Source organism: Hordeum vulgare, chromosome 7H (genome assembly GCF_904849725.1).
Source record: "Hordeum vulgare subsp. vulgare chromosome 7H, MorexV3_pseudomolecules_assembly, whole genome shotgun sequence".
NCBI classification, from domain to species: Eukaryota; Viridiplantae; Streptophyta; class Magnoliopsida; order Poales; family Poaceae; genus Hordeum; species Hordeum vulgare.
Window position 1 is genome coordinate 27,305,002 of NC_058524.1, and position 70,988 is coordinate 27,375,989.

General features: G+C 46.3%; 4 protein-coding genes, 1 long non-coding RNA gene and 1 pseudogene across 9 annotated transcripts in view; 3 read left to right on the forward strand and 3 right to left on the reverse strand.

Moving 5' to 3' along the window:
- LOC123407054 (palmitoyl-acyl carrier protein thioesterase, chloroplastic-like) overlaps positions 1–1,684 on the forward strand; it is a 4,468-nt gene extending 2,784 nt beyond the window's left edge. For both annotated transcript variants that reach the window (XM_045100091.1, XM_045100090.1), the window contains exons 4-7: positions 15–128; positions 234–420; positions 510–578; positions 806–1,684. In XM_045100091.1, coding sequence (XP_044956026.1) covers positions 15–128; positions 234–420; positions 510–578; positions 806–1,072 — 637 coding nt within the window. In that variant the 3' untranslated portion in view covers positions 1,073–1,684. The remainder of the gene's footprint in view (positions 1–14; positions 129–233; positions 421–509; positions 579–805) is intronic.
- A 4,422-nt stretch (positions 1,685–6,106) lies between these two features.
- Positions 6,107–9,664, forward strand: LOC123408096 (pentatricopeptide repeat-containing protein At4g02750-like). Its single transcript, XM_045101292.1, has 3 exons — positions 6,107–8,566; positions 8,668–8,760; positions 8,981–9,664. Exon 1 carries the CDS (start codon positions 6,107–6,109, stop codon positions 8,405–8,407), a length of 2,301 nt encoding a protein of 766 aa, XP_044957227.1. The 3' UTR covers positions 8,408–8,566; positions 8,668–8,760; positions 8,981–9,664.
- Positions 9,665–10,271: 607 nt separating this feature from the next.
- On the reverse strand, positions 10,272–14,327 carry LOC123407023 (pre-mRNA splicing factor SR-like 1). Of its 3 annotated transcripts, none has more exons than XM_045100053.1 (5): positions 14,042–14,311; positions 13,628–13,928; positions 13,175–13,255; positions 12,581–12,652; positions 10,272–11,295 (listed from the first exon to the last, which is right to left on the reverse strand). In XM_045100053.1, exons 2-5 carry the CDS (start codon positions 13,913–13,915, stop codon positions 10,543–10,545), a joined length of 1,194 nt encoding a protein of 397 aa, XP_044955988.1. In that variant the 5' UTR covers positions 13,916–13,928; positions 14,042–14,311; the 3' UTR covers positions 10,272–10,542. The 3 variants fall into 3 exon arrangements, with proteins under 3 accessions (XP_044955988.1, XP_044955989.1, XP_044955990.1); XM_045100054.1 differs by having other exon boundaries at positions 14,164–14,215; XM_045100055.1 differs by lacking the exon at positions 10,272–11,295 and having other exon boundaries at positions 13,624–13,928; positions 14,042–14,327.
- A 22,242-nt stretch (positions 14,328–36,569) lies between these two features.
- On the reverse strand, positions 36,570–41,700 carry LOC123412539 (probable sulfate transporter 3.4). The gene is made up of 7 exons (XM_045105485.1): positions 41,066–41,700; positions 40,858–40,906; positions 40,316–40,761; positions 38,330–38,437; positions 38,089–38,205; positions 37,300–37,990; positions 36,570–37,141 (listed from the first exon to the last, which is right to left on the reverse strand). The coding sequence occupies exons 1-7, from the start codon at positions 41,420–41,422 to the stop codon at positions 36,927–36,929; spliced, it is 1,983 nt and encodes a 660-aa protein (XP_044961420.1). The 5' UTR covers positions 41,423–41,700; the 3' UTR covers positions 36,570–36,926.
- A 743-nt stretch (positions 41,701–42,443) lies between these two features.
- On the reverse strand, positions 42,444–44,720 carry LOC123412067. Of its 2 annotated transcripts, XR_006613396.1 has the most exons (4): positions 44,539–44,720; positions 43,546–44,199; positions 43,361–43,439; positions 42,444–43,248 (listed from the first exon to the last, which is right to left on the reverse strand). It is a non-coding gene; the product is annotated as an uncharacterized LOC123412067 (long non-coding RNA). The 2 variants fall into 2 exon arrangements; XR_006613395.1 differs by having other exon boundaries at positions 43,361–44,199.
- A 10,287-nt stretch (positions 44,721–55,007) lies between these two features.
- On the forward strand, positions 55,008–57,907 carry LOC123408097 (annotated as a pseudogene).
- The last annotated feature ends 13,081 nt before the right edge of the window (positions 57,908–70,988 follow it).

Consider the following 70,988-nt stretch of genomic DNA (forward strand, 5'->3'; position numbering starts at 1 on the left):
GTGCAAAATTTTAGGGAAGATATGGTTCAAGTTGACACATGGGTAGCTTCTGCTGGAAAAAATGGAATGCGTCGAGATTGGCATATCCGTGACTACAATTCGGGAAGAACAATCTTGAAAGCTACAAGGTTTGTGTTCCATCTGTTTGCAATGCATTTCTCATTATGTTTCATGCTGTTTGTAGCACCCTTATCATCTGTTAATTGTGATTCCCATTTGACACTTGTTTGCAGTGTTTGGGTTATGATGAATAAGACCACTAGAAGACTTTCAAAAATGCCAGATGAAGTTAGAGGTGAAATAGGCCCACACTTCAATGACCGTTCAGCCATAACAGAGGAGCAGGGTGAGAAGTTGGCTAAGCCAAGGAACAAAGTTGTGGACCCTTCCACCAAACAGTTCATAAGGAAGGGGCTTACTGTAAGTCAGCTAGATATTCTTAATATTGGGTGATTCTGTGCCATCCATAATATTTCCGTTTCTTATGTGAACTCTTTCATCCTCGACAGCCTAAGTGGGGTGACCTTGACGTGAACCAACATGTGAACAATGTGAAGTATATTGGGTGGATCCTTGAGGTAATTCGTTTCCCCCATTCTCTAGTGTTTGGTCAAAATGTCCTGGCTACTTTTCTGCCTAATACATGAACTTTGCTGGTACCACCAGAAGTTTCATGCATCTATTATTGTGGAGCATCAGGTCTGGTGTTTGATAAAGTAGACATGATTATTCTCATTCCCAATCACCACCACCATCATCATCAGACTGCTTAAGGTTCCTGAGCTTTATTTATTCCTTTTTTCAGAGCGCTCCGATTTCAATACTGGAAAAGCATGAGCTTGCAAGCATGACACTGGATTACAGGAAGGAATGTTGCCGTGACAGCGTGCTGCAGTCGCTTACCAACGTTTCGGGTGAATGCGCGGACGGCGGCCCAGATTCCGCCATCCAGTGCGACCATCTGCTCCAGCTGGAGTCTGGAGCTGACGTGGTCAAGGCTCATACAACGTGGCGGCCAAAGAGAGCGCATGGCGAAGGAAACCTTGGGCTGTTCCCTGTCGAGAGTGCATAACCGCTTCAAATGTGAAGTACGGCAAGCATGGGTTGTTATGGGATGCAAATTCTAATCTTGCCGGGGATAAATGAAGGAATTATTTTGTGCCGGGGATAAGCCAAGCCGCATAGCCCAACCTGCCGCATCTTATGCTACACACACATTCTGATTGAGAGGCCAAACTGTTTTCGGAGGAGTTTCTCGGATTTGGCAGGCTTGCAAGGAGGGATGTGGAGCTTCATTGGTGGTACCGAAGTAATTTTTTGAGGATGGAGAAGGGTGGAATTTGGACTATGGACAAGGCGGATGGGGCTTGTGTGTGGTGATAGCGATTTGAGGTGATTGGTGAAAGGAGGAAGAATGCAGCGGGGGCGGCGGCTGGGATTGTTTGTGTTTTTGACATGTGTTTGGATGCGGAGCGGAATGGATCAAATAATTTGTGTACTAAGTTAGCCGAGATGTGTGTGCGTGGAGGCGAAATCCTATCCCTTGTAACAGCCTGATGATTTGTACATTCCTACCTAGTACCCCCTCTCTTCCCTTCCCTTCCCTTCCCTTCCCTTGTTGGTTGAATCGAATCGCAGCGCAGCTCTCCTGCGTTTCCTTCATTGGAAACCTATGCGTCGGTTACCGCTGGTCATGTGCCCCATGCTTGCTTGATAATTCTCTCTGCCGGACGATTCTACCCTGCTCTTTTGCCGTGCTGTCTTGAGTCTTGGCCATCGTTATCTTGCGCTCGTTTATCGGAGGAGAGAGGCTCTGTGCAGCTGGCGTTAGGTCGCGGTGGTGCTTTGATTGGTGAACAAGAACGCGCGCACGACCACCGCTCCTTGCTGTGCGTGGCTGGGAGGTGGAGACGTGTAGACCGCGTGCCGAGTAGGTTCCATTTTATTTTAAAAAAAATCCCGATAAAAAAAAAGCCATGTGCAATGCAGCTCTCATGAGCGGTCGTTTGTAGTGACAGGCATGCATGCAGGTTGGACGTGGGATTTGACCGCAACGGCGGCAGCTTGGCGCGTAGATTCGATTCCTCTACCTCTACCGGCCGTGAAGAATCGCGTGCCGCTGCACGCAGCACGCAGCACGCGCGTTTGGTCAGGTACGTGCCGGCCTATGTTGGTGATGCGGAATCATCACCAGCAACACACACGATGGATGCATTTGCCACTTTGCCAGCCGCCTGTGACTGTGAATGTGTGTGTGGGATGATACAACCAGCTGGCGTTAGGTACGCACAGGGCTTCATCGAAAAAAAAAAGGGTACGCACAGGGCTGGGTACGCAGACGCAGGTGACGGCGCAGGCCAACCAACCAACCAACCAACCAACCGCTGAAACCCGGCCGGCCGCATTTGGTGTGCCGTGCCAGCAACGAGCAGACCCGGACCCGACCTTGGCCGCACATGACCCATCACGACCCACCCCTCCCCCACGACGGCCACCGTGCCGGTTGGCCGGTGGAAGGATCGCTCCCTGATGAATGTGACGACGATGACGATGATGATGGGACGAGGAGTTTATGACGGAATCGATGGCGATGGCGATGCGGGAGGGTTTTATGGGCGACCAGTGCCCGGCGGCATGGGGACGCACAGTGCTCCTCGGTACACCCATCATTGAAGAAGAATGAAGGGCGATCGGATCGGGCGGGTCGTCGTCCTCGCGACCCATTGCCGCTGCTGGGGCGGGTGGCATGGCATGGCATGGCAGCAGGCACGGCTGGGCAGCTTGCTTGCCGGGCCGCTCTGGGGTGCGTGCGTGCTGGTATCGTGCCGTGCCGTACCTGCCTTCAATTCACGCATCATGGCGACCGTGCACAGTTGGCGGGACGTACGTGCCGTCGGCCACAGTGTCTCCTGCTCCGGTGCTCCCTCCATGCATGCATCGCCATCAAGCCACCAGCAGCCACCCACAGTACCGCACCAGCACCAGCACCAGCACCCACCAGCACGGGGCACGGACCGGGATTCCCCCGCCGCAGCGACGTAAACTTTTCCATCCAGATTCACTGGTGGACGTAAATAGTAAAAACTTACAACTGCGGCAAGATTCGGTGCAAGCTTTCCTTGCTTTGTCTCTGGTCGTTGTAATAACAAGATAAAAATGCGGTCTCTTGTAATAGAAATTGGAGAGGAGGCTCTTTTTCATCAAAATACAGTAGTAAATAAAGATTCAGTGACACCATCACCCTACTTTTTTTTTCTGGGGGGGGGGGGGGGGGGGGGGGGAAACGTTGCCATTTTATCCAGAGTTCATAGCTCCCTCGACAGTAATCTCCGAGCTAACACACTGAGGAGAACCATGGAGCCAAGCCTTACATAAAGACTTGCTACAACCTTCCCTAGTCAGGATATGTGCGACTTTATCATTCGCCGGACAGCGCACCCAGGGGTCGACCATCCTGAAAAGCACGTAATAAATCCTTAATCTCTTCAGCTACGTGCCCATTATTTGCCGATAGATCACGACGATCGCTCTGAATTTTCCTCGCTGCCTCATTCGAGCCTGACTCAATGATCAGGCTCTGAACATTAAGCTCTTGTGCCAAACGAATATCGCCGCGTCACGCCTGCAGCTCCGCAGTTTCAGGATCATATGCAGAGCCATGCATGACAGTCCCGGAGGACAGCGCCTCCTCGAATCACTTCCCTCTGGACCGGCACCCTGCTAGTGGCCTCCTTGATTGATTCCCATTGCCCATCTACTCTAATGATTCTATCCTTGATTGCCCCCGGTTCTTCCATGCGACTGGACTCCCTAGCATTGTTCCTCTGCATATGGTGGGTCGAATGGGATGCTATCTTGACAAAGTGACACAAACAGTGAACGCATGCAGCTGCCATGCATGCGCCATAATTTGGCTCCGAAGCAGACATGCATCGGTACACATAGATTGGTCCAAGCTGGGTTCAGATGGTTAGGTTCTTTGTCATTGATCTGTTCATCGGGGTTCGAGTCCTAAACTTGCAGGGCTCAGGGTGTTTGTATTTTTTTGGGATTTGTTTTACGTTTTTGGGAATGTTCGTTCAGTGGAAGACATCGTTTTCATTGACCACGAGACGTCTTCTAATTTAATATATTTTTACCTTTCGTTTAATATGTGAATATTTTTAAAATCATATAAACATTTTTTTGGTACATATGAATGCATGTTTTCTATATACTTGGACAATTACTTTTTGGACACATAAACATTTACTTTTTTTTAACCATGCATAGCTATTTTTTTATTTAATAAATGCATTTTTGTTAATGCATGTAAACAAATCTATAACACATGAATTTTCTTTTCAAATACATATTATTTAATTTCACACGATGAACACCTATTTGGAAACAGAGACCATTTCTTTTCACACATAGGAACATTTTTTTCCCTAAACAGTGAACAGCTCTTTTTACATATAGCAACATTTGTTTCCTAGCACTTTTTAGATATGATTTCTATTTTTAGGCAATTTAAATATGATTTCTAAAATTACTAGAAAGTAGTTAGAAATCTTTATATTTACATTTTTTTAGGGGTCATTTTTATATTTACATAAAAATGAAAAGCAGCACTTGTCGGTAGGCTGCGCCAAGTGTGGCCCATGAAGAACGGGACGCTATCTTGACAAAGTAACACAAACAGTGAACGCATGCGCCATAATTTGGCTTCGAAGCAGACATGCATTGGTACACATAGATTGGTCCAAGCAGGGTTCAGATGGTTAGGTTCTTTGTCATTGACCTGTTCATGGGAGTTCAAGTCCTAAACTAGCAGGGCTTAGGGTGTTTGTATTTTTTTTCTGATTTATTTTAGGTTTTTGAGGATGTTGGTTCAGTGGAAGACATCGTCTTCATTGACCACCAGACGTCTTCTAATTTAATATTTTTTTTTGTTTTTTTACCTTTCGTTTAATATGTGAATATTTTCAAAATATATAATCATTTTTTTATGGCAAAGTGGAAAATTTTGACCCCAAAGCGAAACTAATTCACAAACTAAACTACGTTTGAAAAAAATTCACCCAACTGACCTTTTTATGTGACACTTTTGTCTTAGACGCCACACTACACTGTTTGGCGCCCGACACTACGTTGTGTGACGCCTGAAACCTAGTGTGACGCTTAACGTATAGCGCCACACTACACCGGGTGACGCCTAAGACAAAGACGTCACACAGTGTAGTGTGACGCCTGACTGTCGGGAGCCACATAAAAGGATCAGTTGGGTGAATTTTTTTCAAACATAGTTCAATTTGTGAAATACTTTGGCTCCTGGGTTAAATTTATCAATTTTGCCATTTTTTGATACATACGAACACATGTTTTCTATATACTTGTATATTTACTTTTTTTGCATTATTGAGGAAATCGTTAACTGGTAGCTGCTCGGTTGGCTGGCGAGTAAGGGATTAATAGGCTAATCGGCAAGTTAATCGGCCATTTAATCAGTTAATCGGGTGATTTATCAGTTAATCGGTGAACCAATAAGTAGGGATTGATCAGCAAGTTAACTAGTTAATCTGACGAATTCTTGAACATGACTTTTTTGACACATGAACATTAACTTTTTTTAACCATGTATAGTAATTTTTTATTTAATAATTACATTTTTGTTAATGCATGTAAAGAAATCTATAACACATGATTTTTCTTTTCAAATACATATTATTTAATTTCACACCTTGAACACCTATTTGGAAACAGAGACCATTTCTTTTCACACATAGGAACATGTTTTCCCTAAACAGTGAACAGCTCTTTTTACATATAGCAACATTGTTTTCCTAAAATGGGAACAGAACTTTTTAAATATGATTTATATTTTTATTCAATTCAAATATGATTTCTAAAATTACTAGAAAGTAGTTAGGAATTTTTTATATTTACATTTTTTTGAGGGGTCATTTATATATATTTACATAAAAAGGAAAAGCAGCACTTGTCATCGGTAGGCTGCGCCAAGTGTGGCCCATCAAGAACCGCTGTAGGCATCAAAGGCCACAGATAGGACACCCTCTTGAATGCCATTCGCGCCAACTACGTGCGCCTCAGGAGATTCTTCGCCATGCGCGTCACGGCGCGGCGCGCCGGCGTCCTCGGAACGGTGGGCTCCCGGCCCCCCAAGTCGCTGGCGGACGCGGCGCGCGCGCTCTGTGGCTGCTCCCACGACGACGGCATCGCCTCCGGGAACAGGCTGATGGGCAACCACCTGAGGGCCGGCAGGCCGGGCGCCGCGCGGGAGGTGTTCGACGGAATGCCGCGGCGCGACGTGGTGTCCTGGAACTCCCTCATGGCCGCGCACGCGCGGGAGGGCGCGCACCGGGAGGCTGCGTACGCGTTCCTGGAGCTGAGGCGGCGCGGGGTCCGGCCGGACCACACCTCGTTCTCAACCGTGCTGTCGTCTGTCGCGCGGCTCGAGGCTCTGGAGCTGGGGCGGTGCGTCCACGGGCTCGCGCTCAAGTCCCGCTCCACGGGTAATGTGTTTGTGGGCGCTTCGCTCGTCACCATGTACGCTAACTCTGGGGTTTCCGGTTGCCTGCAGCGAGTCTTTGATGAAGTCGACACTCCAAATGCGGCCTTGTGGAATGCTCTAGTATCAGGCCTCGTGATGAACCATCGAGTAGCCGACGCCCGCAGGGTTTTCGATCAGATGCCGACTCGCAATGTCGTTTCCTGGACGGCCTTGGTAAAAGGCTATGTTACGGTGCACGAGGTGGAGCTGGCGCAGGAGCTGTTTCACTTGATGCCCGTGAAGAATTCTGTGTCGTGGTGTGTCATGATAGGAGGGCTTGTGCACCATCAGCGATTCAGAGAGGCAGTTGAAGTGTTCAAAAGTTTGATGAGGAATGGGGATGGAGTGACAAATGCGGTTCTAGTTAAGGTTGTGAACGCCTATACTGGCCTGAAAAGTATTGGAGGAGGCAGATGCATTCATGGGTTTTCTGTCAAGTCTGGATTCGTTCTTGACCTGATTATCGAGGCATCATTAGTTGCGATGTACTGTAACTCCTTGGACATCGATGAAGCACAATTGGAATTTGATAAAATGGATAGAAAACATGTTAGTTCATGGAATGCCGTCATATGTGGCTATATTAATGCAGACAAGATTGATGAGGCTAGAAAACTTTTTGATTCCATGATCGAGAGAGATAAGATCTCATGGAACTCGATCATTAATGGCTATATCAGAGATGGAAGAATTACTGATGCTACTGAGTTGTACTCAAGAATGCCTGAGAAGAACATGGAAGCAGCCACTGCTTTCATGTCATGGTTTGTAGACAACGGAATGCTAGATAAAGCACGGGATATGTTTTATAGTATGCCCCAAACAGATGTAATGTCGTGTACATCTTTACTCTTTGGATACATGAAAGAAGGATATCTGGATGATGCACTGGACCTTTTCCATAGGATGAACAAAAGAACTGTGGTCACTTACAATGTGATGATAGCTGGTTTTCTTCATCAAGGCAAGGTTACTGAAGCTTACAGGCTATTCAATGAATCACCTTCTCATGATTCAGTGACTTGGAGCTGTTTAATTACCGGGCTAGCTCAAAATGGTTTAACTGATGATGCACTTAGGATGTACAAGAAAATGCTATTAACCTATGTGCGCCCAAGCGAGTCAGTGGTTTCTAGCCTCATAAGCTGTTTTGCACACCATTCTATGATTGTTCATGGTCAGCAGTTTCATGCCACAACCATCAAGCTTGGGCTTGAGTTATGTTTACTAATTCAGAATTCACTTATTAGCCTATATTGCAAATGTGGCGAAATGATCACAGCCCTGAATATTTTTGATCAGATGGTTAACAGAGATGTGGTTACATGGAATACAATAATTCATGGATACGCATTCAGTAACCTTGGTCAAAAAGCTATTGAAATGTTCGAGAATATGAAGATGGCACAAGTTGATCCTGATGAAATCACATTTGTTGGTGTACTTTCTGCATGTAATCACATGAGTCTTTTGGAGGAAGCAAAACATTTCTTTGATGCGATGACGAGTGAACATGGAATTGTGCCTAATATAACGCACTATGCTTGCATGGTTGATCTATTTTGTAGGAGAGGCATGGTTGAGGAGGCTGAAGGTTTAGTTAAGTCGATGCCATTTGAACCTGATTCAGCAATATGGACCTCTCTCTTGAGCAGCTGCAGATTGAGTGGCAATGATAAGTTAGCGGAGCATGCAGCAAGTCAATTGATCGCCATAAATCCTGGCACTAAAATGCCTTATCTGCACCTTATCAGTGTACATGGATCAACAAATAGATGGGGTGTGATTGATAGTCTGCGAAGTCAAATTAGAAGAACTGCCACTGCGAAAGAAGTTGGTTATAGCTGGATTTAGATAGAATCCTACCATGACCCACTGTTGATGTATTTTATCAATGGTGGTTCAGTGTAGTACCAAAACACTATGCTGTATACAGTGAGGCACAGCTGGTATATACTTTCAGTATCCATGGTGCAGCCCGTGATCATTTATATGGACATTTCAACCAAACAGGTAAAACAAAACTACTCTTGCATCACATATAACTACCTTTACTTTGGCAATCCAAGGCATTGTTCTGATGATACAATTTTTTGTTCGCACGTCATATGTAGACTGCTTGAGAGTTCAGTACACAGACTCTTGGTGGATGGGTTAACCTAGTCATATTGGTGTGGAATGCGAAAAGTGTGAGACACATCTGTCAGGTACGATTGATTGAACCGGATCGCATGCTTGTATAGTTGTACATATAATGTGTGTCATCATTTAGAGGTAGACCAACTGTGCAACCCATTTTTTTTTCTTTTAGTTGATCGTTATAGAACACCTTCCTTGTCAATCACGATCTCAACTTGATTATTCACAAGAACCGATGTCTTGCCCTCCAGAGTTTCAGTGCTCGGTTTGTTGTTTCCCTTGTTCCAGGAATACGGCGCCGAATTTTGCCGAAGCGGAAACCTTTCAACCAGGTTAAGAAGAGTTCGGTCAGCAGAGGATGGAAGGCGTGGCGCAGGCCGAGATATGTTCAGTTCAATCCCTGCATTTCAGATCAGCGCCGACTGTCGGATGTAACCGGGTCTGCGAAAAATACCCAGCCAATCTATGTGTGGCATCCACCGAATGGCCTCTGCCCTCCACACCGGCAGCACTGCTCAGCAGCTAAGGATCATGGTGACTGTCAGGCTGAGCACAGGGAATGCGACGGTCGCCGTCGCAAACTACATGGCAGGGCGTTGGCAGCTTTAAGGCTCGGCGAAGCAGAGCTTCACCAGGGAAGCCGATGCACCGTGCTCACCGGAGAAGACCTTCGCCTGATGGATGGTCGAAGCGGTAACCCGTCTAGCCGGAGCTCGCTCCCGACCTTTTCTGGGCGGGAAGCTGGCTCTGGACCTTCTGCCACTCTTCTTTGAGCTGTTCTTTGTATTGCTCCTAGACTGTACCACATTCAATTAGTCTGCACTCTAATTCCTCCCTGTGTCTCAAAAACACACTATCTTGTGAGGTAATGATGCATCGAACAACACGACAATAAACAAAGGCTTTACTCCACTAAGAACACAACAATTATCAAGGATATATGAAAAAAGTGCTAGGCATTAATCGTGTGTATTGACCCCACCTTGCACTTTTCTAAATCAAAGCACGTTTTCTTATTCAAGACCATTATCGTCAATTTAATGTATATAAATTCGGTCATTTTCTGCCATTTTTTTCATTTGAAACGCCAAAGCACAAAGGGGTCCCCAAAAAATGGGTAGCGGTTGTTAAACCAGGTAAAATGGGGAAGTACCTGAAACTGTAGCAGTTATCTCCATAGTTGCTAGTAAAATACACCTTTTATTCAGTATAAAAAAAATACTCTCTCCGTCCGCAATTACTAGTAATAGGGATGAATGTAGACGGTTGAAACATTTAACAGGCGAAATCGTGAGTCAACAAGTGACTCAAATTGTGTATAAAGAAAGAATCATATTTTCTCAAAATGCTGGAACTAGATGAGGAAGTTTTCTATAGGCCATGTACAGTGCAAGGTGTTTAGAAAGGTGCTCATAAAAACAAATCAGATTTTGTTTGAACACCGGCGCCAAAGAAAAAACTTTTTTTTTTCGCAAGCACCTTTCACCGTTTCCGAGCAGGCGCTGCATATATTCTATTCTACACAAATAAATGTGAAACGAGCAGGCGCTGCATATCACTGACAGACAACACAAGCAAAGAAGCAAATGTTTGTTTCGAGCTCACAATGCATAAAGCATATATCAGATACAGAATTTGGCTATTCAAAGTGAACAAACAATTTATCTCAGCTTAGCCGGCCAACAGATTTTGCATTGTACACGCTAATCAGAGACATTTTTCCCTAGGGAAGGCAGAGAGCGCAGGGGAGACCAAACCCATTATGTATGTCTGCTGTGCAACGCCAGCAGCGTATAGCAATGTTAGTACAACACAAGGATAGAATCCCCATGGTTTTTGGCTTCTGACGGTCACCTCCACCTGGCGCCTCCCAATCTGATCACCTCTTCAGTTCCGGAATCCCTGCGGGGAGCTCTATCATCGCCAGCATCGTCCTTTGCGTTTGTAGCATCACCGTACAGATCCTTCAGCTTCGCCAGGTTGGATGACTCCGGAGCTTTACCAAACGGGCTGGAACGATGGCTGTCGCCATTGGTCCTGCCACGGCTTGGACTCCTGCTCCTGCTCCTGCTCCTGCTTCGGCGGCCACTCGAACGCCCGTTTCGATCAGAGTCCCTGTCCCGCCTTTCATGGCCTCGCCTCTCGACATCCCTGTCTGAATAGCTCGAGCGGCGGTAGTCACGGTCTCTATTATCACGGCTTTGCCGGCCGTGCTCCCTATCCTTATACCTGCCACGGTCACGATCTGAACGGTCCCTCTCAGTGTCACGACTGCGCTCACGGCTCTGACTCCGGTGCTTCCTTGGTGGAGATTTGGCATGACCGCCATCATGGCTCCTTTCCCTTTCTCGTACAGAAGGCAATGTCTTTCGGACTGGGGACGAGTCCCTTGTGGATGCACGGTGTGGAGCACGCTGTCCAAAAGAGACGGACAGAGAAGCCTTTACTGAAGGAGGCCGCCGGGCAGTATCATCTGAACCAAGGCGACTAGAATCCCCAGTTATCCCTGACTGTTTTGTTGGGAGCTTCATTTTCTCAAGATGGGCAGTTACCTGTCGCAGAATTAGGAGAGGCACTCGCGGAAGAAGACTGTCGAAGTAGTACTGCAAAGAAACAATATATGACAAGAAAATTTAGTTTACCAAAAGTATGAAAGTTATTTCTCATTTAAGCTACTAGAATAATGGCCTGGAAAGGAAACACCAGACGGATACGATAGCATATAACTTGTCACGAAACATAGAGTGATAACAGAGTATGATTATGAGGTTAATTTCTTCTGTTGTATTTGGCATACGAGCGTCTAGGCTAGGGCTGAGGCGTTACTCAGTTATTGTGGCAAACTGTGACAAAAATAACATAAACTGAAGTTTTTCTTTTTTGCCAAAGACAGAACTAGTCACATGACTGCTCGTGCTTCGTGCCAACTGAGACAGATATCCATTGCTGTATGAGCTAGACGTAAGAATTAAAGGACTCACCCACTAAATAGTAACAACAGCTCATCAAACCAAAGAGTTTACCAACTGTCTTGACTCAACCAAACACTAGCAACTCAATCTGGTACAAGTTTCCTTCTAGCTTGCATACACAATAAAATTAATAAACTATTGGAGATGCTATCCATTGTGCCAAAGTAGCACAGAATCGTGTCTATGAATGTACTCCCTCCGTCCGTAATTACTCACCATGGAAATAAATTAAAATGGATGTATCTAGAATTAAAATACGCCAAGATACATCCATTTCTCGGACAAGTATTTTCGGACGGAGGGAGTATGTCGGGCCAACCAGTCAAGAGTTTTTACTTGAACTTAGGCATCCTAAAACAAAGTTCAAAAGCTTCCAGCTATAAGATACTTATTACACACTGGACCTCCTTTTTCTATATGGGATGGACTTGATTCTCTTGGTATATATGCCCATAGATCTTTTCCAAAGCATAAAGCATGGACAGAAAGGGAAATAATAGCATCTCAAACCAAGAAAGAAACAATGCAGGACATATAGCCTGAAACAAAGTAAAGCATCACAAAAGCACACATCAGTTTTATGTGCAATGAATACTTCAACCAGTTGAAAATATGGAACACTAGTGGCAAAAGTGAAAAGAACATTCGAGTAACATATCATGACAAACCTTTACAAAGTGGTTACTGGTGGAAGAGATGTCTCCTCTTAAAGCAACTCCACAATTGAAATTTCCGCTCAGTATGCCAAATCAACAGGTGAGATTCAACAAACAGTAATTGCACTTAGGCTCAGAAAACAGTATGTTAATCACGTATGCCCTCGGATGTGGTTGGGTAACTATAGAAACTGTAACAGCAGCTATATAGTAAAGTTATGTCAAATGAAAGAAATGGGGCCATGGTTTAAGAGATATACCTGACCAAGGATGACATCACGCACATAAACGCCCATAGTTGTCATTTTTCCATTGGATCCAGGGGAGAACTCCTGAAAGAGAACACATATTATATAGAGGTGAGCTACGGTTCATTACAGAAGAAAGGCAATAGGATTAACCATTTTATCACAAAAAAATCATAAATGCTAAGAACAGGAATGGAAAACTATTTGCACGCACCACATGGATAAGAATTGGGTTCATCAGCTCACTGTTTGGGCTTCACTCTATTTCACAGATAAAATCCTTCTTTACTTGATTCACGATGGAAGGCAAAAGAAGAACCATATGTTGTGCCAGCTTTTCATATGCAATACATGTTTGCTAGTTACTTCTGGTTTGCACACGCTTTATTCTTAAAAATAGCAGGCGCATCATAAAAACAGAAGATCTTTGTTTAAGTTACACGCGCTAACATACCAATGTATTAGAAGCAAAGCAGAGGTTTGAATCTTACTTTGATGTAAACAAAAACATATCATTGGAACTAGAACTTGTTCTATTGCTGCTTAATTTATGGTCAACAAAATGCAAAAGAGGCAGAGAAATAGGTAACATAAAAGAGACAATACCTCATCATCTTGAATGTAGGGCTCATACCAGGTCCATAAGGTCTTTGGGTCCGCAGCATAACGCAGGTACAGGAAGCCAATCTGTTGAAAACACTATATTCCATGAGAGCTAAATAAAATCAAACATATAATCATAACCAAAGCATTCCTAGTGTCATGCACAAATGTGAATGTTTGTTGCTTCCGTGGAGATTCTAGACCTATATGGGATCTATATTTCCATGTCATCCCATTGCGTTCAATCACACCGTCTTGAGATACGGCTCAATTATGCGCTAGACAATCCCAATACATTCAGCAATCCCTAACTAGAGTATATTGCAAGTCTGCAGGCGGCCGTAAAAAGCAGAAAGATTCTTTGAGTTAAACTTGCTATTTCCATGAGAAGTAAAATTGACAGGAATACAAATGAAGGCTAGGAAAGCAGACAAGGAAAGAAAATTCCTTACTTACAGCTCTGATGTAGGGGGAGTCCGGGTGCTTGAGCAGGCCGTGCATCTGGTTGACGGTGAGCTTCATGGTGAAGAGCTTGTAGAGGAGGCAGAAGGCGGTGGACGGGCCGCGGCAGTTGCCCGTCATCCATGGCTCGACGTGGTCCACCTGGTTGTAGATCTCGTCGATGACCTCGTGGTAGGTCTTGATCTTGTAGAGCTCCTTGAAGTAGTCCGAGGAGACGATGTTCATCGACAGCACCTTCTCCATGAGCACCTCGATGGGCCGCCCCGACGTCTGCAGCTCCATCGTCCCGGACCCTCTGCAAAGAAAAAAAAAACAAACACCGCACGGACCTTTAGGGCCACGCGATCCTCGTAAGAAGTAGAGGTAAGTAAGCGGGCGCTGTTTCGACCGGAGATCGGAAATCTCTACCCGGACACCGAGTTTGCCGCGGGGCAGCGGCGATGGGCGGGGGAGGAGGCGGAAGAAAGATTCGTTTTTTCCCTCTCCGTCGCGTCGAGATCCGGACTTCCGCGGTGGAATCGGGGGGTTACCTGCTTGGTTGTGGCCGGGGGCAAGGTAGGGGCTTGCCGGGGAGGCCGAGACGGCGGCGGCGCGGGGGAGGCGGGGGGCCGGCGGAGCCGTGACGGATTGGGGATATGGTGGGGGAGGAGGGAGAGGAGATAGAAGGGAAGAGGGGAGGCTGGTTTGGGTGGGGTTAGCGGCGAGGGGGGGGGAGGGACAGCTCTACCGACTGAGCAGCGGCCGCATCTCAGCCGTCCGTCCGTCGTTGCAGTCAACGGCCCTGTCGCTCTCACGCCAGGCCCGGGTTGTTCCGGATTGAGATGGGCCCCGGTGTGGCGGCCCACGATGGACTAGGCGCAACGTGCGATGTCGCCCAAGACGGAAATCCCTGTGTAGTCGGGAGCAACTAGTTGGCGAGTGCTTGTTGGAGTCTTCACTTCCAATGATCGTTCCCATGCGGTGTTATTTGACGCGTTTTGAATCGTCGTCGCGTGTCATGTTCGAAGCGTTTTTTTTCTGGATTTTATTTTTTCGCACGCGTTTTCGGATTTTTAGAATGCTTTTTTTGGGGTTTTTTCGATGTTTTTGTTTTTCACATGTCCCTTTAGCTTTTGGATAGAAAAAATACTAAAACCATTTTTTGCGCGAGAGGCACAGTCGTGTCTCTCGAAAACAAAAAAAAACATGTTTTTCGTTTTTTCGTAAGAGGCACGGTTTTGCTTCCGCGAGATGCACGGTTTTGCCTTTGCGAGAGGCACGTCCTTAGCTGTCGAAAGTGAAAAAACGATTTTTTCTTGTTTTTTTATCATGGGATGCATGGTTTTTCCGTCCTTTTTTAATAAAAAAAATCATCAACCTATCAATATGGGATCTAGCTTCGAAAATCTCAACGCAAAGAACCCAACAATGAAAATGGTTTAAAATTTGGACACAAGGTTTAAGAGATGAAACATTATGAAAATATAGATATACGAAACAAATAAAAACTTCCAGATTGCGACAAGTGACATACGTGCAGTACGCCATTTGTCGCAACCTGAGAAGGTGGGTGTGATCTTTGAAAGCAATACTCCTCAATTAGTTTTCTTTAACGAAACTGCTCAATTAGTATTTCGCATATAGTCGAGCTTTCACAATTAGTATTTCACATATAGTCGAGCTTTGAGCTGGGCTGGCTCGGTTAATGCGTCAGTCCTTCCTTGATTCGGGAGAGGAGGTTCCAGTTGGTCTTTTTTTTCGTTATTTTATACTTAGTCATTTTTTTCTATTCCTTCTGGTTCCTTTTCCATTTTCCTATTTCATATAAATTCAAAAAACTCAGAATTTCGTAAAAACATTCAAGTTGAAAATTCCATTAATATTTTTGGAAATTTCAACTTTCATCGAGATCTTCAATTTTTTTTATCTTTTTCAAATTTGTTCTCAATTTTTTTAAAAAAGTTTCAAATATGTATAGGAATTAAAAAATTTGATTGTATTCTTAGTATTTATAAAGAATTTTAAAAAATGTTCGGCAATTCCAGAAATTGTTCTTTTTGAAAAATGTGTTCTCAAATTGGAAAAGTGTTGAAGGTTCAAAAAATGTTTCAGAATTTCAAGAATATTCAAGGTTCAAAATTTTGGTCATAAATTCAAGCTATGATCAAGAATTTTTTAGTTTTTTAGAAACATATTTTGAAAATATAACAACTGGATGTTTTTGAGATTTTTTTTTTTTAAAATCCAACAACTGGATGTTTTTGAGAAAAAAAATATTTTTTAAAAATCCAACATCTGGATGTTTTTGAGAAAGAAAAATCTTTTTTGAAAATCAAACAAAGCTTGAAAACAAGAATATTTTTTGAAACTTTAAATAAATTCAAAGGCACAAACATTTTTAGGATTTGTGAACATCACAGAAAATAGGAATATTTTATAAAATTTCGAGAAACAAAACAAAAAGCAAACATTTTTTGATACCGTGAACATTGTTTAAACATGCAAACAACATTAAACAACCGAATCAAACTTAAAAACACTAACAAATTTGAAAAACGTGAATATCTTGTAAAATTGTCGAACAAAAATAAGAAACACAAACAGTTATTTAAAGCAGAAATATTTTTTGGAACTTCTGAACAGAATTAAAATTGCGAACATATTTTGGAAATTGGAACATTTTTAAAATTCCTGAATGATGTTCAAAATGCGAACACTGAGAATTTATTCGAAAACAAAATTCATTTTTTTAATTACTGAACGAAATTCAAAATGTGAACATTGAGAATTTATTTGAAAACAAGAAATATTTTTTTAATTCCTGAACATCTTTTGAAACACGAACATTTTTCTGAATTGTGAACTAGTTTTTGAAATGATATCATATTTAGAAATTCCTGTACATTTTCTGAAACATGAACATTTTATTAATGACATTCTGAATAGATTTTGAAAAGGAGAAGTTTTTTTAAATTCCTGAACAGTTTTGAAAACATGAGCATAACAAAATTTGAAACCAAGAACAATTTTTTGAAATTACTGAATATTTTCTGAAATTATGAACAAAAATTGAAAACCAGAACATTTTTTTAAATTCCTGTATGACGTTTTGAAACATAAGCAATTTTAGAAATTTTCAACAAAATTTTAAAATGATAACATTTTTTGAAATTCCTGAACATTTTGAAAATTGTGAGAAAATTTTAAAAACCATAACATTTTTATTAAATTTAAAATAAATACTTAAAATTTTCAAACAAAAGAAACATGAAAAAATGAAGACAAAGAAAAGAAAAGGAAATAGAAAAAAAAGGCGAAATAAAATTGATCGCCCAGTTCAACAGCCCCTTGTGCGAAACCTCACTTGTTTGACATAAAGAGCGGCACATAGGTTATCTCGTCCAAGACATAGTTATTTTTCTTCTTTGTACGAGGGAGGCTATGTCTCCTTAAAGCATCTACATGGCCGTGCATATTACTAAAAAAAACTATAAGGCTGTGCACAATCGCTCCTCTCATGTTAGGTTTTTCTATTCTCCTGGTGGCGACCGCGTCGTCGTCGAGTAGTCTCCTCCCCTACCACCGGCTATCTTCTCAGTGCTTTTCCAGAGCGACAAAGGGCGATCTCTGGGTCGACGCCTCACTCTTGCCTAGGTCGGGGTGTAATGGAGACTAGGCCCCCCTCCCCTCCCACAATAAAAATGATGTGGCCTAGGTCTCCTCGGCGATCAGCGACATCGAGCAAATGATGAAAGAGTTGGGTTTGAAAGAAGAGGATCTGGATGACGTGATCTTCGACAAGCAAGATGCGCCTCCGAAGGGACCTAGATGGATCATGTTGGTAGGGTCAATACTACAAAGAGCTACAACCAAACATGGTTCTACAGGAACATGCGCTCGGCTTGGGATATTGCGCACGCAATAACGTTCAAACCCTTGGAGGATAATCTATACACCGTCCAATTCTCTTGCTCGAGGGATTGCGAGAGGGTTATCCATGAGGGTCCTTTGAATTTGAGAGTAGCTCGAGGGATTGCGAGAGGGTTATCCATGAGGGTCCTTTGAATTTGAGAGTAGATGCAGTCATCCTTGCGCCTTATGATGGGATCTCAAAACCATCCATGATCAAGCTTGAGACGATTGATATATGGATTCAAATCCATGATGTGCGGACTTGTATGCCAATCTGATTACTCCACTAGCTGCCAAGGTGGGGGAAGTGCATTTCATAGAACCCCCATCTCATATTTTCATTAGGAATTTTTACCGCGTGTGGGTTCGAATCAGTGTGCTCAAACCATTGAGAAATGCAGTATCTATGACCGAAGATGGTAAAAGGCGACTTTACAAGGTTAAATATGAAAGGCTTATTGATTGGTGTGTCGTATGTGGTATGCGTGGGCATCTGTTCAAGGAACGTAGTAATGGGGCCCACCCTCCTTCGGCTTTGGTGTTTAAAGGAGCTATGGGCGAACTTGTTCAAGTGCACACGGCGTGGCCCAAGAGAGGGTCGTGGCCATCGCGACGATCGCAATGATGGCCTGAGACGATGTATCTATAGCTAGATGATACCCCGCACATTGCTGCGGGAATTGTAGCAAGAAAATTGGGATATGTTAGACAAATAACATATAAGTATTTGGATATACTTGTTAACCATATGATTTCTTGGTTAAAACAAAACCATTTCATAAGATTAATCAATGCACAACTCACTAGAAAAACACATAACACTTCCTTTCAAAAAAATATTAACACTCGTGGTTTCAGTTCCACCGACAAAATATCATGGCCCCGCCAACCACTTATACATGGAAAACATCTCACCCACAAAGAACCAATAAATATACCACGAATCAAATAGGCATTGGAGATTTGCTTCAGTGGTGGTAATTCTTCTTCTTAGTTGCCGACATCGTTCCTCATTGTTTATCTTCATCTAGTGTAGACAACAAACATGACCTCCATTAATAGGAATAGAGTGCTCGCACTTGAAAAGTGAAAAAATAATAGTGTGTAAGAGTTTATGAGAGTGAAATCAGAAATTTCCAATTCAGTTTGTACCATGATTTCTGCATACAACCCCCAAAGCCTACTACATTTAGTGAAGGCAATGTTGTACACCAATTAGCATGAAAAATAAGTTTCATGACGAAATACAGTGGTAATACAATTTTGACTTAGTAACGCAAGACCAATCAAGGGAGAAAGCTTTTAAACTTACTAGAGTGATGAAATTTTGGTCAATAATTGAACATGACAATCCGTAAGCATACTACGTGATGGGGTCATAGTCCTAAGGTAGGGTCATAGGCCTGTCCTACATGTCCCTATCCAAGGACTACCCCACGCAAAGGACAGGACCCTAGGTCTGTCCCGACTGAATTAAGGAGTCCCGATCATCCAGTCGGTAACAGGCCATGAATCATCCAGTCGGGGACTAGCATTCGGAGGGCATCAAGCTAACCGACTGGATACACTCGGTACGACGTAACCTCTCTGGAGGGAAACTTTCGTACGTTTCCGCGTGCATTTATTAGCATTTAGAGCATACGTTACCTGTAACGTACGCATTCAATCGCCACTACTCCACCCCTGAATCAGAACCGTTGTGGAGGGCCGCGCACTCTATATAAGCCGCCCTCCCCCACTGGTAAAGGGGTTAGCAAATCATTGTACTCCATATTACACTCGGTAACAAGCTCCGAGAGCACTGAGACGTAGGGCTGTTACCTCCACCGCAGAGGGGCCCGAACTCATACAACCTCGCCGTAGCTAGGACTCTGCCCATCTCATTCGTACCCTATACATCTACTGTCAGGCTTATACCCACGACAGTTGGCGCCCACCGTGGGGCAGGCGTCTAAGCGACTTCCGGCGAGTTTGCGATTACTTCCCTTCGTCATGTCGTCTAGTGGAGATTTGAGCATGGGTCACCAGATCCTCTTCGGCGCTCTCTCCTTCACCGTCCATGATTCGGCGTGGCTTCGGGAGGCGCCTCTCGACGTCGAGGCGCTTCCCCGTCGCGGGGCCACACACTTCCGTGCCGGCGCTCGCGACGTTCTTCTTCTTCAACAATCGACTCCATTGTCGGTTTGCACCTCCATCGTGTGCCGCAGCAAGCGATCCCGCAGTCCGCGTCTCCAACGTTGGGTGCAGCACGCCCGAGCGCGTCAGATCGCATCCTCTCAAGTGGCAGTTTTGGAGTCTGTTGTGGTTGCCCCGCGTTCCCAGTGCTCGGGCTCGGTTCCGACTGAGTTCCCTTCCGAGTACGCGGGTCGCGGACCTGCAGCAGAAGTTCACATGGCCAACACCCATGAAGATCCCCGTCAAGCCGGCTAGAGCGAGCGCGAAATTGGTGAAGCATCCGGTGCACGCCGTCCTCCTCATCGTTCTGCCAGTCGGCACACTCGGCGGAGCAACATAGAGTTGTTCCGCACACCTCTCCTCAACGTGGCTGCGGCTGCCCAGATCGCCGATTCCCTCCAACCGACTGATTCAGAGGCAGGGAGGGGAATCGAGCAGATCCGAGCTCTGTCGCGCACGGCGCAGCAGCAGAATTCGGCAGTCTCCCAGTCACACAATCGGATCTACAATAGAAGCTTATACTCTGAGACGGTGGAGAACGTCACCGAGCATCAAGCAGTCTGCGCCTTCAAGGCAGGCATGCGGTACAGAGAGCTGTACTTGAAGTTCGGTCGAACGGGCGACATCTCCATGAGTAAGATGGTGGAGATAGCGGCTCGCTATGCAAATGGCGAAGAAGAGGACCGGATCCGGAGCGGCAAACACAAGACAGTCAGCGATGTCGACGGAGGTAACACTCGGAAGCAGAAACAAAAAGTTCCGCCCACACCGCAAGCAGAAGCTGCAGCTGTAACCAGTGCCAAGTTCAAGGGCAAAGGGAAAGCGCAGTTTACCCCCAAGAAGAAGCCGTTCAACAATCCCATCCTGGACCAGCCTTGTCCGGTTCACACGAAGATGGACGAAGAAGGCAACCCCATATACGCGAAGCACACCACTCGGCAGTGTCGTCTCCTCATCCAGGGGTTCAGCGAAGGATAACTGAGTGAGAAGAATTCGGAACAAGACGAGGAGGATAAGGAGGATACGTTCCCCCAAGTCCATGCAACCCTCATGATTTTTGCTGACGTCGAAAGCAAGAGTCGTCTGAAGCTGGTGAACAGAGAAGTCAACATGGCCGTTCCGACTGCCCCCAAGTTTCTCAAATGGTCTCAGACTGCGATCACCTTTGACCAGTCAGATCATCCAGCGCATGTCCCCACCCTAGGAAGACAGGCTCTGGTCGTCGACTCGGTGGTGGAAGGAGTCCGACTGCGCAAAGTCCTCATGGACGGCGGTAGCGGACTGAACATCATGTACGCCGACACTCTCAAGGGAATGGGCATTCCAATGTCCAGACTCAGCGAGAGCAGTATGCAATTCCACGGAGTCGTCCCTGGACGGAAGGCCAAGTCACTCGGCCAGATCACGTTGGACGTCATCTTCGGCTCTGACAAAAACTTTCGCAAGGAAAAGCTTACATTTGAGGTGGTGGATTTCCAGAGCGCTTACCACGCGATTCTGGGCCGCCCGGCATACGTGAGCTTCATGGCACGTCCATGCTATGTGTACTTGAAGTTGAAGATGCCAGGCCCAAAAGGCGTTATCACCATCACGGGCAACCGCCAGCGAGCCGAGGAGTGTCTGCAGGAGGGATCAAGAATCGCCGACCAGCAGATGGCGGTACTCGAGCTCGACGAATACAAGAAGACAGTCGACCCTGCCGACCTGATGCGCTCAAAGAAACCAGCTTCTGAGTCCGCTTTTCAGTCGGCAGGGGAGACGAAGAAGGTCAGCATCCACCCGACAGACGACTCTGCCGCCCCGACGAACATCTCCACCACCCTCGATCCTAAATAGGAAGCCGAGCTCACCCAATTCCTCCGTGAGAACTGGGACATCTTCGCATGGAAACCGTCTGACATGCCAGGTGTACCCAGGGAGTTGGCTGAGCACCGACTACATGTGGACCCCGCCGCTCGGCCTGTCCGAGAGCGCCTGCGCCGGTCCGCCGCGCACAAGAGGAAGGCAATCGGAGAAGAGGTGGCCAAGCTATTGGCTGCCAACTTCATTCGCGAGGTTCACCACTCCGAGTGGCTTGCCAATGTCGTCATGGTGCCCAAGAAGGACAAATCACTCCGAATGTGCATTGACTTCAAGCATCTCAATAAGGTCTGCCCGAAAGACCATTTTCCGCTCCCCCGCATAGATCAAATTGTCGATTCGACTGCGGGATGCGAGCGGTTGTCATTTCTTGATGCCTATTCGGGCTATCATCAGATCCGTCTGTATGGTCCCGATGAGTTAAAAATAGCCTTCATCACCCCGTTTGGGTGCTTCTGCTACATCACTATGCTTTCGGTCTGAAGAATGCAGGAGCTACCTTTATGCGCATGATCCAAAAATGTCTCCTCGACCAGATCGGTCGCAATGTGGAGGCATACATGGATGATATCGTAGTCAAGTCGCGCAAAGGTTCCGACCTGCTGACTGACTTGGCAGAACATTTGCCAACCTTCATAGGTACAATATCAAGCTCAACCCAGCCAAATGTTCATTCGGTGTTCCCAGCGGAAAGTTACTCGGTTTCTTCGTTTCCGAACGAGGGATCGATGTTAACCCCGAAAAGATCGGGACCATCGTCCGAATGGAGAGGCCGGTTAGAATACATGATGTTCAACGGCTCACAGGTTGCCTAGCGGCTTTGAGCAGGTTCATCAGTCGACTCGGCGAAAAAGCACTTCCTCTGTACCGACTCATGAAGAAGTCAGATACCTTCGAGTGGACAGACGAAGCCCAAGTCGCATTCGACGACCTCAAAGTCCTACTTTCCACCCAGCCGGTTCTTACTGCTCCGCTCAGTAAAGATCCCCTTCTTCTATATATCGCGGCTACAAATCAAGTCGTCAGTACTGTTCTTATAGTCGAGCGAGAAGAAGAAGGCAAAGCATACAAAGTTCAGCGGCCAGTGTACTACGTCTCCGAAGTCCTGACCCCTTCCAAGCAGAGGTATCCCCATTATCAGAAACTTATTTATGGGATCTATATGACTGCGAAGAAGGTGGCCCATTATTTCCAAGACCACTCGGTATCTGTCGTTTCTAATGCTCCGTTGTCGGAAATTCTCCACAATCGAGACGCGTCAGGCCGAGTGGCGAAGTGGGCAATGGAGATGTTGTACTGTGACATCAAGTTCGAGGCCAAGAAAGCTATTAAGTCTCAAGCCCTGGCTGACTTTATAGCAGAGTGGGTAGAACAACAGCAACCGACCCACATCTACTCGGCTCATTGGACAATGTTCTTCGATGGGTCTAAGATGTTGAATGGATCCGGCGCTGGCGTTGTGATCATATCACCAAAGGGTGACAAGCTCAAGTACGTGCTTCAGATACACTTTGATTCCTCCAACAATGAGGTGGAGTATGAAGCCCTCCTCTACGGATTGCGCATGGCCATCTCACTCGGCGTCCGTCGTCTGATGGTCTACGGCGATTCGGATTTGGTGGTCAATCAAGTGATGAAAGAGTGGGACGTAAGGAACCCCACCATGACAACATACTGCAATGCAGTGAGGAAGCTGGAGAAGAAGTTTGAAGGTTTAGAGCTCCATCATGTTCCGAGACTGAAGAACCAAGCAGCTGACGAGTTGGCAAAACTCGGATCCACTCGGAGACCAGTCCCGAGTGATGTCTGCCTCGAGCACCTTCATCTTCCCTCAGTCAAAGAAGATCCCTTCACAGAAGAACCGGTACAGCCCAAGAGCGCAACAGATCCGACTGAAGTCGATGTACCTGTTGTGGTTGATCTGATCACAGAGATTCTGGCCGTCATTCCCGACTGGACTGTGCCGATCATTGCATATATCCTAAGACAAGAACTTCCAGAAGATGAAGTCCAAGCCAGGCAAATAGTCCGCAGGTCGAAGGCATTCACTGTCATCGATGGTCAATTATACAAGGAGAGTGTTTCAGGCGTTCTTCAACGTTGCATTTCCCCAGAGGAAGGGCAGTTGATCCTAGAGGATATTCACTCGGGAACCTGCGGTCATCACGCTTCTTCAAGAGCAATTGTCGCCAAGGCATTCAGATCCGGTTTCTTTTGGCTGCAGGCAAACGAGATGGCTAAAGATATGGTCGATCGATGTGAAGGCTGTCAGTTCTACTCCAACAAGTCCCACAAGCCAGCATCTGCATTAAAGACGATCCCACTTGTGTGGCCTTTTGCAGTTTGGGGATTAGATACAGTCGGACCATTCAAGACAGGCCAAGGAGGTTACACACATCTGTTGGTGGCAGTCGACAAGTTTACGAAATGGATAGAAGCCAAGCCCATCAAGAAACTCGATGCCTCAACAGCTGTCAAGTTTGTCAGGGACATCATTTCCAGATTCGGGGTACCTCACAGCATAATCACGGACAACGGGACAAACTTCGACTCGGACAGATTCAAAGGCTTCTGTGCGAGTCAGGGCATCCGAGTGGATTTTGCTTCCGTAGCACATCCTCAATCCAACGGGCAAGCTGAGCGGGCGAATGGGCTTATTCTTCAAGGTCTGAAGCCCCGACTCCTGCGTGAGGTAGGACACGCTGCTGGTGCATGGGTCACCGAGTTACCTTCATTGCTTTGGGGCCTCCGCACCACTCCGAACAGATCAACGGGGCGATCACCGTTCTTCCTCGTTTATGGAGCATAAGCGGTCCTCCCGAGTGACCTGCTTTACAATGCCCCACGAGTCGAACTCTTCTCCGAAGCTGAAGCAGAACAAGCAAGGCAAGATGGAGTCGATCTTCTAGAGGAGGAACGCGAGATGGCTCTTACTCGCTCAACAATTTACTAGCAAGATCTGCGACGCTTTCATGCACGTCACGTCAGGAGTCGCACATTTCAAGCAGACGACTTAGTGCTCCGAGTGGATCAACAAAGACCCCACAAGTTGGCTCCGGCCTGGGAAGGGCCTTTCATCATCTCCAAGGTGTTGAACAACGGAGCATACAGACTCTACAACATTCAGAGGGAGACAGACGAGCCGCGCGCATGGAACGGAGATCTCCTCAAGCGCTTTTATACGTGATCGTCGACTGAAGCAGTGTAACGAACAAGTTGTGACGAAATAATATATACAGCAGATTCAGTTTTTTGCAGATGCAGAGTCCTCCCACGGTCGCAGATTCCGGTCACACACACACACAAAAAATAAACTTAGCTGCGATCCCGAATCGCCTAAGTACTAACTTCCTCCGAGTGTGCACTGCACGTCGCACTCGGGGACTTAGCTGTGATCAAGAATCACCTAAGTAATATCTTCCTCCGAGTGCGCACTACACGTCGCACTCGGGGACTTAGCTGTGATCAAGAATAACCTAAGTACTAACTTCCTCCGAGTGTGCACTACACGTCACACTCGGGGACTTAGCTGTGATCAAGAATCACCTAAGTAATATCTTCCTCCGAGTGCGCGCTACACGTCGCACTCGGAGACTTAGCTGTGATCAAGAATCACCTAAGTACTAACTTCCTCCGAGTGTGCACTACACGTCGCACTCGGGGACTTAGCTGTGATCAAGAATCACCTAAGTAATATCTTCCTCCGAGTGTGCACTACACGTCGCACTCGGGGACTTAGCTGCGATCCCGAATTGCCTAAGTACTAACTTCCTCCGAGTGTGCACTACACGTCGCACTCGAGGACTTAGCTGCGATCAAGAATCACCTAAGTAACAACTTCCTCCGAGTGTGCACTACACGTCGCACTCGAGGACTTAGCTGTGATCAAGAATCACCTAAGTAACAACTTCCTTCGAGTGTGCACTACACGTCGCACTCGAGGACTTAGCTGTGATCAAGAATCACCTAAGTAATAACTTCCTCCGAGTGTGCACTACACGTCGCACTCGGAGACTTAGCTGTGATCAAGAATCACCTAAGTATTAATCTTCTCCGAGTCTGCACTACACGTCGCACTCGCAACAGCATTCAAACAAACGACTAAATGCTTTCATTCCGATTCCACAAGTCTAAAAAGGATAGATGACTCGGTGCGGATCAAGCTTATCCACACCGATTTAAAAGTATCACAGCCAACACAAGTGGCAAGAGTACCTTACACATAACCACTCGACATACCGAGGACAAAGTTTTATTACGCGTCAGCTGGGCCGGCGCCAGGACTGGAGGGCTCCACGAAAGTGTCCAAGTCGATTCTGTCGGTGATGCGGGTAGCAGTCTCAAGGAACGTCTCCATGAAGTCTTCGAATCGAAGCTTCTTCGTGTTGGCGACCTTCAATGTCTTCAGCTTATCTTCCCGCACCTCCTTGCAATGGACTCGGACCAAGGACAGCGCAACATCAGCACCGCAACACGCTGCCGATTTCTTCCACGATTGCACTCGGTCCGGAATCTCCTCCAGTCACGCCATCAAGGATTCCATCTCCTGCCGTGACTCGTCTTCCGGCCAAAGTTCCTTGTCAATTCGGCCAACGACTTCTCTCAGTCGACCGATGAAAGGACTCACTTTGCCTACGCGGATATGCGCCCGGAGCAGATCCCGGTTGGCGTCCTCGCCGAGTGGCACGTTGTCCTTAATGGACCGCTCCACAGCCGCCGCTTCAGCTTCAGCGTCAACGCAAAAGTCTGCAACAAACGGGCAAACATACAATAAAAACCGAGTCTAATGCACACGGTACAAGCACTCGGCGAAACATGAGACTTACCAGCCAGACGAGTCATCATCTGCCCAGCCCAATCCTTCACATATTTCTCCTGCGCAATGCATCGTCTATTCTGGGCAGCCATCTGATTCATGAGCACAGTCCTCTGTTTCCCCATTTTTTCCACCTCCGCCGTCAACACTCTGTTTGCCTCCAGAGCCTCCTCCAAGGACTTCTCTCGTACCTCCAGAGCATCCTTCATGCCGGCCATGGCGAGCATAGCAGCATCAAGTTCACCAGCATACTGTTTCCTCTCCGCCCTCAGGACCTCATAGGCCGTTCTCATTTCACAAGTTTTCTGCCACCAAGAAACAAAGGACAATCAGCAAGTTTATTAGTTCACAGTCTAAGTTCTTCAGACCCCTACGGACGCAAGCAGTCGACAGCGGTCTCGGGGACTACACCCAGTGGGTTCACTGAGAGTGACCCCACTGGCATGCACCTCAAGCAGGCCTGACCTATTGAGATGCATGTTTTTCACCTACGCCTCAGAGGCCAATACTACCCGACCTGAGTGCAACTTACTCTCGGAGACTCTTACCGCAAGTGCACTCCGACTGCAACAAGTACTCGCACTCGGCAATATTATCTACGGGCACAACCAAACTAAAGGCAAAACGTATAAAGACAACTGCCGGTGCAAGCACTCGACAGAAGTCTCGGGGACTACACCCACTGGGTTCACTCGGAGTGAACCCATTGCAAACAACAACAACACCCAGTGGGTTACAGAAGAAAAGTAAGTAGTTACTAGACTACTTACTCGGATGTCATCGCGCAGCTCCAAGCTCCGCTGGTACAAGGCCGCAACGGAGTCATAAGCCCTCTTGGCTTCTCCAGCCATCAGCTCTACCTGAACCATGGCCCCCTTGGCCGCTCCCACCTGCTCCTCCGGAAGACACCGGATGCTGAATTCAGCATTCGACGAACCAGGAATCGTCGGAGGTTCCTGAGGCATCCCAAGGTCCGCCTCAGTCGGTTCCTCCCCCACCAGCACCGGTTCAGTCGATGGCGGTGCTTCAGTCGGCGGGGCGTCGGCGGCAGGGGTGGCAGCAGGAGGAGCAGCCTCAAGGTCAGGCTCCGGGACAAGCTCCACGGCGGGGTCGGCTCTCCCCTGGTCGTCCTCGTCCAGGCAAATCGCCCCTGACAAGCCGAGTGACATGACGTCTCAGAAAAAGAAAGAATGGCGTAGTCCGTGGAGATAAAACACCCGACTCTCCTACAACACACCTGGCTGGGACGAGACGACATTGTCCGTGTCCATGGGGTCGTCCCCCTGGCGAGCCGGAGAGGTTGCAGAGGTAGAGACCCTGTCGAATGAAATCCATTCAACTTGTAAACAGGGGTTCACTCTGATAACAGAAAGAGCCGAAAGCTAGGTACACTTACGTGGAGGTGACAGGGATAGCGAACCTCATTCGCGGCAGAGCCTTCCGAGGTTTGGGCCCACTTGACTTGGGCGCCCTGGAAGACTGACCTGCAGGTTCAGCGGCAGCGTCCCTGGCCCTCTTGGTGCCTTGAACACTCGGAGCCGCCGGAGCAGCGGGCGGAGCACTTGACGACGCAGGAGGAGCAGAAGGGACGGCGGGCTCGTGTCGGCGCTTGGTCCGATGCTCTGGTCGTGGAGGTGGCGAGTCTTGCTCTTCATCTTCTTCCTCTTCCTCGCTGTCCTCCTCCTCCGACTCCCCGCTGTCGGAGACGTATTCGGCGTTCTCCACGCTCCCCTCCTGGCTGCCTTCCTCCTCTTCCTCCTCCGGATTCCCATTCGAGACGGGGGAGAACCAGTTGGTCCACGCCTGCATGAAGTTCAGTCGAAAACATTAGGTATCACACGGAGATATAAGCAAACGACTGGAATCAAGACAGTTCAATGCACTCGGCTAGTGCCACTCACCTGATTCGGTGGAGGATGGTCCGCGCTGTAAGGCCTCACTCGACGAGCTCCTTTGGGATTCTCACAGGGGCCCGTGATTTGGAGCACGCACGAGGTCACCCTCTCCTCGGGTACGCCCACCACGTTGGTCCGAGTAGAATCCTCGGGCCATGTGTAGTGCCACATAGCATGGTCGCGAGCCTGCAGCGGCTGGATCCGCCGACCAAGGAAGACTTCCAGCAGGTCTATGCCGGTGACCCCCCTCCTGACAACATCCACGAGAGCCTCAACCAAAGGCTGGATGTCGTTCTTCTCGGCCTTCGAGAGTGCGAGTTGCTTAGGCAGAGCGGGACGGTCTAGGCTAAACGGGGGCAGCCCAGTCGATGCATTCGGACAGGCGATGTCCTGGCAGTAGAACCACGTCGACTGCCAGTTCCTAACCGACTCACTCAACTGGAGAGCAGGATAGCTGCTCCGACTCTTCTTCTGGAATCCTAAACCCCCGCAGAGCTGGAGGAGGTGCGTCTTATCGTCCGACTGACTAAGACGTTTGATGGTCTGGGAGCGGGCGGAGAAGATGTGTTTGAACAAACCCCAATGGGGGGGGGACAACCGATGAAGCACTCGCACAAAACGATGAAAGCAGAAAGATGGGCGATGGCATTCGGAGGAAAGTGATGGAGTTGAGCCCCGAAGTGATTCATGATGCCTTTAAAAAAGGGGTGCGGGGGCAAAGAAAAACCTCTATGAACATGGCTGAGGAGCAGGACACGCTCCCCCTCCCGAGGCGCCGGCTCGACCTCGTCGTCCGCCGGCAGCCTCCAGGACTTATGCACGAGCATTCCGTGCTCCACCAGCTCCAGCAGATCCCCCTCCGTCACCGTGGAGGGGAGGAAGTCTCCTTGGATCCACCCCACCGGGAGCGGCCGCTGCCGCCGTTGAGCAGCCGCCGCCTTGTTCTTCTTCTTCCTCGCCTCCATCTTGTTGGTCCGACCCTTGGTCATGGAGGCGACGGCGAGTCCTCGAGAAGGAGAAGGAGGAAGGAGTGTAGGAGCACAGGGGGTGGCGAGGAAGACGGAGCAGGCGAGAGCGAAAGATTCGGCGAGCGTAACCGAGGAGTCTCGCCGCCCAGAGTTAAATAGAGCGCCGACTGGGTCACTGGCGAATGGGCCCGAAATCTTATCCACCCGACCGGCCGCGGCGATATCAGTGGAGGAGTTGAAGGCGCGAGAATTGAGGCGTCAGGTGCTACTCGAGCGTGCTGGCGTCGTCCCCGCTGAGCGCGCGGAACCCGAAATTTGAGATCCCGGAAAATCCGCTGCTGTCAGTTGACCGGTCGCGTCAAAAGATGCCGCAGAAGCACTCGGTTCCCGACAGTCTGTTTCGCAAACACTTCCACTCGGATCGCTGGTCAGGAAAGATAAAATGGATAGAGGCAAGCAACGCCCAAGCCGAACCTAGTCCAGTCGGATCTGAACCTCAAGCACCGCTTCGGCGTTTCAACCCCAATCCATTCTGGGACTAATGATGGGGTCATAGTCCTAAGGTAGGGTCATAGGCCTGCCCTACATGTCCCTATCCAAGGACTACCCCACGCAAAGGACAGGACCCTAGGTCTGCCCCGACTGAATTAAGGAGTCCCGATCATCCAGTCGGTAACAGGCCATGAATCATCCAGTCGGGACTAGCATTCAGAGGGCATCAAGCTAACCGACTGGATACACTCGGTACGACGTAACCTCTCTGGAGGGAAACTTCCGTACGTTTCCGGGTAAATTTATTAGCATTTAGAGCATACGTTACCTGTAACGTACGCATTCAATCGCCACTACTCCACCCCTGAATCAGAACCGTTGTGGAGGACCGCACACTCTATATAAGCCGCCCTCCCCCACTGGTAAAGGGGTTAGCAAATCATTGTACTCCATATTACACTCGGTAACAAGCTCCGAGAGCATTGAGACGTAGGGCTGTTACCTCCACCGCAGAGGGGCCCGAACTCATACAACCTCGCCGTAGCTAGGACTCTGCCCATCTCATTCGTACCCTATACATCTACTGTCAGGCTTATACCCACGACACCACGCATTCAATATTCTACTCTAGTTAACATTTCAAGTCTGTAATAGTCAAGGTTTGGGAAGTCAGAATAACGTGTTCTAAAACAACGACATGTACGTAAACCGAACAAATATAACAATGAATAGAGAATGGTGAAGTAAATCACACTGACTCCACAAAGCTAAACATAATTAGATTAAAGGTGTAGAATGCAAACAATTCTAAGGAATCAAAGAATAAAAAAATGTAAGGATAATTAAAGGATTGTAAGTTTTTTTTTTTACTTCTATAGATAGGTAAATTAGTAGTCGAGAGCACAACCACCAAAGTTCATCGTAGAAAACTCACACGGAAAAATATTTAAGGTAGAGTTTACCAAACATAAGGAGTGATGAGAATCCACTCGAATTTTGGCAACTTTCAAACAATATGTATCTTGTTTCATAGTAATATTTTCAGGTACATGGAAGAGTAATGAGAATTGGATGGAAAAATAGGCTGACCTTCCTTCAACTATTTTTGTCTCATCTTCCTTGAACTGTTCAGACCTATACTTGTCAACATTCTGGGGTGCACATATATGTGGAAGTAACCCACAACATTAAAACATGATAATGATGGGAAGAGAACTAATCCATACAAAATCTTTTTTACCCCGTAATCTAGACAAAGTAACTTGCAACATCAATATATTTTATGATTCCAAAATATGTTTAGAACACATCACTAATTAAAAATAAAAGATAGCACTACCTGAGCTATCAAATTTTTAATACAGACAAATTGTGTGGCTGGTTTGGATCGAGAGCATCAAAACTTGTTTGGATTTGAAGCCATTCAGTAAGTAGGATCGACACTAAAGGTTTACACATACCAAATGAATTAGTTGAAAAGGCAGGATCCTTCTCTAGAAACATTGAGAAAAAAATTATTTGCTGAATAGAAAATAGTTGTACAAACTACAAACGCTCTCAGAATAGAGGCTAATAATGGCCTTGATAAGCATGGAACAAATAAAACTACAAATGCACAAATGTAAGCAAAATCAGTTTAGTATGGAAGAACAAAATAATGGCACGTGATACTTAATCTTGGCAGGGTGAGATGATTTATGGTATGGGCCATCGAGATGGATCCCCATAAGCCGTTTCTTACTTGTAAAAATGTGGGCAGGAAATCAGGTATACAATTTACCCACTTTTAACAGAATAACCTCAGTTAAAAGGTTGTGAAGATGCTTGGGAAGTCAAGATGTCCCTTGCTTAAGATTGCGCCGTAACCATGGAGAATATTCATAACTTAAAAGGATGCTTGGGTGAGTGTTCACTTTGAAGGAAGGAATTTCATCAAACTTATGATGTTTATTTTTCCTGAAAGAACTATGTGGCGCTTTGGCTCATCATATGATGTATTCGTTTCCTTATGTTTTTCTTTTTCTCGGTTTGGTAGACATGTCCTTCACATAGAAAACCCGAGTCATGTCATTGGCTAGGACGAATGGTTCGTGTGTGTACGCAAGATTGTTGAAATCCACTCTTGTCATTCTGTACTGTGGGCCTGCCTTTACTCCGCCTTCTGTCAGACTGACCCATTTGCACCGAAATAAAGAGACCTTAAAATCACGTCATAGTCTAGTTCCCATATCTTCTCTATGTAACCATAATACGTGTCATTTTTTCCTATTGGTGTTTTCTGCATCAAAGCGGACACCGCTATTTCGGTTGGTGCTCTTTTTATCTTGGGTGGTCGTGTAAAATGTATTCCCATTTATCTAGTATCCTTGGTAAGTCAATATAGTCGAAGATGGTGACTTAGCAAACACGTACAAGTCATCTGTTGGGTATCGTAGTAATTTCAAAAAAAATCCAACGACATGCAAGGATTTATCTATGGAGAAACCAGCAACGAGAGAGTTTGTAGAGCATCTTCATACCTTTGAATTGTTGGAAATATGCCCTAGAGGCAATGATAAATAGTTATTATTATACTTCCTGTTTAAAGCTAATCGTTTATTATCCATGCTATAATTGTATTGAATGAAAACATAGATACATGTGTGGATAAATAGACACGACAATGTCCCTAGCAAGCCTCTAGTTGGCTAGCCAGTTGATCAAGGATAGTCAAGGTTTTCTGACTATGTGCAAAGTGTTGTTGCTTGATGACTCGATCACATCATTAGGAGAATCATGTGATGGACTAGACCCAAACTATGAACGTAGCATATTGATCGTGTCATTTTATTGTTATTGTTTTCTGCGTGTCAAGTATTTGTTCCTATGACCATGAGATCATATAACCCACAGGCACCGGAGGGATGCCTTGTGTGTATCAAACGTCACAACGTAACTGGGTGACTATAAAGGTGCTCTACAGGTATCTCCGAAGGTGTCCGTTGGGTTAGTATGGATCAAAACTGGGATTTGTCACTCCGTGTGACGGAGAGGTATCTCGGGGCCCTCTCGGTAATACAACATCACACACAAGCCTTGCAAACAATGTGACTAAGTGTAAGTCACGGGATCTTGTATTACGGAACGAGAAAAGAGACTTGCCGGTAACGAGATTGAAATAGGTATGCGGATACTGACGATCGAATCTCGAGCAAGTAACATACCGAAGGACAAAGGGAATGACATACGAGATTGCCTGAATCCTTGACACTGAGGTTCAACCGATAAGTTATTCGAAGAATATGTAGGATCCAATATGGGCATCCAGGTCCCGCTATTGGATATTGACCGAGGAGTACCTCGGGGCATGTCTGCATAGTTCTCGAACCCGCAGGGTCTGCACACTTAAGGTTCGACGATGTTTTAGTATAGTTGAGTTATATGTGTGGTTACCGAATGTTGTTCGGAGTCCTGGATGAGACCACGGACGTCACGAGGGTTTCCGGAATGGTCCGGAGATGAAGATTGATATATAGGATGACCTCATTTGATTACCGGGAAGTTTTCGGGCATTACCGGGAATGTACCGGGAGTGACGAATGGGTTCCGGATGTTCATCGGGGGGCAGCCCACCCGGGGGAAGCCCATAGGTCTTAGGGGTGCCGCACCAGCCCTTAATGGGCCGGTGGGACAGCCCAAGAGGCCCTATGCGTAGGAGATAAAGAAATCAAAGAAAAAAGGAAAAAAAAAGAGGTGGGAAGGAAGGGAAGGACTCCACCTTCCAATCCTAGTTGGATTAGGATTGGAGTGGACTCCTCCACCTCCTTGGCCGGCGGGCTCTTGGGGTCTTGGACCCCAAGGCAAGCCGACTCACCCCTCCTCCTATGTATAGTGAAGGTCTAGGACTGATTTGAGACAACTTTGCCACGGCAGCCCGACCACAAAACATCATGGTTTTTCCTCTAGATCGTATTTCTGCGAAGCTCGGGCGAAGCTCGGGCGAAGCCCTGCAGGAGTGGATCCTTCACCACCACCGGAGCACTGTCACGCTGCCGGAGAACTCATCTACTTCTCCGTCTTGCTTGCTGGATCAAGAAGGTCGAGATCATCGTCGACCTGAACGTGTGCTGAACGCGGAGGTGCCGTCCGTTCGGCACTAGATCGGAGCGGATCGTGGGACGGATCGCGAGATGGTTTGTGGGACGGTTCGCTCGGCGGATCGAGGGATGTGAGGACGTTCCACTACATCAACCGCGTTTCTTAACGCTTCCTGCTGTGCGATCTACAAGGGTACGTAGATCCAAATCTCCTTTCGTAGATGGACATCACCATGATAGGTCTTCGTGCGCGTAGGAAATTTTTTGTTTCCCATGCGACGTTCCCCAACATGAATATCGCTAAGCGGAAGTGTTACTATGAGCGCGGTTGATGGAGTCGTACTCGCAGCGATTCAGATCGCGGTGGATTCTGATCTATGTGCCAAATCACGGCACCTCCGCGTTCAACACACGTACAGCCCGGTGACGTCTCCTCCTTCTTGATCCAGCAAGGAGAGAGGAGAAGTTGAGGGAGAGCTCCGGCAGCATGACGGCGTGGTGGCGGTGGAGCTATGTGGTTCTCCGGCAGGGCTTCGCCAAGCACTGCGGAGGACGACGAGGAGGAGGAGTAGGGCTGCGTCGTGGAGAGATGAATTGTGTCTCTCCAAAAGGCCAAAAACCTCCACTATATATAGGAGGCGGGATGATGGAAAATGCTTCTTCTTTTCTCTCCGGTGCACATGAAGGCTCAAGGCAAAGACACTAACTCCGTATGTTTGGTACTCAGTTTCGTTAGTTGTTTTCTTTGCCCTCTTTCCTAATTCGCAAATGGCAAAGAGTTTGTACTAACGGTAGAATCTTTGCCATCTACTCGATGGAAAGCTGACGGAAAAGTACCTCTTTGCCCATTCATAATATGCGATCAAGCTTTGCCGTCTGTTGGCTGACGACAAATTCTTTGCCGTGTGTATACGGGCCTTTGCCGTCTGTTAGTGCCTGACGATAAACTACATGATTCCCGTAGTGCTAGGTTATAGAACTAGTACATCTTTAATGTAAAATTATTTGAATTAGGTTATAGACCTAGTTTAACTCTAGTGTAAAATTATTTAAACAAGGTAATGAAGGTAGTATAACTCTAGTGTAAAAATATTTGAACTATGTCAAAGAGCAAGTACAACTCTATTGTAATTTTTTGTACTGGGTTATAGAGCTATTTCACCTCTAGTGTATAGTTATTTGAACAATGTCCAATAGCTAGTACAACTCTAGTGTACAATTATTCGAAGTAGTTTATTGAGCTAGTTTAACTCTAATGTAAAATTATTCAAACTATGTTATTGAGTTAGTTCAACTCTAGTGTAAAATTATATGAACTAGGTTATAGATCTAGTTCAACTCTATTATAAAATTATTTGAACTAGGTTGTAGAGTTAGTTCAACTCTAGTATAAAAATAGTTAAACTAGGTTAAATAGCTAATTTAACTCTAGTTTAACATTATTTGAACTAGGTTATAGAGAGCTAGCTCAACTCTAATGTAAGTTATTTGAACTAGGTTATAAAACTAGTTCAACTATAGTGTAAAATTATATGAACCGTGTTATAAAGCTACTACAACTTTAATATAAAATTATTTTAACTAAGTTATAGAGCTAGTTCAACTCTATTATAAAATTATTTGAAATAGGTTATAAGGCTAGTACGACTATAGCGTAAAAATATTTGAACTAATTTATATAGTTAGTTCAACTCTAATGCAAAATATTCGAACTAAATTGTAGAGTTAGTTCAACTCTAGTGTGAAATTACATGAACTAGGTTATAGAGTTAGCACAACTTTATTATAAAAATATTTGAACTAGGTTATAGAATTATTACAACTTTAGTGTAAAAACTAGGTTATAGAGCTACTTAAATTCTAGTGTAAAATTATATAAATTAGGTTATAGAACTAGTCCATGCCATGTCACCATTTTTGTTACTCTCAATTATCACTTGTTAAAACTTAAGTCAAATTCAAATCAAAATTCCAAGTTAAATTATTATCTTTACAAACAATAAAACACAAATGTTGGTTGGATTTTCAAATAATCACTATGGAATTATCGTGTAGGCGCCCGCGACATCTCCACTACCCTCCTTGCAAGCTTACCATCCTCCTCGTAGATTCGACGTCATCGTTGCTCTTTCCATAGGAATCAAACTTAGCTGCCAACCCTCGACGTAAGAACATGCACGCTTGTATGGGTGGGTGGGTGGATGGGGAGGTTCACTCACCCATCTTTGCGTTATCGGCCGTTGGTCGCCTTCTCTTTCTTTCCTTCCATAGTCCTCGTCCCCCATGTATGGTCGCCATCTATGACCCCAAGAGGTTGTATTTTTTTTAATTTTTTTAGGAAAAGAATCTGACCTCCGGCCTCATCAGAAAGATGCATATGTCCATCTTTATTTAAAGAGCCGTGAGGTCGTATGCGAAGCTGAAACGTGACAACTGGTAATCAAGGTTTCCAGATTAGAAAAGGGGCACCGCCACACATACTCTGAGAGACCTAGTTGGTCCTTGTCGACCAGCTGCCCGTACAAGTTGACATTCAGCGATCGATGCTGACAATGTTACACATAACAGTTCCAACTCCATGAGCTCGTCGTGCTGGAATTCATTCAGGCCTTGCTTGACTAAACCTCTCTTGAAGAGGATTGAAGTGGACCGATCGAGGGGAATTTTGACTCGTGTCGTGTCGTGTGGCACTTATCATTTGGGTAGATTTACCGTCCCTTTCCGACCCAAGAAGCGGTATGTAAGAGTGAGTTGGACATGATGGACTACGAAATTAACCAACTTCCATTTGATTACATCTGCATCAACTTACACCTCCTCCTTCTTCTTCTTCTTCGTCTACAACAACAACAAGCGCGCGCATGCTGATCAGGGGTACATTTTCTTCATCAAAAAAACAAAAACCTCTTCTCCACGGGAGCGAAGAGAGGAGAGATATCAGCACCGCCGTACGTTATTCCGCCGGCCTTAATTAATTACCCTAACCCCTCCATGGATCTCCCTAGTCGTAATCAACCACACCAACACTCTGCATCCTGATTAATCCTCCTTCTTCTTCTTCTTAATCTCCTTCTTCTTCTTCTATGCACCCGACCTACTGCTGGTATACATATTATGGCATCAGGGCTGCGCCTTGTACGGCGCCGCCGCGACGGCCTCGTCGACGCTGAAGAAGATGCGGCCCGACCCGAACGTGTCGCCCACCACCGAGTTGTACATCCTCTCCGTCACCGACCCCACCGGGTTCGCCAGCACCAGGTCGATGCCCCGCTTGTCCAGCACCCGCTTCATCTCCGCCAGCGCGTCCAGCCCGCTCGTGTCGATCGCCGTCACGGCTGCAATCAATCAAGCTCGTCAGACTAGCTCCGAATCAATCTCTTCCAACTTGGACGCGCGCGAAGAACAATTAATGGCGATCCCCGCGCGCGCGCCCGGGAAGATTGATTTAGTTTGCGCTGCGCTGACAGACACTCGGACAGACAGACAGACTCACCGCTCATGTCGAGCACGATGCAGCGGACGCCGCAGAGGTTGGCCTTGGCGGCGCGCTCCTCCTCCTCGCGGAGATACCGCATGATCCTCTCCACCAGGTAGGTGGAGTTGGCGAAGTAGATGGCCGACTCGACGCCGACGACGAGGAACGGCGGCACGCGCACGGCCTCGCGGTACTGCGCCATGCTGCGGTAGCTCTGCGTGCCGGGGACCAGCCCCATGACCACGGTGTTGGGCCGGGTCACCTGCAGCAGGATCTTGAACAGCGAGATGCCGACGGCCACGGCCAGCCCGACCTGGACGGACACGAGGAGCACGCCAAGGAAGGCCGCCACGCACGCGCAGAAGTCCAGCTTGTCCACCTTCCACAGCTTGGCCGCGCCGCGGACGTCGATGAGCCCCGCCACGGCCGTGATGATGATGGCGGACAGGATCACGTTGGGCGTGTAGTGGAAGAGCGGCATCAGGAAGAGCAGCGTGACCAGCACCGCCGCGGCCATCACGATGTTGGACACCGCCGTCCGGCAGCCGGCGCTGTAGTTGACGGCGGAGCGGGAGAAGGAGCCCGTGGTGACGTAGCAGGAGGCGCAGGAGCCGGCCATGTTCATCACCCCGATCGCCATCATCTCCTTGTTCCCGTCCACCTGGTAGTTGTTGATCGACGCGAACGTCCGTCCCACCGCGATCCCCTCCTGCAACATTCAAGAACAAAATCCACCATCAGATCAAGATGCCGCAACAAAAGTTTCTTCAGATTAACAAAAACCACAGACTGATTGATCGATCTTACGGTGAGGGACAGGATGCCGGTCATGATCCCGGTCTTGATGGCCAGGGCGACGTAGGAGCCGCTGAAGACGAGCATGTTCATGGATGGAGGGTTCACTCCCCTGGGGAGATCGCCGATCTGCATGACAAGGATGGCATTTTTGGAGACTGATCAGAGACAGGTTATGAATGTTCCTTGGATTTTTCATGCTCGAAACATGTTCAGAGATGACATGCCACTGAAGAAAAATCGATGTGCTTACGATGCTGATGGCATGGCCTCTGCACAAGTAGGAGATGATGGTGGAGGCGATCACCGACGTCAGGGGAGCCGCCGCTGACACCCAGAACAGCCTTGGATTCCGAGCGCTCTGCGGAAGAACAAGGAGTAAAAATGTGTGATTGTTCAGTACATCTGCTTGCTATTGCTATACCTGAATTATCGTCACACAAAAAAAACAGAGCAGGGGAAAACAAATCGAGGACAGGCTAACTGAAGATTTTAACATGACAAGGATAACTGCGTGCCCCATAAATAAGTTTACTACTAGTAGTTCTTCTATGATATGGGAAATTCTGAGGTGGAAATTAAGCTGTTTAGTCAATGTTGCCCCATCTTTTCAAGACCAACACTTCTGAAATCGGAAAACCATCAGTCCATCACGCACCCTTGCCCGCTTGTCATCGAGGATCTTGCGACACGTTATTGCGGGTTCGCGGCGCGTTGTTCATCAATCATCATCTCCACATTTGATTCTCCACATTTGATTTGACAGAAGAAAATATCATGGAGATGAGGAAAGATTGTGACCAACTACTAGCTTAGGAGGTGACACATCAGAGACCAAATTCCACACATTCTCCCCAAAAAGGGAAAAGAGGGCAGGCTGCAATGGGTCACCGGCCAATACAGAATAGATTCTAACTAAGGCCACACACAATGACACACGCCTTACTCCAAATTGATTGATACGTTTGGCCTAGCAGAGTGTATGAAAACTGACGCAAGCTATGAACATGGCAGCTGTATGTGCATGGCCAAACTGAAACTGCTCGGACAGGTTAGGTTTGGCTTCAAAACATATGTTTGGTATGACTGAATCTTCTAATCTGTACCTTTTTTTTGCTGAAGGAAACAGTGACACTTTTGTGAAGGAGAAAAGGACATAGGTAGCACTGATTTGTTTGAATGGAGAAGACTATACTGATTTGAACCACCTTTAGCAATCATTCTACAATCTTGAAAGCCCATGCGCTCAAGAACCAACAGGCACTTTTTGGCACCATGTTTCAGTCTATTGTTATTCAGACATCTTGGAAGGTTAGGCCTCCCATAGGGGGAGGAAATAGACTACCAACTGCCCAGTTACACGAAGAAAGGCTAAAAAGCTCTTGTTAGGACCGTCTAAAGTACTATTAGCATAGACAAACTAAAAGAGTTCAAAAAGTTGTAACTGATTGGACCAAGCTATTAGCCATGTTCTCTAATGAATTATAGGACATTTCTTTCTTATGTATGATACTCATTTTGAGTGTACTTCAGATACCGTCGAATGTTGTTCCGAGGAAACAAAAAACTAAAGTAAAGCAATGGATTCGTTTATTTGTTAAGTCAAATTGAAATAGGAATGCTTTTTTCTTTCTTTTCTTTCAGAAAGATAAATATCCCAGCATTATCAGGTCCCAACAAGCAGGAGCTAGGTGGTTAAGATCACCCTGCCACTAATTATTAGCCATTAGCTGAATTTGAGTGGAGTGAAATTCCTTGTTAGTGGGAAGCACCCTTTGGGTCCCTCCATTGTACTGCCTCACTTTTGTGGGTTTAATCACCACCTCCCCTTTATGCAAATTCTACCTTTCCTAGTTGCTACCTGTCCATGCCCGTGGTCAAATAATTCTAGAAAAAGCATTAGCCGACTAATTCGCAAATGATGACTAAACCTGTCTTAAACAAAAGGAAAAAAAAAGGAGATGCATATGTATCCTATAACCATAAGCATATGCATATGTGTCCTTCTCCGGTTACAATCTGTGATTTAATTAGTATAAAATTGAAACTAAACATGGTTTATGTTAAAAGTAAGAGGATCTTGGAATTAATTAATTGTATTATTAGTAGAATTGAAACTAAATATGGGGAAATTAAATTGGAACTAAACATTGTATACTACTTTTAACTAAATTAAATTGGAAGTAAATATGGGAGTATGTGCTAGGCAGAGGCAGATCATGGGTGGTGGCTGGCTTACGATTTGGCGTGTGCCGAGGAGGATTGCGAGGAAGGCGACGCCCATGACGATGGTCTGCCACTCCCACTCGCTGTGGCGGCGGACGACGGAGGCCATGACGTCGACGAAGCCCATGTGGGTGGTGAAGTGGACGATGCCGAGGAGGCCCTTGAGCTGCTGCAGGGACACGATGACGGCGGCGCCGCCCATGAAGCCGGTGAGCGTGGCCTTGGAGAGGAAGTCGACGATGAAGCCGAGGCGGAGGAACCCCAGCGACGCCTGGAAGAGGCCGGCGAAGAAGGTGGCGGTGAAGGCCAGCTGCAGGTACAGGATGGGCTGCTGCTCCGGCGCCACCGCCTCCCGGAGCATGGACCCCATCACCAGCGACGCGATCGACACCGGGCCCACCGCCAGGTCGCGCGAGCTCCCCAGCAGCGCGTAGATGAGCGGCGGCACGAAGCTCGAATCTGCGCGCATGCCAACAATTTCGTCAATCAGCCATTAATTCCTCGCCATGAATGGGTAGACGACGAGGCGTGCATGCGAGCGAGAGCGAGACTCACATAGGCCGATGATTGGGGGCAGGTTGGCGAGCTTGGCGTAGCTGATGCCCTGCATGGAGAAGAGAAGATGGAAAGAAATTAATGCCGACCGATGGAGGAAACTTGCGGCCGGTGGCTTCGCCGTGGGCCAGAAAAGGAAGGTGCTAAAAATGGGGCGGCGAATTGAAGGCAGCGGGACCAATCACCAATGGACGGAGGGATGGATTACCTGGGGGATGGCGAGGCTGGCAATGGTGAGGCCGGCGACGGCGTCGGAGCGGAGGAGGCGGAGGCTGTAGTTGGAACCCCAGTGGAAGATGGGGAAGAAGTACTGCAGCGCGAGCACCAGCTTCCGGGCGAGCGACTGGTTCTTGAACTGGTGCAGCGGGTCGTCGGGGAAGAAGATCTCCGCCAGCCTCTGCCCCAGCGCCCGGCACGTCGTCCTGCGCTCCGGCGCCGACACCTTGTGCAGCTCCACCACCCTCCCCGCCGCCCCCGATTCCGCCGCCCCCTTCGGCCGGGGCCCCTGTCCCTGCCCCGCCTCCACGTCGAACGCCAGGGTCTCCACCTTGTTGTTCACCACCATGGCTACGCTGCACGCCCTCTCCCTGCAACCGCCGGCGCAGGGGAGGGGAGGTCGATGGCTGAGCGGAGCGGAGCAGAGCAGAGGGCCGAGGACGGTGGCTGTGTGTTGTTGCTGCTCCTGCTTGATGGATGGATGGATGGATGGATGGATTGGTCGTCGGAGGATGGCCGGGTTTTATAGGGACGGGACGCGAGGCGAAAGCGCGGGAGAAGCCGAGGATTTCCCCCCTCGGCGTTGCGGGTTCGGATTAGGAAGGAAGGAAGGAAGGGGGGGCTCTGCCACCGGCGTGGTGTGGTAGGGCTGGGTTGGGTTAATTTGGGTGGGCCCTCTCCGGTTACTATTTACTGGATGCTGTAATTAGCCACCGAGGTCAGAGCTGGAAAAATCAGCGGCCGTTCGGGTTGGGGGGTAAATATTGTTTTAAGGCCGGGTAAGTTAATTAATTAATTTGTACCTACGGAGGTGCTGGAATCTAAATCGAATTATACCTCGTACAAAAACGTGTGTATACGTAGTACTCATTTATGTCTTTTGTTTGGATATATTGAACCGCCTTAGAGCATCTACAATTAAAACGTGCAAATCCGGTCCATTAAACGCCCACGGACACGGCTGGTCCGTTTTAAACTCTTACTTTTTCGTCCGTGCAGCTATATTTTTTACATTTTCCCTCATATGTCCGGTCATTTGCATATGATTTGTGAAGAAGAAAGATTGAGAGTAGAGAATGAATAAAGAAAGAAAAAAATATGGTCCAAGGTGGGGTTGCGTTCTGCATGGCGGACTGACCAGGCGTGTTCGGATGCGTCTGTAAGCCCTCATATCGTTCTTATATTTAAGATGAATATGAGTGATGCTGGTCAGCCCGGACGTTTGAGATGGATACGAAGGGTCCGGCTAGATCAATATTTTGTGACCGGTCAATGACTAGACGGATTGCACAGATCGTTTGAGACGGATTTGAGGGCCCGGCTGTAGATGTGCTTACGTCACAGGATTCATTCGAGGTTGAAGCGATTGAAGCGAGGTTGAAGCGATTGAAGCATGTTGTTCTATCTCAAGAGTAAACAGCCAGAATCACCAGATATTTGCTTTCAGTGTGGTAAAAAAAAGTTAGGGGCGTGAAGACAACCAACGTACCCACCTAGACACTTGCTGACGGAAAGAGATTGTTTCTAGCTAGAACAACATGCTTCAATGTCTTCAACTACCAACGTGAACTAGTAGGATACCAAAAGGATACATGTACAAAGACAAAACCACTATCAATATCTGGAAAGCTTAATCGCCGAGAGCAAAGTTCAAAGACCCGGACCAGACCAGCGGTCCAACCAAAAAACCGTAACCAGCGGCTTGCCCGGTTTTTTGAGGTGTACCTTCTTTTAGTGAAATACCAAAAAATTAAAAGGCGCATCTATAGGGAATCAAACACCTCACCTTGAAGAAAGGCAATCCCAATAACCAGCAAGGATAAGAATACTTTTGTGATTTATTAATGGTTAACGTCTAATATTATCTGTATTCATTGTTCTACAAATGAAAACCTTAACCAATAGTCTCACCGGTTCGGTTGCCGATTCAGTTCTTAACCTATGCTCGAAAGCAGGGTGTATGAGGCAAATTAAATAGAGACAAATGCGATAGAACCTTTACATGTTTTCAAGAAAACAGAAGCTTGCATTGCCGCATCATTCATCGATCTTCTGTTGTCATCGGTGGGACAAATGACCGGATACCGTCTTTGTCCATTGTTGAAGACATGTGTTCTTTACCACCCGTAAGAACTACTTGGCAAAACAATGAATGATGGATCACGATTCTTCTTTCTGCAAATTAGGCCAAATGTTAACCAAGCATGAGCTTTGAAACCACTCAATAGGGCAAAATGGTACACCAACCATGCTACAAAAATGTACTTGAGAAAGATATGAAGCCAACCTTCTAAGTAGCAAACATGGATTTGTAAGGTAGTATGACCAAGCTCCAATGTAAAAGGGTTTGAAACATTCCTTGCAACCTAAAAAGTAAACAATAATAATACATTTTACGGCAAAGGACTACTATGAGGTGCTATGGATTAACCATACAATCAAGGAAATAGTGGGTATCAAAATCAACTCAACTTGATTCGGGACCTCTGCGAAGTATCAGTTTTACATGAAACAATTCAATTATCACAAAATAACCTAGCTAGCTAGGAACTATTTGTGATGCTCCTAGTTAACAAGGAATATAAATAAATTGCCTTTTTGATCAGAATCGTGCATTTTTTTACGGAGAGATTTGTACATCTTATGACTCACAAAGAACTAATAGAAGCAATAAACCATTCTCCTTTATCCCATATTGGAAGAATTTTCACTGGTTAGTTGATTACCTTTTTTTAGTTCGAATCTAATTAAGGTGTAAAATATAAATATCTCATGTTTCGAATCCAGCTAAGTCGAATCGACTGCCATCGATCCCTAAACTTCCATCTAAAGTAAGTAATGGTAAGGGCAGATGCATGTAAAAGAAGGCTTGGTGGAAGGTGAATATCTTTACTCCTTGGATGATGGATGCTGGAATGGTTGCAAGTTAATTGGTGGAGATAAGTTCTTCGATTCACTTTTGCACTCAGTGGGTTACACAATTTTAACGGTTGTGTATATTCGGTGACCATTATGACTATTACTATGACTATGTGGCTAATTTTGATATATTATAATCAGGAGGGAATGATCCTGAGGTGACACGTCTGCTCCACTTGTGCATGACTGGGCTCACATGTCAGGCATCTGGCAAAAGGCAAACCACGTATGTAAGCATGTCGTTAATTAGGTGCACACCTAACTCCCATCTTAATTTGTCTTTCCTGAAAGCAACTGAACAGAACATATCCATTCTGTACACATATACGCTTATCTATAGGAAAATGCATGCCCAGCCTATATGTAAACACTAGTCTATAAGAAGGAAAATTCATATTCACATAATCACATTCTTGACACATTTTATGAGCTAGTAGATTGTGAGCCATGAATTGTGACAGGAGCACCAAGAGCCATGATGATGATAACAACAGGTAGCAATCTACATATTTCAGTGACAAGGTATTTAAAAGCCCCATCACTTACTTCCATTTCCATAGAGTGGAGCTGCCGGCCAACTATCCATGGAGTCGATGCATTTGATGCGTAGCCTAGCTAGCTAGCTCCCATCGAAAGGTGGCCTATGGAGAAGGATAGTGCCTGCCTGCCCTAGATTTTCCTGCAAACGTTGAGAGCCCATATTGAAACGCAGAGCAAAGGAAACTCAAGTGGCTCACCAAGTTGGCCGTTTATACATAATTACATGCATATAAATAGCACCTGTTGCTTGCCCTAGCTAATTGTGGCCAAAGACGCATGTGATCCTAGTGTGGCCGGTGATGTATATTTGGCAACATGCAACTGTCGGCCAGCAATGCATGTAGCCTCAAATAGGTGCAAGTATAAATGGGGCAACCAAAACTAGCAGAAATGCTGGCTAATAGAGATTGTATATATAGCTAGGTGAAATAATCTACATGTTTTCTCTGCTAGAAACTTGCCCTTCCGGCGTATCTTGCACGTGTATATGGTATGTGTGTTTGTATGTGTTTCTGGCCAGCTGAGGTAGCTTGAGAATTTGTCTCTGTAGCCAATGGTCACTAGCGTCTCGGCATAAGTGGAAAGTAGCTGGGGAGATATCCACAATAAGGCTGATGGCAAGGTCTCCCCAACGTGACCAAAATAAGTAGGCAATCAGTAGTGAAACCCCATGTATCTTTCTTCATATGGCCATGCATATTCCTGTGAGATCATCTCAAGTTATATGGTTTATGTGTAGTACAAAATGATTCGCAGCAGAAACTCTAGAAAAACTTCATTTTACGATTAACTGCAAATCATTTCCTTCTTCATCATAATTGTAGTTTCTGACATAAGTGGAAAGTTGCATATGGACCACTTCCCCTAAAACTTTCCTTTATCCAATTTTTCTTTCTGTAGGCGCCTTCAATAATGTAAGCCAAACTAACTGAGTCAATGTTATGTCATATCATGCGATGATGTTTGGGTACACTTGTAATAGTGATCAAGTGGTTCATGCATCCAATCACTAGGGGATTGGCTAGAAGGGCACAAAAATGATCGACCATCATATATATGCCACCACTCTAAAAGCATGTCTAGCAGACCTCGTATAAAGCTGACCCGCAAAAGTCGTTTACAGTTCACGGAAAAACGCCTTTGTGAGCCGGCGTGGACGGGGGTCGAACAGACCCCGCAAAACGGACCCGTATAGAATATTCTTTTATACGGGTCCGTTAATATCCTTTTATACGGCCGCCGCCTTCACCGACACGCAAAATCCTTTATTTTCATTATATTTTCAGGCATGAAAACACATTCCGTTGCATTTTTATTTTCTTCAAAGGCATTGGATACATCATAATTCACCAAATCTTTGCTAAAACAGCAAGACCAAAGAAAACAAGAACTACAATTAGACATTTTAAAAGATATCCAACTTCCATAACTGCTTTCACTAGTTGGATCAACATCTTCTCCATGCATTCATTGTTGGTTTGGGGGTTCTTCATCCTTGCATTCTTCATTCTTCGGCTTTGATTCTAAAGAAGTTGATGTTGCTTCCCTTCTAATTTATTTTCTAATTGCACATGCAGCTGCATCGTTAGGCTCAATTATACTAAGGAATGCACAAACATCTATTAAGTTTCTTTCTATCAATAAATCGATGTATTCTTCTTTCCAATACCAAAATGAGCATCCACCTTCCTACACACATGAACATCTCAATAAGCTACAGTGATTTAACCAAATAAGTTGACAGAGCCGAAGAAGAAGAAGAGTGTACCACGTCATTTTTTGCATTTGAAGAAGACCCATCCGAGGTGCTGTCGTGTGTTTGATCTGAGCCGCAACACTGTTTCTAGGCAATCGTTGCACTTTATGAGCGGCATCAGCAAGCCGGCGAGCCGCCGCGCGACCACCGAGCCCCGGCGACGGACGGAAGAGTCCTTGCCAGCAAACCGACGCCAACGACTAGAGGATGAACCAACACCTGCATGCGGCGGTGGCGCTTTGCCGGGTGTCGTGGTCTTGTCACGGCAGATGTCTTCGTGAAAGGACTTAGTGATGGAGCCATCGCACCTTGGTGGCGACTCAAAGGGGGTGAGCGGAAGCGAGACTCAGGTTTACCCAGGTTGGGCCCTTCCTGTGGAGGTAAAAGCCTACGTCCTGCTTTGTGTATATTGATGGTGGATTCGATTACAAGGAGGACGTAACTCGACTGACCTAGCTCTCGATGGATTCTAACTTAACATATCTGCCCTAGAGACTCGCCTTTATATACAGGTCGAGGCCCTAGGGTTTACAAAGTCCTGACCACATTTCAAATCATGGCTTTTCATATCTCTAAGTCGTCGTGTCTTCCAAAGCTAGGAAACCTCCTCGACGACTTACCTTCTCCATTAATCTTGAACCGCCATCCGGCTCATGGACCTTGGCCGGCCCTTCGTCGAAGTTCTCCTGGTGCATCTCAGCCCCTCGGCCAAGGCTTATCTTGATCATGACTGTAGAGTCGCCGTTTACCTGACCCGACCCAATAGGGCGGGTCATACCGTAGGTAATATCCCCATCACCGGGGGTTGTGTGGGGTGCTCCCCAACCAATCCATGGCTTTGGCGCATCCGCCGGTGGCCGGAAAAGCAAAATTCGGTGGTCGGGATAAAACAACCGCCGATATGTACCTTGCCGGTGAGCCGAGGCACGAGGGCGTGGGGGAGGTCGATCTAGGGCATGCGACGGCCCACCGGCGTGATCCCGACGGCTGGTGTGGCCTGAATTGAAGGCGGCGTCCGGCGGCGGTGGGTGGGGGAAAAGCACGGGTGAAATGTCCCACCAACCAACCGCTTCGAGATATATACAGGCCACCGACGGGGCGGAGGGGAGGGGGAGAACCTGCGTTTTCGCGGGTTGGGATGCGCATTTTGCCGCGCCCCGCAAAATATAAATTACGGATTGAACGCGGTTGTGGGGTCTGGTCTGACAGCATTTCCCGCCCCGACCTGTATTTTGACAGTTATTTTACGGGTTCGGTCCTTTTACGGGGTCTGCTAGAGATGCTCTAAGGTTGTGGCATTTCATTGATTACATCAACGATTCTATGTCTCTATCCTGAATTTTGTTGAACATTTAGTCCCTCAAGTCACTGAGGATGGTAACGCTTTCCGTTATCCAAATCTATTCGTATGGGAATTTTTTTTATAAAAACATAAAAAGTGCAAATAATAAGAATCACTTTTTGATGCCAAGGCAAAATACACTAAATTTAAAGCTACAAACTTATAAAGAGGATCAACATATCTCATAGATTATACAACAATAATCTACTTCCTCCGTTCCTAAATATAAGTCTTTTTAGAGGTTTCATTTAAGGGACTATATATGTATGTATATAGACATACTTTAGAGTATACATTCATTCATTTTGCTTCGTATGTAGTCCTCTAATGAAATTGCTAAAAAGACATATATTTAGGAACGGAGGGAGTAGACGTTAAAAACTGGAAAACAAATAACAGTTACTTAGGAAGAACCACTGAACTGAATAAAAAATAGTGTAGTATTTTTTATATGGTCCTTCAACTGCCAACTACACATCTTCCATGAACGCTCTTTTTTTTTGTAGGTTCTATTGATTTTCCAATTTATTCAGATAAAATATCTCATAAATTATACAACCATAATCAAGATGTTAGAAACTTGAAAATAAATATAGTTACTCAGGAAGAACCACTGAAATGAATAAAAAAAAGAAGTGTTGTATTTTTTTATATTGTCCTTCGACTGCCAACTACACATATTCCGCGAACGCTATTTTTTTGTAGGTTCTATTGATTTTCTAATTTATTCAGAATATTTCGTTTCTAGAATTTCCATGTTTTTTCATATATCTTTATTACATTTTTCTTTTTAATATTCCTATTTTGTAAAAGTTCGCTTGGAATTTTATTATCATTTACTAGCACATTTTCCTTCTAGTAATGACTACACATGGGTGAAACAATTAGGAAACTTCAACAATGACCTAGAGCGATCCAAAGGAAAATATGGTACCATTTCTAGAACTAAATCCTTTGGGTTCAGTCATTTCAATGTCATGATTTACATTTTCAAAATCTATTTCTAAGAATGTAGATATGTTTGAAAACATTGTGGAGTTAGTTGTCTTCCTTGCTAACAGCATTTATATGTTTTGAAAAATTAATTGTCAAACTTGTCATGTTTAGACTGTCAACTAGAAGCAACATATTTCCGTGTTACCATGGATGCTTTTAAAAAAACATTATATTTTTATCTATTTGGAATGGGCACTACAAAGTATCGAGTGGCGATACTTTAAAAGATCCGCCACCTCGCGAGCCATCAGATCCCGTGGATTGAGTGGATCCTGTGGATTTTGTAATATGTTCGACAAAGCACGATGGATGAGATGGTGTAATATATTCGTGACGATGATGTGCAATATAGTTCTTCCTTTATTGTTGTGTATGTACCATCCAATTTAGTGCAAAACAAGAATTAAAAAAATACCCAAAACAAATAAATGGAAAAATAGGGACAGCAAAATAGCCCCATCCAATTTAGTGTGAAACCCTAAACCCTAAAAAGTTCTCAAACAAAAGACAGCGAAACAATAGACCCGGTTCATAATAAGAACTGGGACTGAAACCCCTTCCCCCTCGCCCCCAGCCCCACCACATGGAGGAATATTAGCCCCGGTTCGGGGCCGAAGCCGAACCGGGGCTAGCATTAGTCCCGTTTTGTTAGTCCCGGTTCGTGAACCGGGGCTAATGGCCCAACCGAACCGGGGCTATAACCCCTTTTTCTATTAGTGTATTGTTAGTCGTCTAAAACAACCAATTGTCCAAGCAGGAAACTCCAAAAAAAACATGTGGCGTCAGCTCACCTCAGCGCTGACATTTTTCACTGCCGCTCACAAAATAAGTATGGTTTTGGAAATTAAGGGTCAAAATTGTCATGTTTCAATATTTATTAGAAGTATCTTTTCCCCATTTCCATAAATGTTCAAAAAATTATATGTGAATTTTCTTAACTATTTATTTAATTAGAATAACTTTTTATTTCTATAATCAACTAAATTTCTATACTTCTAAATCTTTTTTTATAACAAATTCCTTTTATTCCTTCATGAATGCATTTGATTTGTCCTCTGTCATGTGTGAAGCTATTGTTAGTCGTCCGAGACAGCCTCGCAATGGTCCAATGTATAAAATCAGGGTTAAATATGTTGGAAGTCATTCATGTATATGTCATGATTTGTTTTGTACAAAGATCTATAAAATTACAATCGACAAAATTAACTTACATGGGCTATGTTGTTGACCCTAGAGCTAACAAACAACTACTTCACATACAAAACATATACAATTATTGACAGTACCAGGCTTTCGTCTCAGTTTATAAATATGCCATACCTCTAAGCAATACAAGGTAGTGAAGAAGGCATCTTACAAAAAAGATCAAAGAGCAAACCGAACACGGAAATCGTACTGCAAAAACAATCACAAGTTTAGTAGAAATGCCAGGACTACGTTGGTAGAGCAGTATCATATTAAAGTCACTCCCTCGAAAGGCTGGGGGGGGGGGGGGGGGCTAGCCATCGAGCGAGCCCTTCCCTGCGCCTCCTTCCTCCCTTGTCGCTGGCAGGCAGCGTCGTCAGGTGAAGACCGACCGACAGGGGCGGCGATGTGGCTCCTCTCCCCTCGCGTGTTTTGGCTGGCACGGGACGGCCCCGAAGGAGTGCAGGCACCGGGCTAGCGTGGGACACGGTGTCGCGGCGATGGGCACTCTTGGCGGCAACGTGCAGACAACATGTCGATGACTTGGTTCCGTACTCGCGGCGAGGTGTGGCGGCCACGTGTTGTGCATGATCTTGAAGTCGCGTGCGTCAACGGATTCAGGTTGGATACCTCAGGTTCCAATGCTTAATAAAGATAGTTGCATGCATCGGTTGATGCAAAGGCCGAAGATTTCAACCTCCTTTCCGCGGAAAAAAACTAACTACGCTGCCGTGCATGAACAAGAGAGAGATTGAAGATGACACCACGCCACCACCTAAGGCACCTGAGCTCCATGACGACTATGACAGTAGAGAGCCAAACATATATAAAGATGCCCATCTTCTTTCCCTTAAGCACTCTGGTCTGATATGAATTGATTTTTGGCCGAAGGAACATACATGAATTTGTTTCAAATACATGGACAACAAATAAATGTACTTACAAAAATATATAGACATGGGAAAAATGGACAATGCTTATTGCAAGTTACAGTTAAATTGTTTCTAGATAATGTAAGATGAAGCTCTCCCGGCCTCATCACACACAAGAAGCATGCAGACAAATACGTGCCCTACAACTAAGCATATAGGTACGGCTTATCTCCTTTTGATTTCTTATTGTTCAGCGGGTGGTACAAGATTGAATTGTTGGCCAGCAAGATTAGTTCACATGTATCTTCATGCATGGGTTGGTGTGCAAGTTCAAGTCAGGTTAGTGTACAAGTGTAAATTGGTGAGCTGCATGATTGATGTATATATATGGACTGTGTTAGGCGTGCATGGAAGGAAACGATTAACTAGGTGTGTACAGAAGAAATGCTGGACTTATGTTAAGCATGCAAAGACCAATCTCAACTACTGGCTCTGTACTTGACATAAAGATGAAAGGTCGATGGTCACGAGAAGATGTTTAAAAAGAAAATGAAAAACATTTTTTCGAAATCAAAAGCAACTTTTATGTTGAATGACTAGCTAGGGACCGTCACCTGCTTATAATTGTTTGGCAGCCGGATAAATTTAACTGTCAAAAGAAGTGTGCCGACTCTGTTCCTTAATTTTGATGGGTGCAGTTGTCACAAAGTTGCACCTTTCTGTAAGAAAGAGTGGCTGCATCTTCAAAAGGTTTTTGGGGATTCTATGACGATATGGGTAGGGTATGATACTTTTGTGTGTGTTACTTGCAATTACTCTAAGCATATATACTCGATGACCATCGATCACTACCATAGAACGGCACATATCCTAGACCTCTCATCAGAGCTTGTATATGATGATGGAAGATCAAACGGTCAAAACGAAACAGTCAGGAAAACACCATATCAGAGCTTGTATATGATGATGAGTAGCATATAACTATCGTACCTTCTTTTGTTTTTAAATATAAGTTTTATTAAAGGTTATATTAAAATATAACATACGAATATATATAAACACATTTTACAGTGTAGATTCATCTATTTTATTCCGTATGTAATTTTCCAGTATTTTTTTTAAAGACGGCCACATACCATGGCTGCTCTAGGAGATATGGAAACTACCAGTAGGGTACATGTACTCCGACCAACTAATCAATGTATCCCTAAGTTGGTGGATGAATAAGAGTTCCACGTGGTGATGGCTCCGTGCATTCTAAAACACTACTCGACAACTGTATAAATATGCGAAGCCACCCTTGCGGAAAACTAAATCGACCGTCACCTACTATCAAATCGGGAAAAACCTCCCTTTTTAACGGTCCGTCCCTAGGGTGACGGTTGGTTTGTCTGTCTCGCGAGTCCGTAGGTGATCTAGGGTTTTGCCCGGCCGCCGCCGTGCCTTTGCCTCGCCGCCATCCCCCAATCTTGTACGCGGTGCTCCTGTGTCGGCTGTGCACGCCCATCATCGTCGTCCTTGTCGTACCCATCCACCTCTCAGCCTTTCGCGGGTCTAGGGACCGCGATCGTACACCACATCTACAACCCTAGTTTCGTCTTCCTGTGAGGACTGATGGAGAAGGTGGAAGGACTATTGCATAACCTGAAGCTGTCGGAGAAGGAGCGGAAGGGGGTCAAGATCGGATGGGCGGGATCGGGAAAGGTAGGAATGGTGGAACCGCAAGCACCGACGAAGCTCCTCTCGGAAAAACCGGTGTTTGTGGAGGCAATGGCGGAGACTCTGGGTAGAATTTGGTGCCCGATCAAAGGCCTGGAGTGCAAGGAATTTGGGGAGAACATTTTCCTTTTCACGTTTGGGCAGGAATCGGGAAAGCGGATGGCCCTGGAAGGGGGGCCGTGGGAGTTTGGGAATGACTTATTGGTATTTGAGGAATTCATCGCTAGTAAGAGACCAGATGAGTACAACTTTGATACAATCCCTATATGGGTGAGAATTATGCGGTTACCGCTTGGGATGATGAGTAAGGAGGCTGGTGAGGCGATCGGGTCCTTGATCGGGGAGGTGCAAGAGGTGGAAGCCCGAGCAGATGGCAAAGCCATGGGAAGGTTCCTAAGAGTGAAGGTACGTATGAACATCAAGGTTCCTTTGATGAGGGGTTTTACCATGGAGGAGGAGGAGGACGCAAATGATAAAGACAAATAGACTGTACCACAAGGGAGAGAGGATGAGCTGAATGAGAAGAACTGGTGTCCGTTTGAGTATGAACATCTCCCTGATTTCTGCTATGGGTGTGGGATCATTGGGCATACCGATATAGCATGTGGGGTGAAACTGCAGAAGGGAGAGAAGCCGCAATTTGGCCCCTGGTTACGAGCTTTCATCCCTCGTCGAAGTGGTCTAGAAGGCAGGAGTAAGGGGGAAGGTAGATGGGGGGCTGGGAGCCGCAGTTCTGGTGGCAGAAGCACGAATGGATGGGGCCGACGTAGCCTATCCGGGAGCGATGCACCGTCTTGGCGTAAGGATGGGAGTAGTGGTGCTAACCAGAATAAAGGTGAGGAGAAGGGTCAGGAGGTGACGAGCCCATTAAAGAAAATAGCACGGGAGAAGGGGGCCGGGGTGGTAAAGCATCTGACGTTCTCGGCAGGAGTGAAGGGCACGAAGGAGTTGGGGGAGTAGATGTGGAGGGTGGCGGAGCCAAGACGTCCGAGAAGGAAAATTGTGGGGAGGTGACTACAGCTGGGCAGCAAGGTGACATGCTGACTGATGATGAGGAAAGGAGGGCTAGACCTGGCTGCCTGGGGCCCGATGGAGCTTTCATGGAAAAAGAACCTGCAGAGCGAGGTACCTCTCGGGACAAGGTCATGGAGGATAAGGGGAAGGGAAAGAAATCTGGAACATTCAAAAGACTGAAGGGGGGAGGAAGATTGGGGAGAATGATACTGCGGGTGGAGGCGGGTACACTGCACCCATTACTGGTACGAAGCGTGGCGGGGACACTATGGAGCTATATGAGTCATAGGAGCACAGGAAGAAGCGGGTTGAGCAGAGCATGACCACCAATGAACCACAGAACGCGGGGTTGCCGAGACAACCCTGCGAGTCTCAATGAAAATCTGTGCATGGAACTGCCGGGGTTTGGGGAATGGCCCGGCAGTTCGGAGCCTTCTGAAGCTGCAGAAGGAGGAGGACCCCGACATTCTTTTTCTGTCGGAAACAAAGCTTGAAAGAGGGAGGATGGGCAAGTTTAGGGATCAGTTGGGCCTGTATCATATGGAGGTGCAGGATAATGTCGGCAAGAGTGGCGGTTTGGCACTGTTCTGGTGGAAAGGAATCAATATCAAAGTCAGACGGAAGGGACGAATGCACATAGATGCCGTGGTTGAAGATAAGGATGGCTTCAAGTGGCGGCTTACACGGATCTATGGGGAATCACATACTGAGAAGAAGGTGGAAACGTGGAGGCTGTTGCGGACCCTCAATCACCAACTGGCGCTGCCCTGGGTCTGCCTGGGGGATTTCAACGAGATCCTATTTAATCATGAGAAGCAGGGGGGGTGTCCCGCGTGAGCATAGACTGATACAAAACTTTAGAGATGCTTTAGATTTTTGTATGTTGCACGACCTTGGTTTCGATGATGATGTCTTCACCTGGAGGAATAAAAACTATCGAGCAGCTGGCTATATTCGTGAGCGTCTGGATCGTGTTGTTGCTAACCAGGAATGATGTGCCCAGTTTTCAGCGTATAAAGTTGTCAATGAGGACACGTACCATTCTGACCATCTCCCGGTGTTGTTAGCACGTGATGGTAGCCCAAAAGTGCAACGCATGGCCGCTGCCCCAAGATTACCACGCTTTGAGGTGAGGTGGTTGATGGAAGAGGGCTGTGATAGCATTGTGAGGAGGCTTGGGAGAAGGGTACGAGCTCAACAATCAAGAACAGGTTAGCGGGGGTAATGGGGTCCTGCATAACTGGAACCGAGAGGTACTGGGAGACTTGAGGAAGAGGATCAAAAAGATTAAATCTGAATTGGAGGCCATTAGAAGGGAGCCGATATCGGATCGTCAAGTGAGGAAAGAGCAAACGTTGAGTTTCAAACTAGAGCACTTGGAAGAGCAGGAGAACCTGGTGTGGCACCAGCGTGTGCATGCAAACTGGCTTACTAATGGAGATCGTAACACGCGGTACTTCCATGCTTATGCATCCGAGAGGAAGAAGCAGAATTCGATATCGCGGCTGAAAAGGGAGGACGGAGTGGTGGTGGAAGACACAGAGGGCATAAAAGCCTAATTACTGACTATTTCTCCTCATTATTTATCCCCATGGCAGGTGCGGACGCGTCTAATATTCTCCAACATATATCCCCCAAGGTCACGCCTCAAATGAATGATATGCTGTCTACGGATTTCACTGCGGAGGAGGTCAAAGAGGCGTTGGATAGCATCGGTGACCTTAAAGCCCCTGGCTTGGATGGTCTGCCGGCGATCTTCTACAAACACTACTCGCATTTAGTTGGTGATGAGGTGGTTCGAGAGGTGCTGGACGTGTTGCGAGGCGACACTTTACCGGAGGGATGGAACGATACCCTAGTGGCTCTTATCCCAAAGGTTCAAAACCCTGAAACTATGAAGGACCTACGCCCGATTAGCCTTTGCAATGTCGTCTACAAACTGGTGTCTAAGGTTTTAGCCAACAAACTCAAGTGCATCCGGGGGGAAGTTATCTCATCAAACCAAAGTGCCTTTGTGCCAGGGAGGCTCATCTCTGATAATACTATCCTAGCTTACGAGATGACACATTTTCTCAAGAGGAAGCGATCGGGGAGCAGTATTTTCGCTGCACTCAAGCTGGATATGAGAAAGGCCTATGACCGTGTCGAGTGGGATTTCCTCGAGACAGTGATGACACGGTTAGGTTTTGCTCCGAGCTTTGTGGGGCTGATTAGTAAATGCATCCGAACAGTCTGGTTCCAGATTAAGGTGAATGGCGATCATACCGAACGAGTGATTCTGGGTAGAGGCTTACGCCAGGGTGACCCGATCTCACCGTACCTCTTCCTCCTCTGTGCTGAGGGACTGTCGGCACTATTGCAACATGCTGAGGATATGGGTCATATACGGGGGATCCAAGTGGTTCCAGCTGCGCCAACTGTCAGTCACCTCCTCTTTGCGGATGATTCACTACTATTGTTCGAGGCCACCCCGGCAAGTATTGGGGTCATTAATCAGATTTTGCAAGTGTATGAACGTGGCTCCGGACAAATGATCAACAGGGATAAGTCTGCAGTTTTATTTAGTCGGAATGCATCGCACCAGCGGAAGCATCACCTGCTAGCGCTGCTAGGCTTACACTTAGAAGGGGAGCATGGGAAGTACCTTGGCCTACCTAGCTATGTCGGGCAGTCGCGCAGACGGTGCTTCGAGTATCTACGGGGCCGCATTTGGGAGTTCCTAAAGGGATGGAAGATTAAACTGTTGTCGAAGGCAGGGAAAGAGGTGCTCATCAAGGCGGTAATCCAAGCGGTACCTACCTATGCAATGGGTTGTTTTGACCTCATCAAAGCTCTCTGTGATAGCATATGTCAGATGGTGTGCCAATTTTGGTGGGCAAACCAAGAGGAAGAGGATAGACATCACTGGGTCAGCTCGGAGAAGATGATGCTACCGAAGGAACAAGGGGGCTTGGGCTTCCGAGATCTGCACTCTTTCAACATGGCCATGTTGGCACGCCAAATTTGGAGAATCATCTAGGTGCCTGAATCCCTTTGTGCCCGTGTTCTCCAAGCTAAGTATTTCCCCCATCGAGATGTGCTCAAAGCTACAGCCCAACCCGGCATGAGTTATGTGTGGAGGAGCCTGCTGCAAGGGGTGGAGATAGTGCGAGCTGGTATGATATAGAGGATCGGCTCTGGGGAGAATATCAACATCTGGTTGGATCCTTGGCTCCCCTCCAGCGACACCAGACAACCACGTACCCTGCAGGGATCACATCTGCTGACGAAAGTTTCTGAACTTCTAGACCCGATCACTAATATATGGGATGAGCAGCTGGTTGGACAGACTTTTTGCCCAGAAGATGCTAACATAATTCTCAGCATCCCCTTTGTGAGCACTATGAGGATTTTGTAGCCTGGCACCCTGATCCAAAGGGGATGTTCTCGGTGCGGTCCGCATATAGGGTACACGTGGAGATCACACGAAAATCGAGACTGCGACAAGCTGGGGAAAGCTCGAACGACCAGGGGCAAGAGGCCAAGTTCTGGAAGCAGTTGTGGAAGACTCGATGTCCAGCTCGAGTTCATCATTTCATGTGGCGCCTGGCGCATAATAGCCACCCACTTCTCCGTAATGTCGAACGCCTGGGAGTGCAGCTTGACACCAAGTGTATTATGTGCATCCGCTTACCCGAGGATGGTGCACACCTATTCTTAAAGTGTAAGCAGGTTAAAAAAGTATGAAGGGAGGGCAGCCTGGAGCGGATACGACGTACGCTGCTACTGTGTCAAAACCCTAGAGACATGTTGGCCACGGTTTTCAAACTACCGAAAGCACAGAAACTGTGGGTGCTTTGCCTATTATGGTGTTGGTGGTCTGAGAGAAACAATGTGAATCATAACAAGGGGAGAAGGTCAACGGAAGCCATAGTGGCATCTATCAATTTCACATCCAGGGAGTGGGTGGAGTTCTTGGGGAGGCAACAGCCCCAACCGAAGCGCTTGGTGCGGTGGAAGCCTCCACCTGCAGATGTTATAAAGATCAATCTAGATGCCGCTTTTAATCCAGAAACAGGTGGAGGGAGTTGGGGCGCTATCGCTCGTGATCATGAAGGAGTAACGGTCAGGATGGCTGCAGGGAAACTAGCTCATTTGACAGATCCTCTCCATGCTGAAACAGAGGCTTTGCGACAAGCTATTGATTTTGCGGAGAACCAGGGGATGGGCCGAGTTATCTTCGAAACGGATTGCGCCAATCTGCAACAGGCAATCTCTTCTACGGCGCAGGACCGTGGGCCATTGGGCATCCTCTTCCGTGAAGCCAAATTCCGCTTGCAGCTAGGATTCATTGAGTGGAAGATCATGTACTCTTCTCGTATGTGTAATACCGTTGCGCATGTGCTGGCGGCGTGTGGTGTGGCTCGAGTCCCTGATCGCCGAGTGTGGCCATCAAACTTCCCAACAGATGTAATCCGTGCCGTGGCCGCCGATTTGGCTGGTCCACCGTAAAATTGGAATGCAAGGTGTTCCACGTCAAAAAAAAAAACTCGAAGAGCTACAACTCTCTTAAGATCCAGAAGTTACCAAGAAACCTTCGGACGAGCTAGGGTTGCTAGATCGATCAACCCCTAACTTTTTTTTGAAGGGTACCTAGGGATTTTATTCAAAGCTCAGGACATCTGACTAGTTGTAGGTCATATCCAGACGAGACGAAACACCACCCTTGTAAGAGCATCTTTAGCCGTTTGACCCCCAACGTACCCTGAAAGCCTTTTTAACGCTGCGTCGACGTTATTTTCGCCCAGGGGCAAGCGAGTTTCTAGCAGCGTCCTCATGTTTCGGTCCCCAAACACCAACGTTTTTAATTTTTTCTTTCCCGTTGCCAAAATGATGCCATGAGTTTGACGATCATCATGTCACAAGTCGGCGATCAACATGCCATAGTTCGACGATCAAACAGACCAATAGTTCGGCGATAAAAAGAAAAGGATAAAAATGGATCAACCGGCCGGCTCGGCGTGGTGCGGGACTAGACATGCTCGTCATCGGCGTAGTCGGGCTGTTCGTCATCAGCGTGGTTTCTACGCTCGGGTTGGACGTCATCGTTGGTGCTACCGTCGTGGTCGTCGTCGACACTGGCATATGGCTTAAGAAGAGGTCGTGCTGCACTATGTATCATGCCTTCACCTTCTCGTCCATCATCGACGTGTCTGCCCCCATCTAGAACTCCAGGTCGGTGTTCCTCTTCTTCGCAGCGACGTTGAAATTCCTGATGCCTTCTATGCCTATATGGATATCAAATTTACATCTCCAGTGAGTACACAACATATAACCCACAAAACAGAAACCTGGAACACAAATAAGAATGAGCTATTTTATCCTTTGCATAGAGAAGCTGTTGCCTTTATAAAAAGACTTGGGCGGTAGACATCGACATAAAGTTATTCGCCTCCGGTGGGTGACTGGCTAAGTATCTCTTTGTTGGGACTTTGTCCTTAGATAGCTGAGCGGGAACTATATTCCGCACGTCGGATTTCTCCTCTCTCCTGGCAGCGTTGCTTTGACATCGGCGATGCATTGCTTGATCAAGGCTTGCAGCCGTTCAGCAGCGGGCCGGCGCCACTTCCCTCGCCACCCTGACTTTTTTGGTGCCATCTCGGCGCCCTTCTGCCGCAGCCAGGGCAGGCGCATCCGGGTTGTAGGTCTCCTTGGCCTTGTCGAGAGCGAGCCAAGCTTCCCTCAACTTCTTGCACGACTCGATCCAAGAGAATACGTGAAGGAAACTGTACTCTTAGTCCTCGTTGTCGGCGCGATACATGATGAACATCTGAATTATTTGCACAAAACCGCAGACAAAACATGTCGGCAATGCACACGGTGACGCAACGAACTAGGGCCGTCGAACTTTGACCATACGTGACCCTCGACATTGGCGTCGCTTTCCAGGCGAGCAACGACCTCCTCGACAATGCCATGCCACTTGTTGCAGGCCGTCTGGAACGTCGACTAGAGGTTCGCCATGACCTTCTCGCCGCGGTCCATGTGGATGTTGGCGAAGTCGGGGTCGACCAGCTTGCGTTCGTCGAACGCCGTTTTGATTCTCCCTCAATATATGTCGGTGTTCTGATTCGCGCCGGTGATCAGGTCGATGCTGACGATCTTTCATGCTTCGGCAAGGCAATCGTCTTCCTTTGACGTCCACTTGACGAGTGGTTCAGCTGGATTGGTGTTCGTCGCCCGCTTTCTCTTCTTTCCCTTCTTCTGCAGCACTGGTTCCGGTTCCACCTCCACCGCCTCTTCCTCTCCCTCCTCCTCCTCGGCAAAGTTGAGCTCGTCGTCAATGTCGCCAACGGTGTGCATTGTTTCATCCTACACGTTGAACTCCAGGTGGGACGTGGCGGCGACGGAGCCGCTTGTGATGATCTCGTCCATGTCGCCATTGTTGTAGTTAAACTGCAGCGACGAAGTGGACGTGAATGGAAGGGCACCACGACACAAAGAGGCGCAGGTGAGGTTGTTGACGAGTACACCTGCGGTGAGTAGCTGTAATGGGTGTTCAGGCCGACACTGAACGCGGGCGAGGGAGTGCGTGGGTCATGGCCGAAACCGGTGGGGGAGGAACGTTGCGGCGCGCCATGCGGGAAGGTGGTGTTAGGATTGAAGCCGCCATGCGCGTCATTGTCGGAGTAGCCAAGCGAGGGCACATACCCCAGGGCGGCATCGTCGGCGAGAGGGTGGCCGACGCAACACGCTGGCGACCCCTTCATGTGGCCTACGGGTTGCGGCCGGGCGGATTCATCATCCCCGCGCAGGACGCCTCTTCCCGATCGACCGAGGTGACCGCCACCGCCGCCGCGTCCCTGATCTTCTTGGCGTCGAGCCTCCTCCGTTGGTCTGTTGTGACCGCCTCCCGACGTTGGACATCCACCCTCCACTCAGCGTCTGAAGCGCCCGCTGGCTTAGGCATCAGCTTCCTCGGCTTCCTCTGCTTCGGCTGGCTGGAATCGACAACGCTGACGGGGCAAGGGAAGGTGTACTTCTTCTTCGGCGGCATGGCCATGGTGCGGAAGGATTTTCTTGCTTGCCCTTTCGCATGTGTCGCAGCCACACTCTATATATGTTGTGGCACATCAAAAGACCGCTGGCGACAAGCAAACTTACTATGAGGTGGCCCAGCTAGCTAGGTCTGGCAGATACCCCTTCGTCTAAAATTATTTATTATAAAAATAAATGTATCTATAACTAAAATATATTAGATACATCTATTTTTATGAAAATATTTCCGGATGGAGTGAGTATCTACGAGACCTAGTCATGCGCATACATAGCCCCTCTGGTTTCCTATTCCATGAGTAGTTGGCTTGCCGTTCCGTGATGTGTAGGTTGTTTGCACATGGCTGTCAAAAAGAACCCGACCTTCATGCTTGAAGGTAACATCTCTCTCACCACTCTACCACCACTTGCATGAACGCACGCACAAACTTTTTACCCTGCCCATCTGAGCAGCTCCCACAAACTTTTTCTTACCCTGCCTCTGAGCCATCCATCTCAGATCTCTGGTAGTATTCGCCAATCAGATCACACCAGGAGTTACTTACACACGCATAAAAACGGACGGCCGTCGTTCGTCCTGACTCTCCCTGACCATCCACCATCCACACGTATCTCTTGTCAGCCGTTGCCTCGGTATCTCTGATCACCATTCTCACCACAAGATCCGAGTATCTAGGTAAAACCGTACGTGCCTCGCCACTACGATCGAGTCTACGATTGAACCGGACGATGGATGGATGGATGGATGAAGTCAACGCGTAGCCGTGGTGGTGGTTGCTGGTTTGGTTGCGTCTTGCGTGCATGCATGCATGTGCGCGCTGCACAGTTTGGATCGGTCGGTCGCTGTGCGCCGGTCGATCGGATGATGTGGATTCGATCCCAAAATGATTGGAGCCACTCGCGCGCAAAGCTATCGTGGACTGAGTGGCCGGTATTTAGGTCGAGCTAGCAGTCGACCCTGGAGCATGATACATTAGCTGATATCCAGGTCCTTTTTTTACGTGCATGCATGTGCATGCGCACGCTTTTGCGTTTTCCTTGTTAAAAGGTTGCGTGAGGGCATACTCAGGCCTATTATTCCAGAAAAAAAAAGGTCATGAGATACGTGTACTCCTATAAGAAAAATCTAACTGTTTAGAACAACATGTGCCCTACTCCTATCGAAGACGGAGCCGATAATCTTAAGATTGATAAAGTCGTTGTCGACACTTGTCGTAGCTGAGGAGGGCATCATGTCACACTGAAAGAGTAGTGCTATAAAGCCAGGTTTCGCCATAGAAACGTAGTCATTTAAGCTATGCTACAAGCTATGTATTCATGTGAAGAGAATCTCATGCAGCTCCGCCTTACACGTGAAGTGTCAGTGTGGTACGTAGTACATCGTTTTCTTCCGAGAATAATATACGGTTCTGAGTATGGTGTGATGAACGAAACGTCACTTGTGACTCGTGCACGTACGTACTATATATACCCCCACAGAACAGATGCAGCAGTACAGTATATATCAACCCCGTGATCGATCGGTCCCTAGCTAGATTGCACGCGCGCATTTGCCCTTCTTTTTTCTCCAGCATAGTTTGGCACACATACACACATACATATGCCATTCGTTCCGTTACGAGCAAGTCACGGGCAAGGACCAGGCCGACATCGTCATCCATCACATGCATGCGCGGTGTAGACACGTAGTACGCCGGCAGTAGCAGCAATGAACCACCACACACATGGTCACCTTGGTTTGTTGTTGGGAAATCTTTGGGGAGACCGGAGAAACGAAAGGAGAGGCCAAACCGTCGACACATGGGTGACCAGTGATGCATGCATGCATGCATGCAGCTCCTACCGTTGGATGTGACGACGCGACGCACAGAGATGCATGGGCGACCAAGCAGCAAAGATGAGGCCGGCCGGCGAATGGAGGATCCCTTTTGCTATTCTCCGTTGCTTTCCGTGGGGGAAGCGGCGAGTGGTAGGCGACGGCGGTGCATGCAGTGGCCTTGCCAGCTTCTCCTCCGTCGATGGTGACCAGTGCATTCGATTCGCCCGAGTGACAGGTCCATCTAGCTAGCTTGGAGCCTCCTAGCTAAGGCTTGGCTAGCTGCTTTTCTTTCTTTTTCATGTTCCTTGGTCCTCCCGCACAGTGCATCGGCGGCATCTTCCCAAGCATATCAGAAAGCTGGCTAGATCCGCTTGCAAAACAAAGATACATGCAAGCAACCTAACCCAGCTCAAAGAACGTGTGCAACAACGTGACATCACTTCTGTGCGCGCCAACTGCCAACCCGATGTTAGCGATTTCTTCCGCGCTTCCACTATTTCTTCTGCAAAAATGTTAAACATATAAAGACTTATAGAAGGTTGCACGCTATCTAGGATTTTTTTATTCCTAACTAACCTCTTTCCCCTGATTTTTCAAGGGTGTGGGCCCCATCTTTCTTAATCTTCAATCAAAATCTATTTGCCTGTAAAATTCCTGTAACCTCATGTACGTATATCATTATTGTTTCTTTTGCGCGTACCTGTCGATTATGCTAGATTGGAGATAAACTCGCTTGTCGCGGACTCACGGGCCACTCTGCGCAGCCTCTCCTCAAAGGAAGCCGAGACCCTGCATCACCACCTTCTGGGCTGCATCGTCTCTCGCGTAGCCTATCATGGTCCTTGTAGGTAGTCAACTATACCCTATCGTCATCGACCCGATGATAGAAAAGTAGTCAGATCCCGAAATATTTTCGAACTAGGATCAGATCCGGCTATACTTTTGTAAAACGGTCAAAACACCAGTTTTTGCCTCCTGGTGTCGCATTACGATTCCTATGCCAGACGACATGGCCAACTTCTTCGACTGAGGGTCTTTAGCCATGGACGCGTCCCCTTCCTACCTAGACGGCTAGACGAGGACCTCGCCTTACTGATCATCCGCATTGACTGGTTCCTTTGGAATCGCAATGCATTTATCTTCAAAGGGACGCAATACTCTCCATCACAACTCGTCCAAGTAATTGATCAAGAGGAGGCGCGCCATGGGTTCGAGCTGCCGCCAAAGGCCTGAACATGTTACTCGCTATACTCTAATTTGCTTACGTCGAGGCTGATCGAGCACCCCCTTTCGTCCTCTGCTCAACCCCGCTCTCTACTACGTCGTCATCATGCGTATGTACCGGGAGGGTTGCTATCTGTAACCTTTTACCTCCTATCAATGGAAAGATACGCATTCTGCGTATTCGCGAAAAAGTTGTTTGTGTGATGCTATTCCATAGTTTTTGGTGGTGTGAACGAAATATGTAATTCACGGACCGTCTCTTATACAAAAGGATAGCTTGGACACAAGAACATATGTGAAAGAGACAACCAAAAATATTTGCTTTGTTAGCTGGACGAGTCAAGCTAATTAAGTATCCCTAGTTCCTTAGACAATGCATGAAACAGAAGCTCCCTTAGCCTCCGCACTAAACTAATTATGGTCTGTTTGATTCACAGGATTGCAAAAAAACGTACAAATAGAAAAAAATGTGAAATTGTAGTTGTATGCCCACCCATATGCTATAGGATTTTGTTTGCACCAAGGTGAGCTGGATTGCATCGTTGGAGAAGCAAATGATTCCTTGAGTGGATGAAAAGCTTCTAATGAAATGTACGGCGATGGATTCCTCCAATAAATTGTGGAATTCGATACTTCCTTCATTTTTGTATACAAGCCCACTTCGTTTTTCATGTCAAACATTGACTTATAATTTTGGTAAACAAAATATGAATTAAATGTCATAAAAATGTTCAAAATGTGCATGCAATGGAATGTTTTTTGTGCCATATAACACATTATTATGTTAGTAAAGTTAATGGTCAAAGTTGGACATAAAAATATGAAGTAGCCATGTATAAGTGGCCTTGTCCGGCCTGGTTCTACCAAACAACTAACATAGGAAAAAGACACTGAGGACTCGAGTACTTCAAAATTTGTGTGAGAATCCCTTGAATCAAAGAGGCTCAAAAGGTGCACACAATGGAGACATGAAAGCTATTGTAGTCCCATATATTGTAGTGCATATTGTGGGTCGGACAAACTACATGGTGCTCTCGGCCCGATGAGGGGCAGCTGTTTGAGGACACCAGATTAGATAGTGTGCGTTTAAATGATTCGGGCATGTTATCAAGATTTTAGGTGTTGCGACTTTGTGCGTCAGATAGATGGCTTCTGGTTGTTTCATGTATTCATTTTGTTAGACTCTGTTGAATAATAACAAAGGTGGTTGTATGCAACGACTGATGCAGAGGTCGGAGGTTATCTTTCTTTTCAAAAAAAAGTCTCATACATTTATAGGTTTTTAAAAGCGATCCAATCTATACTAGATTAATAGGAAATTGAGTACAACCACATAAAGAATTATTGAAAGCAGATGCATATAAACGTCTTTAAATGAAAGTTGGACCTTTATCTCTGGAGGATTTTCTCAGGAAGGTTACTTGTCCGCTCCCGCAACCATTGCTTGGGACCCCTGTGCCTGCGTATATGGAGAAGAATGACACACAGCGGAGCGGGTGTCTGGATAAGAAGAATGAGGCATGCATTATCCCAACATCCAAGCGTGCAGAGTATAGAATGTTGGAGGCTTTTGGTGAGCTTTCGAAGGTCATCAAAACAGAGGGTCCAAAATCAAAAGATGCAAGCATACCTAGACATGTACGAAAAACCGTTGTCACCGCAAGTGAGATCGAGTCGTTGAGCTCTTTGGCAAGGATCGCCGGGAAGTCAAAGTTGGACCTCTCAAGATGTTTTCCATAAGATGATGTTAGCACATGATTCTTTAAGACCGAGACATAAGAGTCATTGGATATGGATGGTTTCCGTTCACCGAGTGGTGGTCAGTTTGGTTGCGCTTAAGCCTTACCTAACTGCTTTGGGCCTAGGCGCTCTGATGTCCGGCTCCGACGATGTCCTTCGATGTTGTTTTTGTCTTGGCCCTATCCCCAAGTTCTAGTGCCTCTTTTTTCTTGTTTCCTTTTTTGTTTCTTTACGGTTTTTCATTCGGTTTTTCCTAGGCAGCCAAGAATGATATGTTTTCGGGTCTGTTTTTTTTTATAAACTGGACCAACTCTCTTTCTTTTAATGAAATGCGGGAACCCCCTACCCCTCTCCAGGTGTTCTAAAAAAATATAGTGATATTGCAATTATGACCCTATGCATCAAAATACCCGCGGAAGCGGCAAACAAACTCGTCGTCGTTATGCCAATACAGTTCTTGCTACCAATTGACAACATTACAAATCCAGCTATTGAAGTACCATCAAAGACATTAGAGCACCAAACCTCTTTGAATCACTCGAAAAGTAGAACAAACTCGTCGTCCACCAAAACTAAAGAACGACGGAGATAAAAATTGTCAATCGCTCCATTATAAAACCGGGCCAGACTTATTTTTCATTCGGCGTAGTACGCCTGCTACGGGTGTGTGGTTAGTGCTGAAAGCCAAGTTAGAGAAAAGAAATATACAAGTCTAGATGCTATGTGATTATTGTACATAAAAAACACTCTATTTGGAATTCTCAAGTTCTTAAACTGATTATCCATTAAAGGTGCGTTTCGGTGGGTGTACGGCCATATGAGTTCTAGCCACATGACATGCATGACCATCCACAACACGCACCGGTTGAATTAGCTTTCTTGTTATTTGATGAATGAATAGATTGAAAGATTTCTCATTAAAAAGAAAGAAAAGCATAGCTTTCTAGATTGTACGTGTACAGGTAGCACGACCAGAAGAATGTGCCAGTTAATACCGGTATATATACAATTATTAATGGGAGGAAGCACACATGCAGTTCTATAGTACTAATACAGTACCAATTTTAAAGCAGAGCAGGAGTATCAATCCCTCACGAAACTCCCATTGGTTCCTCTGCAGTTCGGGGTCTTAGAGTACTCCGCTAATCATATCATTCGCGTGGAACTCAAAAGTTTGTTCTCCATGTACCAGCAAAGGAAAACATGCTTCGAATTAAACTCTGTTGCCTTTGGTTGATGGCCAGGACATAGTGCCAATTAACTATTTTGTTTGGGCAGCGGATATCTCGTATGTGTTCTTGGCATATTCGCAGCATGCAGCTTAGCTTAACTAGGGCGATCTGAGAAGCTATCTAGGATCGATGGGACGGTGTCTTGTAGGTTCATGTGGCCGGGTGATGATTAGCTCACCAAATTGGATGGCTCATGTTTACGAGAACATATGCGCCGTGAAACAAAAAACAAAAGGGGTGATCGTTTTACCTTTTCGTCTAGCATTTGCTGGTTACCCAAGACGCCCAGATACGTCCAGACTTTACATGGTTTATCCTATACAGCTTTCACAGACAATCAAAGAAAGATATATCCGTAGACCACCTACCAACGAGTACAAGCACTGAAACAAACCGAAGGCGCACCACAATAATCGCCCTTTCTTGACCGTAGTCAAGCAAACATTGCTGCAATAAATAGTCGGAACGCCATTGTGTAAAGACCCTAAAGGACCAATGCACTAGAACAACAATCGTCGTCACGAAGAGAGGCGTAGATCAAAAGGATGCATCCTTAAGACACACGAACACAGACGAACGAAGAAGATAGCCAAGAAGATCCACCAAACACAAACACCGATCGAATCATGCGATCCGCCGAAGACAGACCTTCACACGCCCTCCAATGACACTGGATGGGTAGCCGAGCCATGAGTTAGTTGGGAAAAACCTTATTACATGTTCAGGAAGCCATCGCTGCTTCGCCTTCCCGAGTAGGGCACATACCCTAAAGAAACTCTAAAAACATTTGCCCTTCCCACAAAGGTCGGGATCCATCGTGCCTCGCACTAGTAGAAAACAGGGCTACCGTTCGGCCCTGGCCAGTCCATTAGTCCTGGTTCTTCAAGAACCGGGACCAATGGGGATATTAGACCTGGTTCGTGAGCCCAGGGGGCCGGCCGGGGCCTCGTGGGCATTGGTCCCGGTTCGTGTGGAACCATTTGTCCCGGTTCGAGCCACGAACCGGGACCAATGGTCCTCGCTGCTGGCCCACAACCTTTAGTCCCGGTTCATGCCACGAACCGGGACAAATAACTTGCCTACATATATACCCACCGCCGCGGCAGAGCACTCCACAGTGCTCTGTTTTTGTCGAGCCGGCGAGGGGAGAGCATTTGGGTGCTCTAGTTCACCTCCTATGCACATGAGGTGTTCGATGAAATGCCCGAGCCACACTAGTTAAGCTTTCTCCTCTCGAAACTCGACCTCCGAGCTCCATTTTCAACGAGACTAGTCTAGATTTAGCGGTCCGTCACGCCCCGTCCCCGCCCCGTCTTCAACGTCGTCGATCGCCCGCGCCGATATCGTCGCCGGCACCACCGTGGTGAGCCTCTTGTTCTTATCTTCTTTCTGAAAGAAAAAAAATCTGACTTCAGATAGATACTTGTCTAATTTTCTTACTTTTATTATTCCTTGTTATTATATAGTGCGATGGTTTTGGTATCCGCCCTCGTCGGCCCTCATCGTGTCTATGAGTCAGATGTGGTATATATTATCTTTTCATAACTATTTGGTTCATTTATTGTTTATGACAATTATGATGACCAACATGACATATATTTTTAATCTAGGAGGTATGTGAATCGGAAATTCCAACCCACCTAGAAATGCTTCTCGAGAAGTTAACTTTGGTTGAAAAAGAAAACAAATACTTGAAGGAAAAATTGAAAATAATTGAGGATAAGAATATGGAAATGGAGTTGCATGTTGCCGAGGTCATTGACGATCGCAAGATGAAGATGGATGCGATGCGGTTGAAGATGGATGCAATGCGCTTGAAGATGGATGAAATGCGCTTGAATATTAGGAATATTAGAAAATATGCCATTGATAAAGAGGCTTGGTATCATTATGTTGTTGGGTCAATTGTTACCTTACTTGCGATTTTGATCGCGTTTGTTGTTGCATTTAAATGTTTTACATAGTTGTACGTTATTTTATGAGAGAACTTTATGTATTTATTTTTCAATAATAACATTTGATCACTATTGTGCTTTGATTTTAATGTGATGATGAACTTGTATTAATTTGGTCATTTCTCTATTCATTTTGTTCTGTAATGGTTTTTTGATATATGCTTAATTTCATAATAGAGATGAACCGCCAATGGATATACGGTGACCAACGCACTTTGGAATACATTACGAACTGGAACTAATGCCCGAGTCGAAAAGGATTGTAAATTAATGATGTGGCTTTGAATGGTGCATTTTGAACATAGAAAAACTATGGAGTTCAAATAAGTTCAAAAAAAATGAAATCCCTTTGTAACAAACGAGTTTCCGTATGAAACCCTGATACTTCAAAAGAGATTGTCCGTTTTGTACACGAAGTGCATCCAGTTTTTGCCGTAACCCTCTCAACTTTCTCGCACATGCTATGTGGGTGAAATGATGATACCATGCCAACTTGGAACCTTTTTAGAGTTCATTTCAAATGTTTTTCGATTTCATGGTCTTATAGCTCATAATAATCAGTAAATGCATGAAAAATAACAAATAAAGTCAGAATTGCTTGTAAATTGATGATGTGGCTATGAATGGTGCATTTTGAACACAGAAAAACTATGGAGTTCAAATAAGTTCAAAAAAATGAAATCCCTTTGTAACAAACGAGTTTTTGTATGAAATCGTGATACTTCGAAAGAGATTGTCCGTTTTGTACACGAAGTGCATCTAGTTTTTGCCGTAACCCTCTCAACTTTCTTGCACATGCTATGTGGGTGAAATGATGATACCATGCCAACTTAGAACCTTTTCAGAGTTCATTTCAAATGCTTTTCAATTTCATGATCTTATAGCTCAAAATAATCAGTAAATGCATGAAAAATAACAAATGAAGTCAGAAAGGGTTGTAAATTGATGATGTCGCTTTGAATGGTGCATTTTGAACACAAAAAAACTATAGAGTTCAAATAAGTTTAAAAAAATGAAATCCCTTTGTAACAGACGAGTTTCTGTATGAAACCCTGATACTTCGAAAGAGATTGTCCGTTTTGTACACGAAGTGCATCCAGTTTTTGCCGTAACCCTCTCAACTTTCTCGCACATGCTATGTGGGTGAAATGATGATACCATGCCAACTTGGAACCTTTTCAGAGTTCATTTCAAATGCTTTTCAATTTCATGGTCTTATAGCTCAAAATAATCATTAAATACATGAAAAATAACAAATGAAGTCAGAAAGGGTTGTAAATTGATGATGTGGCTTTGAATGGTGCATTTTGAACAAAGAAAAACTATGTAGTTCAAATAAATTCAAAAAAATGAAATCCCTTTGTAACAAACGAGTTTCCGTATGAAACCCTCATACTTCGAAAGAGATTGTCCGTTTTGTACACGAAGTGCGTCCAGTTTTTGCCGTAACCCTCTCAACTTTCTCGCACATGCTATGTGGGTGAAATGATGATACCATGCCAACTTGGAACCTTTTCAGAGTTCATTTCAAATGATTTTCAATTTCATGGTCTTATAGCTCAAAATAATCATTAAATGCATGAAAAATAACAAATGAAGTCAGAAAGGGTTGTAAATTGATGATGTGGCTTTGAATGGTGCATTTTGAACACAGAAAAACTATGCAGTTCAAATAAGTTCAAAAAAATGAAATCTCTTTGTAACAGACGAGTTTTCGTATGAAACCCTGATATTTCGAAAAAGATTGTCCGTTTCGTACACGAAGTGCATCCAGTTTTTGCCGTAACCCTCTCAACTTTGTCGCACATGCTATGTGGGTGAAATGATGATACCATTCTAACTTGGAACCTTTTCAGAGTTCATTTCAAATGCTTTTCAATTTCATGGTCTTATAGCTCAAAATAATCATTAAATGCATGAAAAATAACAAATGAAGTCAGAAAGGTTGTAAATTGATGTTGTGGCTTTGAATGGTGCATTTTGAACATAGAAAAACTATGGAGTTCAAATAAGTTCAGAAAAATGAAATCCCTTTGTAACAGACGAGTTTCCGGGACTAAAGATCCAGCGAAACCACGTGGCGTGACGCGCAAACACGTGGCATGCCGCATATGTTATTAGTCCCGGTTCAGGACAAAAACCGGGACTAAAGATCCAGCGAAACCACGTGGCGAGCCGCGCAAACACGTGGCATGCCGCATATGTTATTAGTTCCGGTTTTAGATACGAACCGGGACTAAAGGATTGCCTATATAAACCCTCCCCCCTCCCACCCCTCTCCTGTGTTTTTGGGCGTTGAGGTGTGAGCATGCATGCCATGCTCTTGCCACTCTAGCTCATGCATATGAGAGAAGAAGAATGCCGGCTGTTGTTATGGGGGTCACTCTTCCTTCTTCTCCTTGTGCTAGATATTTGTTATGCATTAGGGGAAGAAGGAATAGCGACCATCATCGACGGTCGAAAAATCAGTTGAGGGAGTGTCCACCATATATGAGAGAAACTTTAATAGCAAAAATAATTATCATAAAATAAAATAAATAAGTAATTATAAACAAAATAAAATAAAA

What these genes read in the sequence shown, in the direction of transcription:
- LOC123408096 (XM_045101292.1), top strand. Translation starts at nt 6,107, where the DNA reads ATGCGCGTCACGGCGCGGCGCGCCGGCGTCCTCGGAACGGTGGGCTCC.
- LOC123407023 (XM_045100053.1), bottom strand. Translation starts at nt 13,915, where the DNA reads ATGGAGCTGCAGACGTCGGGGCGGCCCATCGAGGTGCTCATGGAGAAG. An exon ending in ACTCCCCCTACATCAGAGCT is followed by an intron (nt 13,256 to 13,627) that starts GTAAGTAAGGAA and finishes TGTTTTCAACAG; the next exon opens with ATTGGCTTCCTGTACCTGCG. An exon ending in CCTACATTCAAGATGATGAG is followed by an intron (nt 12,653 to 13,174) that starts GTATTGTCTCTT and finishes GTTCTCTTTCAG; the next exon opens with GAGTTCTCCCCTGGATCCAA.
- LOC123412539 (XM_045105485.1), bottom strand. Translation starts at nt 41,422, where the DNA reads ATGGTGGTGAACAACAAGGTGGAGACCCTGGCGTTCGACGTGGAGGCG. An exon ending in GAGGCCATGCCATCAGCATC is followed by an intron (nt 38,206 to 38,329) that starts GTAAGCACATCG and finishes CTTGTCATGCAG; the next exon opens with ATCGGCGATCTCCCCAGGGG. An exon ending in CCGGCATCCTGTCCCTCACC is followed by an intron (nt 37,991 to 38,088) that starts GTAAGATCGATC and finishes TGAATGTTGCAG; the next exon opens with GAGGGGATCGCGGTGGGACG.